General features: G+C 37.9%; 3 protein-coding genes across 4 annotated transcripts in view; all 3 read right to left on the reverse strand.

Annotated features, from left to right (window-relative positions):
• Window positions 1-14,082: 14,082 nt before the first annotated feature.
• LOC117431682 (MICAL-like protein 2) lies at window positions 14,083-38,698 on the reverse strand. Of its 2 annotated transcripts, XM_034052912.3 has the most exons (16): window positions 38,358-38,698; window positions 35,991-36,039; window positions 26,893-27,034; window positions 25,514-25,707; window positions 24,632-24,762; window positions 23,833-24,408; window positions 22,082-22,311; window positions 21,518-21,611; window positions 20,850-21,076; window positions 19,530-19,603; window positions 19,096-19,219; window positions 18,014-18,104; window positions 17,479-17,552; window positions 16,963-17,077; window positions 16,429-16,475; window positions 14,083-16,089 (listed from the first exon to the last, which is right to left on the reverse strand). In XM_034052912.3, the coding sequence occupies exons 1-16, from the start codon at window positions 38,501-38,503 to the stop codon at window positions 15,989-15,991; spliced, it is 2,415 nt and encodes an 804-aa protein (XP_033908803.3). In that variant the 5' UTR covers window positions 38,504-38,698; the 3' UTR covers window positions 14,083-15,988. The 2 variants fall into 2 exon arrangements, with proteins under 2 accessions (XP_033908803.3, XP_058851930.1); XM_058995947.1 differs by lacking the exon at window positions 35,991-36,039 and having other exon boundaries at window positions 38,358-38,453.
• A 9,325-nt stretch (window positions 38,699-48,023) lies between these two features.
• Window positions 48,024-50,683, reverse strand: si:dkey-43p13.5 (retina and anterior neural fold homeobox protein 2). Its single transcript, XM_034051834.3, has 3 exons — window positions 50,443-50,683; window positions 49,440-49,597; window positions 48,024-48,772 (listed from the first exon to the last, which is right to left on the reverse strand). Exons 1-3 carry the CDS (start codon window positions 50,681-50,683, stop codon window positions 48,353-48,355), a joined length of 819 nt encoding a protein of 272 aa, XP_033907725.2. The 3' UTR covers window positions 48,024-48,352.
• Window positions 50,684-62,694: 12,011 nt separating this feature from the next.
• The window catches only part of LOC117431821 (integrator complex subunit 1-like), a 26,511-nt gene continuing 17,116 nt past the window's right edge, over window positions 62,695-72,089 (reverse strand). The window contains exons 36-48 of the mRNA XM_058995948.1: window positions 70,361-70,491; window positions 69,948-70,035; window positions 69,316-69,563; window positions 68,990-69,119; window positions 68,413-68,546; window positions 68,124-68,316; window positions 67,331-67,458; window positions 65,385-65,494; window positions 64,301-64,411; window positions 64,116-64,186; window positions 63,826-63,917; window positions 63,440-63,549; window positions 62,695-63,140 (exon numbers count right to left, since the gene is read on the reverse strand). Of these exons, the coding sequence (XP_058851931.1) occupies window positions 63,025-63,140; window positions 63,440-63,549; window positions 63,826-63,917; window positions 64,116-64,186; window positions 64,301-64,411; window positions 65,385-65,494; window positions 67,331-67,458; window positions 68,124-68,316; window positions 68,413-68,546; window positions 68,990-69,119; window positions 69,316-69,563; window positions 69,948-70,035; window positions 70,361-70,491 (1,662 nt within the window). The 3' untranslated portion in view covers window positions 62,695-63,024. The remainder of the gene's footprint in view (window positions 63,141-63,439; window positions 63,550-63,825; window positions 63,918-64,115; window positions 64,187-64,300; window positions 64,412-65,384; window positions 65,495-67,330; window positions 67,459-68,123; window positions 68,317-68,412; window positions 68,547-68,989; window positions 69,120-69,315; window positions 69,564-69,947; window positions 70,036-70,360; window positions 70,492-72,089) is intronic.

The following is a 72,089-nucleotide window of genomic DNA, read 5'->3' on the forward strand; positions in this document are numbered from 1 at the left end:
GCTTGTCATCATTTCTTTAAGCTTCTAAAACCACTTGTAGATCTGCCTCAAACCCATTACATTACAGGCAATAGGCAATACTTATCCAGCTGTCTCTGGCTCAATTTACAAACATCTTGTGGAATGCAGTGACATCACAGAGAAATGATCCAGAATTATTGAAGAGCTTTACCACTACAGTAAATCTGATCAATTCCATGCACAAAGTGCCTTATTTGCTACCCTGAAACAAGTGCACACTCTTGTCCTTGGCTAATATATCCCAAAAGGGCGCAAAAGGAAAATGATGCCACTGGACCCTTATAGGAAATCTATTAAAAGAGCACAAACAACATTGATTCAAGATTCTGTGCACAATTCCATCCTTACACCAAATGAAGATGGATCTTTTCATAACATAAAAAATAAAGACCAAGACTACATTACTAGTTCTAAACAAGTGACAGGTGAGAGGACCTGTTTCAAGGGTAAAACTGTATTAGGGTTTAGAGTTTTAGTTAAACTGAAAAGTCCAGACAGTATACCATTAAAATACTTTCAAGACAAAACGGGCTAAACCAGTCGTGTTTTATATGATAGTAGTACTATACTTCCCATAAGAGACAATAGGCTGGGGAGGTCTTTGTTCCAGCTTCAATATTTCCCTCCTCAATGCCCCCCGTTTTTGCATGGGAGGCTACACTATTTTACACTGACAGACAGATGCATTTATATAACGGAAATTGTGGTGGCTGGACTTTCAAGTCAACAGACCTATCGACTTTTTTTTTTTTTAATTAGTGACTTGCTACTTTGACACTCAGTCCTTCATATTTTAAGCATTAATCCTCTGTATTAAACTGAAGTGTCAAAAAGTGGCAGCTATGATTTTTCTGTGGATCACATGTAAAAAAATATACAGCAAAATGGTGCTATATTTGCTGCCCTTTGTTTTATTAAATCAAAGTGTGATAACTCACTTTGACATGCTACCCTGGCTGGACATCCATTCTTCCTTCAACACCACCTCACTCAACCACAGTACCTCAGATCTTATTCAGTATGTTTACATGCAAAATGCATTCTGAAATAATCTTATTGATATTCTAAGTATCTGAATGGAGGAATATTTGATATGCATAATTGTCAAATTACATACTTTCCAGGAAATACTAAATTAAGAAAAGTACTAAAGAATAGAGGTGTTCATAAAGAGTTTTCTAAGTGCATTAAGGAAAGCATTCAGTTCATCTTAAGTGATATACATTTTATGAAGAGTTTCTGAATGGTAACTCCAGAGTTTGGAAGGGGCGTGTCCTGTCGTATGAGCCAGGACACCAATCCAATCCAAGCCTCCACTAACAACCCACGTAAACTATTCTCTACCTCCCCCCCCTCCTCCTCCCTCCTCTATCTCCCCTGACGACTTTGCCTCCTTCTTCTCTTCTAAAATCTCAGATATCCGCAAACTCTTTAACACCTCTCCCTCACCCGCACCCCCTCCTGCTCCAACCCCTACACTCACTACATCCCCTACTTACTCGCCCTCCTTCTCCACCTTCTTGCCCCTCTCAGACTCTGACCTCTCCTCCCTGCTCCAGGGTCACAAACCCACCACGTGTGCCTTGGACCCCCTCCCCACTCACCTCTTTCAAGCTGCTGCTCCTGTTCTACTCCCCTTCATCTCCTCCCTCCTCAACACCTCTCTACTTTCTGGTATCTTTCCCTCTGCCATCAAAAAAGCCTCTATCACTCCCCTCCTCAAAAAACCTACCCTCGACCCCACCTCCCTCCAGAGCTACCGTCCTGTCTCCCTCCTACCCTTCCTCTCCAAAACCCTCGAGCGGACTGTACACCGCCAGCTCTCTGCTTTCCTGTCCAACCACTCTCTGCTTGACCCTCTCCAATCTGGCTTCCGCTCTGCTCACTCCACTGAAACCGCCCTCCTGTCTGTCACCAACTCACTTAAGTGTGCCCGAGCTGCCTCTCTCTCCTCTGTCCTAATTCTCCTCGACCTCTCTGCTGCCTTTGACACTGTTGATCACTCTATTCTACTATCATCTCTTGCTGACCTGGGGATCTCTGGCACTGCTATGGCCTGGTTCTCCTCCTACCTCTCCAACCGCACTTACCAGGTAACCTGGCGTGCAGCAACCTCCACACCTCACCCTCTCTTAACTGGAGTCCCCCAAGGGTCAGTCTTGGGTCCTCTCCTGTTCTCTCACTACACCCGCTCCCTGGGCCCCCTCATCGCATCCTATGGTTTCTCATACCATTTCTATGCTGATGATGCTCAGATTTTCCTCTCCTTCCCCACCTCTGACTCCACCATCTCCTCTCGTATCTCTACCTGTCTGTCTGCTATTTCCTCCTGGATGCACTCTCATCACCTCAAACTCAACCTCTCTAAATCTGACCTCCTTTTCTTTCCCTCCTCCTCCCCCTCCTCTGATCTCTCTATCTCTGTTCCTCTGGAATCTACCACACTCTCTCCCTCTTCCTCAGCTAAGAACCTTGGAGTCACCCTGGACCCCTGCCTCTCTTATTCCCAGCACATCTCCACTCTGGCACGCACTTGCCGATTCTTCCTGAGCAACATCCGAAGAATCCGACCCTTCCTCACCAACTATGCTACCCAGCTCCTGGTCCAGGCCCTGGTACTCTCCCGCCTAGACTACTGCAACTCCCTCCTGGCTGGCCTCCCTGCGTCCGCCACCTGTCCGCTCCAGCTCATCCAGAACTCTGCTGCCCGCCTGGTGTTCTCTCTGCCTCGCTTCGCCCACGCTACTCCACTACTCCGCTCGCTCCACTGGCTCCCGATCACCGCTCGCATCCAGTTCAAGACTCTTGTACTCGCCTACAGATGCCTTGACCAGACTGCACCCAGCTACCTCCAGACCCTCATCTCTCCCTACACCCCCACTCGACCTCTCCGCTCTACCTGCACTAGAAGACTCCGTTACGCTCCCCTGTCTCCAGAGCCCGCTCCTTCTCCACCCTCGCCCCGCAGTGGTGGAATGACCTTCCTACAGATGTCAGGACTGCCCAGTCCCTGACCACATTCCGGCGCCTCCTTAAGACTCACCTCTTCAAACAGCACCTGTAGAACTCCTCTGTTTGTATCCTGGGACACTATCACCCTTCATGTAAATGTGCTTTATTCTGCTCTTATCTGCCCCCTATTTTACTGCATTTAATCCTGTACTTCAGAATACTGTAATCTGCCAAGTGTTTAACCTGTAGTACTTTGTATTTAATCACATCCTGATGTAACTATCACTATTTTATCATATCCTGATGTAACTATCACTATTATCTGCTGTATTATTGAATTGTGGTTTGTCACACTTGAACAAAAGTTATTGTATTTCTTGCTTTTATTGTATTACTTGTATTGTAACACTTGAAATGTATTTGCTTACGATTGTAAGTCGCCCTGGATAAGGGCGTCTGCTAAGAAATAAATAATAATAATAATAATGAGCCATAATAACTATTGTACTGTAACCAGCACCACACCCCTAACAGAGAGGCCTAGCGGCTTTCAGTCCTGGTAACATTTAATAATTCATATGAACGGGCGAACCACCAGTAACAACTTGATGTCGGAACAGACCATGAATGTGTTTTGTCATTGCATTATAAAACTTACAAAAAAATAAATAATAATAATAATAATCTCTCCAACATGGCTAAGAGAATGCATCCAACATTATATTGAGTGACAGTTACTTGGTATTGTGCCCAAGGCCTTTATATTTTAGGAAATATACTAATGCAGTACGACCCCAGTGGAATCATAGTGGATTTCCTCTTTCTCATCTGTAAAGCTATCACCCCTGGCTATACATTGTTATTTAAATTTTAACAAAGCCTTTATCTGTAGTGCTGAATTCTGCCTACATAACAAGTTTTGACAGTTGTGTTGCAACGTGTTTGATAGATTTCACAGCGAGGCTTCTGTCAACAAGTCTTCCAAAGCTTACACAGATACCACATTGTGTAGCATTTTGTTTTCATATCTATCTTTCTATCTACCTACAGCATCTAGTAGAGATCTAAAACATGCATTGTATAGAAAAAACACAGCACAGCAGTGTGATACACAATGCAAAATCACAATAACAAAATATGGTTGTGTCGGTATCTATGATAACATACACTATGGCTAACTTCTCTAGTGGGCATTGTGTGTTTTATATTATTATTACAATTACAATTGTTACAAGATATATGCAATATACTCCAGGTTAATCTTTGTAACATAGTGTGTGTGTATACACTGAGTATAGAAAACATAAGGAACACCTTCCTAATATTGAGTTGCACTCCCTTTTGCCCTCAGAACAGCCTCAATTCGTTGGGGCATGGACTCTACAAGGTGTCGAAAGCGTTCTACAGGGATGCTGGCCCATGTTGACTCCAATGCTTCCCACAGCTGTGTCAAGTTGCCTGGTAGTGGATCTCTACTCCGAATAGCTTGTTCCATCTCATCCCACAGATGCTCAATTGGATTGAGATCTGGTGACTGGGCAGGCACTGCAGTAAGCTGAATTCACTGTCATGTTCGTGGAACCATTCCTGGACAATCCTAGCCTTGTGCCATGGGGCATTATCCTGGTGAAAAAATCCATTAGCAGATGGATACACTGCTGCCATGAAGGGATGCACCTGATTGGCAATGATGTTCAGATATACTGTGGCATTCAAACATTGCTCCACTTTTATCAAGGGGTCCAATGTGTGCCATGAAAACACACCCCACACCATCACACCACCACCACCAGCCTGCAATGTTGACACGCGTCATGATGGATGCATGTACTCATGTGGTTTTCTCCATACCCTAGTCCTCCCATCAGTGTGAAACAGCAGGAACCGGGATTCATCAGACCAGGCAATGTTTTTTCCAATCCTCCAGTGTCCAGTGTTTTCGTTCCTTAGACCACTGCAACCGCAGTTTCTTGTGTTTTGCTGAAAGAAGTGGCACTCTGTTAGGTCGTCGGCTGCCATACCCCATTCGTGTCATTTTGACGAGTTGTGCATTCTTTTATGGGTCTTTCGGCACCAGTGTTGTACTGGACTGTCAGTTGACTAACTGTATTATTATTATTATTATTAATTTCTTAGCAGACGCCCTTATCCAGGGCGACTTACAATTGTTACAAGATATCACATTATACATTATTTCACATTATACAGATATCACATTATTTTTACATACAATTACCCATTTATACAGTTGGGTTTTTACTGGAGCAATCTAGGTAAAGTACCTTGCTCAAGGGTACAGCAGCAGTGTCCCCCACTGGGGATTGAACCCACAACCCTCCGGTCAAGAGTCCAGAGCCCTAACCACTACTCCACACTGCTGCCCTGTAGCCCGTCTGTTGCTCTGCACAATTCGTGTCAGCCTCCTTTGGCCACTTTCATCAATGAGCCTTTTTCGACGACTGGCCTACCGTTGGCAGGATGTCCTTTGGGTGGTGGACCATCCTTGATACACACAGGAAACTGTTGAGCGTGAAAAACCCAGCAGCATTGAAGTTCTTGACACACTAAAACTAGTGCGCCTGGCACCTACTACCATACCCCGTTCAAAGGCACTTACTGTAAATCGTTTGTCTTGCCCATTTACCCTCTGAATGGCACACATACACAATCCATGTCTCAATTGTGTCACGGCTTAAAAATCCTTCTTTAACCTGTCTCCCCTTTATCTACACGGATTGAAATGGATTTAACAGGTTACATCAATAAGGGATCATAGCTTTCACCTGGATTCACCTCGTCAGGCTATTTCATGGAAATAGCAGGTGTTCCTAATGTTTTGTACACTCACTGTATGTATATATATATATACACACACACACATAAAAATATGTAAGAATGCAGAGCATGTACTAAAGAAGGGACACTTCAATGCATATTCAATGGATTGGTATAGAGCTCATCTTAGATGGGTTTTTGTGCCAATGCAAATCAGAAGTAACACAACTAATCCACTGAGCCAGTCTAGGGTGGGGTAGAATTAGAACATTAGCATTTGTTAGAATTGCATTGTGTGTCGGGAACTCTGGGCCTTTTTACTGATCCATAAAGCCTGTGCAGGGATAAGGGCAGGAGTGTTCCTGGCCAGCACATATGGCACACAAATCTACTTTAGTACCCAGTAAATTGAAGAAGTCCTGAACCTGTTGAACTGAAACTCACACGGATGGTTGGCACTCCGTTAATAACATATCTGGATTAGGACTGTTTGAGCATGTTACAGTAATTATGAAAAAGGCACATGCTGTACTTGCACCTTATCCCTCTTTACAAATATCAAGTTGGGTCAGGTAAATGTGTTTTTCAGACAGCATTCTAAACTAATACTGCATTTATAGCATGGTTTCTATATGGCTACATATTTTTTATGAAACCAGAGTAAACGGTTCTTGTGATCTGAGTTTCTAATGCTAATTGCTAATGCCCCACAGTGACTAATTCACTGTTGTCTTTTGAGGTACCTTTCGTCTTGATTAATGATGGGATTTGTAATTGAGTTGTATTTATTAAATGCAAGAGTCTTATAAACATGCTAACTGTTGTCAGTCTCAATTCGTATCCATTTAGAAATGTGGTCAAGTATTATTAAATGGTGCAAAGGTCAAAGGCCTTTGTACATATGTAAAATTAGGTAAAGGTCAAGAACTTGATATCACTTTAGCCACTTTACCCTTCTTTAATAGCTAAATAGAAGGACTGGTACATTGGGAAAAAACAAAATTCTTACTTCAGGGCGGCTTTCAGTCCCCATTTAATTTTTCTTTTTTTTTTTTTTTTAAGCATTTTTAAGCATACATTTTTCAAACTCATTAGTGCATGTATAATTATATATATATATATATATATATATATATATATATATATATATATATATATATATATATACACTCCCACACCCACACAAGCTTAAAATAAGTGTAATTTACTTATAGTTATTTATGAACATATTTCTATTGATTTCACATGAAGCTAGAATCAATTTAGGATACATTCAATACTTACTCATGTAAAATGTGTGCTTCTTCATGATTAATTAAGGTCAACGAGTTGCATTTGAATCATTGTTTACTTAATTAGAATTTATAGTGAATCATATGTGCATGCTTTTAGATTGATTTAATATAAACAAATATATAATACTAAAGGAGCAAAAGCCAGAAATGTGTATTTAAAAAAGGAATAGATGATCAGTGATCACATACAAGATACAAGATTGATTGCAAAACATAGATGGACTAGTTTCTCTCAGTAGTGTTAGTATGTGTAATGAAAGACTTTTTTACTGATATGATGATCATACGGAAATAGCTCAGATTGTGTTATCAGCTGGGCTTTGTCAGTGCGTGTGACATTAGAGGGTCAATATTGTAGTCTATTGTCCTAAAAAATGTTGACTAAACAGGCACATATTTTAATATATGGATGGATGTCAGGTTACTAGTTTAAAGATAATTCTGTTACTTCAAATTCAAGATATAATTAAAGCAACACAGGCTTCCGAGGGTTTTTCATTATTACTTTTAAAATGTCTTTGCCCCAGTACTGAGCTGCACAGTATACTGCTCTCTTTTTTTTGTACAAATATTATGATGATGCTGATGATGAAAGTGCTGGCTCCTCTGCCTGGATGGCCAATAATTAAAAGCAGGCCTCTTGTTTACTCGACAATGCTAATGATCCTGATGAAATTACCTCTGGGATTGTAATTATGGTAACTCACTGCAGAGACTCAGCGAATCCCGCTCAGAGTGTGAAACTCGCAGAACTGAGGAGCACTGTGCCACTCTCACATTGCCAAAACAGCGTCTGGCGCTACAACCACACTTGGGTTGTTAGAATCACCAATTTCCGAACCTGCTTTAATCACTAAGACTAAGACTCCCCCATTGACACACACACTCATTGTTTCTTTCACAGAGTAATTGGACCCATAGTGGCTGGACAAAAAAATAAATAAAACACATATTTCCTCCTGTGAAGTTGGTGGGGGAAACTGTTTATTTTAAGTTAAATTAAAACAACAATGTAATTTCGATAAAGATGGTTTCTATCAACCTTTCCCCTGCAGGATGAGTAACAGCTGGATTCTAGAGCTGTGGGGAATTGCATCAACCACCTACCCAGGGACTACCCTGAAAATTAAGTGGCTGATGCAATACAGGGGGATTCCCTGATGCTGTCAAATGCTCTAAAGAATCCTGCTGTGGAGTTTTCACTGAGGGGTAAAGGTTGAAACATCCCCATAGTACCAGCTTCAAATGTCAATTCATATGAACTAAATATTATTGATTCATACTGAACCTCAAAACCTAGCATGAATAATACCAGTAAGTGTTCAAAGAGGATGATTAAATTAATATGAACTGAAGAATCTATAATCTGGGTGTTAGTTAATTTGTAATTACACTGCTATTCAGAATACAGCCAAAACCAAAATGTGTTCTCAGGTACAGGACTGTATCACTTATAAGGCTCTTTGTTGCCTCTCAGAAAACTCGTATCTATTGTGACAAACAGGCTGGCTCAATTGCAACATAACATTTAAACTGGTTTAATTGAGGTTTAAACCGATGAGCTCAATTGCAATGTACCAATTTAGACCACAAGGTGTCAAAAGGCTTTTTCAAATTCAATGTACCAGCAGTGGCCTATTTTAGATCACAAAGCAGCAGGTTTAACTATGGGTTTTCTACCTTTGGAGGAACAGTATTCCCATCAGAAAGATACCACTACGTAACACAATTTTTGTTCCTGGGTAGTAAGTGTTATTTCCTAATTGCTTATGCCTAAAAAGTATAGAAAATGGCTATTATTCCCCACAAACTTTGCTTTTGTGACCAGGACAGTGATATTTTGAAATTTACCTATTCCCAATGAGAAAACGGGTGAATTTGTGTCTTTTCGTTCACATAAAGTCAGAAAAAAACAACACATGAATCCAAATTAACATGTATTTATACTAAAGTAATACAAAAATGACTACAAAAGATTTAGAAGTGAGTAGTTTATCGAGATTTACGATTATACTGTAAATCACTTTCACGAATCAGCCCCCAAATGTAGTCTCCCATCATGTTCTCGTTATACTGTCCTTGGTAGCGGCGTTCAAAGTATATGCTGGTGGAAGCGCTCGCCTTGCTCCTCCGAGTACGCTCCCATGTTCTCCTTGAATTTATCAAGATGAGCATCAAGGATGTGGACTTTGAGGGACATCCTACAGCCCATTGTGCCATAGTTCTTCACCAGAGTCTCAACCAGCTCCACATAGTTTTCGGCCTTGTGATTGCCCAGGAAGCCCCGAACCACTGCGACAAAGCTGTTCCAAGCCGCTTTCTCCTTACTAGTGAACTTCTTGGGGAATTCATTGCACTCCAGGATCTTCTTTATCTGTGGTCCGACGAAGACACCGGCTTTGACCTTTGCCTCAGACAGCTTAGGGAAGAAGTCTTGAAGGTACTTGAAGGCTGCCGACTCCTTATCTAGAGCTCTGACAAATTGTTTCATAAGGCCCAATTTGATGTGCAGTGGTGGCATCAGCACCTTCCGGGGGTCCACCAGTGGCTCCCACTTGACGTTGTTCCTCCCCACAGAGAACTCGGTCCGCTGTGGCCAATCCCGCCTGTGGTAGTGCTCCTTGGTGTCCCTGCTGTCCCAAAGGCAAAGACAGCAGGGAAACTTGGTAAAACCGCCTTGGAGACCCATCAGGAATGCCACCATTTTGAAGTCTCCTATGACCTCCCAGCCGTACTCATCATGCTTCAAGGCGTCCAGCAAGGTCTAGATGCTGTTGTAATCCTCTCTGAGGTGCACCGAGTGAGCCAGGGGAATAGACGGGTACTTGTTACCATTATGGAGCAGCACGGCTTTGAGGCTCCTGGATGAGCTGTCAATGAAGAGGCGCCACTCATTCTGGTTACAGGCGATTCCGATTGCCTCGAACAGACTGGTCACATTGTGGCAGAAGCAGAGCCCATCTTGACGGGTGAAGAAGAGGGAAAAAGGTTGGTGACGCTTCCTCTAATCTGCGACTTGCACACTTTCATCCAACAAGTTCCACTGTTTGAGCCTAGACGTCAAAAGCTCGGCATTGGACTTGGTGAGACCAAGATCTCTAATCAAGTCGTTGAGGTCTTTTTGGTTGGGGTAGTATGGGTTTCTCTCCTCAGCTCCACCTCTGAAATTGTCGTCTGGATCTACAACGTCTCCTCCCTCTCTGACTTGCTGCTCTCTTCTAAAGACAGCTGCTCTCTTTCCGGAGGAGTGGGTACGGGGAGCTCATGGCAGTGTGGCACCGGGGCGATGGATGAAGGAAGGTCCGGATACGTGATAGCAGGTGCATTCTTGCCAGTCCGACGTTTGGAAGGGTCCACCATGCAGAAGTAGCAGTTGCTTGAGTGGTCAATGGGTTCCCGCCAAATTCTTGGGATAGCGAACTTCATGGCTCTCTTTTCCCCTCTGTACCATTCTACAAAAATACATTTATTTCACCCATGACTAATGTGTAAGAGATTCTCGCAACATTTTTCATATATATTTTTTCAATAACATTGAAAATTGTAAAACAATTTAAAATTAAAAACTTTTACAATTTTTAAAATTAACAAATTTTATAACATAAAATTCAGAGCAACAATTGTCCATCTTACCTTCCAGAGTTTTTTTGCTGTGCTCGCAGGTGAAATGAGGTGCCCAGGGTTTGTCTTGATCCCCGACAGGCATGCCGAAATATGCCTTGTAGGCCTCACACATCTTAGCAGATGCTTCCACGGAGTACTTTTTCGCTCTTGTCTTGATAAATTGGCCGCAGACATAGCAAAATGCGTCTGCCGGATGCTTGCAGCCTCTTGATGCCATCTCAGAAAAATGCAGATATGTATCCACTTAGGCAGCCACTTATCCACTTAAGTTCAGAAAGTTCTAGAAGTTACTCCAAGTTTACTCAGCACTGAATCTATCTGGAATGTTCTGGAAAATAGGTAAATTTCAAAATATCACTGTCCTGGTCACAAAAGCAAAGTTTGTGGGGAATAATAGCCATTTTCTATACTTTTGAGGCATAAGCAATTAGGAAATAACACTTACTACCCAGGAACCAAAAAAAAAAAAAAAAATTGTTACACGGTGTACTTAACAAAATTCAAATATATTACAGCTTCAGGTAAGAGGTGCATAAAACATATTCAAGTGCCATTTATATATTTTTTAATTTTTTTAATTTAGTAGTCGCCAATTGTTTTTATCATTTTTTCTCCCAATTTGGCATATTCAATTATTTTTAGGCTCAGCTCACCGCTATCACCCCCGTGCTGACTCGGGAGCGGCGAAGTCGAACACACGCTGTCCTCCAAAACGTGTGTCATCAGCCAACCGCTTCTTTTCACACTGCAGACCCACCATGCAGCTACCTCAGAGCTACAGCGTCAGATAACAACGCAGCTCTGGGCAGCTTACAGGCAAGCCCGCAGGTGCCCGGCCAGACTACAGGGGTCACTGGTGTGCTGTGAGCCAAGAACACCCTGGATGTGCCACTCGGGAGCCCTGTGCCATTTATAGTTTTATATTTTAAAAATGATTGACTTTTTCTATAAATAACTATTGTTTAAGTGCTTTTGTGAACAAAAGGTATGCACATGCTGTGCTTTATTTCATCTTTTGCTTTATTTTTAACAGTGTCTACCCAAATGCCCATCTGCTTAATTTAAAAACAGTATGTACAAACGTATAGAAGCAGGTATAGCTAAATGACACTGGCGTCACTATGCATTCATGCAGCAGGACTATGTGATATATTAGTAACTTCAAAATAGCATATTTTGAAGAAATTAAATACCAAGAATAAAATAGTTACAATATGTAAGATTTTTTTTTTTTTTTTTTTTTTAAAACAAACAGGATTTCATCATGGATCCAATATAGTTATATTTCCAACCCAATCCAGAGGGTGCGCATGGTTAGATGATCACAGATACTAAGATGACAATCTAAAAATACCACCGACAACGAATTTCAAATTAGGTACCGCTTGTCAAAAAAGTTAGCACTCCACCAGGAACATGTTTTGTTCGGTGCTGTAGTTCCCTGTTCCTTTTCTGGACATTGCTCCTAAAATGTTTAAATATGTACAATATAGTCACTTAAATGCTATATAAAATGCTGTTTTAGGTTTCATATAGGCATATTCAATATTACAAGAGGCAACACATTACTGTGAAGATGAATTTGCAAGGAAAAGTTAAATTCACAGCATTAGTCTTTAAATAATTTGTTTAAAACAGGTCTAAAATAAACTAAATGGCTTTTTCTAAACCAATTAATTGGTTTAGGTGGTTTAGGGTTTAATTTTGACCAATGTAATGGTTTAACAGTGGTTGAACCAAACCCGAATTTAGTACCAAGATAATGGTCTAATTAAGTGGTATGTTGCAATTGATCTAAGTCTTTATATAATATTGGGTGCATATCAGGGATTACATTTGCATGGCAAGCGACACGAAGGAAAGCCATCTACATGTACAGTACTGATGAACACATTTCAATTTCTTTTGAGTCCTTGTAGGTACCTGAAAGAGCACCACAACTGGGGTACTGGCCACTCTTCCAGACACTGGTCAAGTCCAGAATCATACTCTATCTTAAATGCAATAATCTGAACACAACCTATAAGGCAGGAATGAAACAATTAGCATTATCCTTCCACCCTCTGCTCTGAAATCTCACCTCTTTGCTTGATAGAGATTATATACATTTTATTTTTTTTCTTCGCACGGGAGAGAGGTCTCTGGAGTTGAATGTCCAACACTTGGGCAGGTTACATGCACAGTACCGCCAGATATATCATTTTAAGCATCACACATTCATGGGAAGAGCCATTTTATTGTAATTTTAATTCAGTGCGCTCAGTCTTGCTTGTTTGAGAATGCCCATGTCACCATTAGCTCCACAAATCAGACCTACTCCTGTGTTAGACACCCCCTGACATTAACCCCCACCTCCCTTGATTCCTAATTGCAGAAGCATTTGTATTCCATGCAAGGCTTAATTAACTCTTATATCACACATGTGCAACCTTTATTGTCACTCTGAATTCACATTTCGAATTACAAGGCACCAGCACATATAAAATGTTCTGCGTTCCCCCCACCCTTTTTCAGAGGGAGTAAAACATAATTAAGCAAAGTCCTAGTAATTGTTCTCCCTGTTCTTGATCTATTATCTTCAAAGGCTTTAAGTAATGCAGCTCTAATTAAAGGTGAGGGATTAACAAGAGACAGAAGCAAGTGCCAGGCTAGTGAAAGCGTGGTCTGGCACAATACTTGAATCCCCCCTACACCAAGTTAATCATCGACTGTGCTCTGAAGGGACCAGCCTATACCACAGCTAGAGAATAAAACAAACAGTTTTACTCATAAAACAGCCTCCTTGCAAGACACGGAATTGCACCAATTCAAGCTTTGTAATTTTACTGTGGTGTACACAAACAAACATTGCAAGAATGTTTTCAGACTAGTTCATGAGCAACACAAACGATAGTTGGCTCTTTTCTGAATAAACTTAATTGGATTCTGGTCAGAACAGCAGTTTAATACTGAATGTGTCTAAAATTGGGTCAAAACTCAAAATGACTAGGACGAGAGAACTGCCGGTACTTTTCATACGCCATGTCAGCTGGTACCACTAAATACCAGTAACTGTCTTACTATTAATAATATTCTTAAAACAAGATAAAAGCACTCTGCTCTTTTTATTAATATGCAGACAGACAAAAATCTGCCTGTTCTCGCCAAAATGCTTCCACATCTGATGACATGCAAATTGGAAGTTGCAGCATTTGTTTTCATGTAAGGTGGCAAAGCATTACAGACATCAGTGCCACCTGCTGGCTGTTTTACCATGCTGGAGCTGTATCCCCACACCTTGTTTACAAAGACCCTTGATGGCTGCAGAGCAATGGATAGAAACCAACACTCTGCAAGTCTGACTTCCACCTGACTGTTTAAAACAAAGAGCTACCTTCTTGTCCATTACCCATTCGATGAAATAGTTACACAAAACTAAGTAGTAAAGCTTTATTTAGTTGAAAACAAAATGAATAAAACAGGACAGACATATGGATCACAGTTTCCTATACAACCACCAATATATTTGTGTTTCCATTTTCAATTTTGTATTCCCACAAAGGATTTGTTCTTTATACACTTAAAACACATCAATAAAAAAAAAAAAAAGATATAAAACAACTCGCAATGTAAAAATTCTAGAGACTCGAGTTGAAATAAAACAAAAATCCCAATGTTTGTTTTTGAGGACACACTGCACATACAGTATATAAAATTGTAAAAAAAAAATTTAGTTCATTTAATTTGAATGCTGTATATGGTAATACTCCTAAACCAAAAGCCAGGTTTTCCCACCATTTACAGTATGTCAAAGAGCACCACCAAGCAGAGTCACTGCCTCTAATATGATCATTGTATGAAGTCTAAAACAGGCACTTTTATTGAAATTGCCATTAAATATAGAGACACTTCAGTTTTACATTGAACTGTAACAATTTCGTTATATAAACAGGGATACAGATTACCAGATGTGTAGGTCTAGGAATATTACTTATTAGAAGTTACACTGCCACCTTCTGGTTGTTTCAGTAGCTTTACTTCTGGACAGAATTACAAAATGCACATAACCATCTGTTGGAAAGTCTCAAAGAAGAAAGTGCTGTATACTGGTCACTAAAATACACTAACTATACAATAGGAATACTCCTGTAGCTCTTTTCAATACTACATGATCCAACATGAATCACGCTGCTGTACTAAATGTGTACTTGAGTTTGTTCAGCAAGAGACTTCTAAACATTTTGCTATAGTGGACTTAAATCATTATTTTTTAAAACATATAAAAATGAGAATAGTTTTTAAAAAGTATTAACTATGGAGAATATAATTTAATGTTCTCCTATCGAAAGAAGCAACACAGTTTTCACAGCAGAGTGTCTATTAAATAAAGTGCACAAGTAAAAAAAAATAAAATGTTACATTTTCATTTGAGAACTTATACCCATAAAAACAAGAATACAATCCTTTCAGCAGCAAGCATAGCTGCATTCTCTAGGGCCACACAAAACCACATTCTGCAGTTATCTAAGGTTAATGTCTCCAGAGTGACAAAGAACATCAGGAATCAAGCAAAAATCTGTACAAATACTTGACAGCTGAACAAGTAGATCTTCGATAAGAACATGAACGAAGGCTGTACGACACACCAGTCTCATTTAAATGTACATATGTATTTGAGTAAAAGTATTAATATATATGATTATGATCATTGTAATTATTAACTCAGAAATATGTTTTAAAAGCTGTGATTAGCACTGTTAAGGCCCCCCCCCCCCCCCCCCCATGAAAACTGTAATACCCAAAGTTTGACAAAATAAATTCAACATTTATACCAATTTTATAAAATGATAATTGCATTAATAATAAAAAAAATGGCTTTGAATTAAGACAGTTTTCATATAGTTCAGTAACAATAGCTTTCAAGTATTATTACTTTTTGGTCAATGATTAGACTAAATCTTGGCTTACTGATAGTAACAAACACAATTTTCAACCAAATCACACTGCCATGAGCTGTGGGTGGAGTCAGGTACTTTACACCCCCTCTATGTGGATCTTCACCCACTTGGAAGCCCAAATGCAATGCTCTATGAATTTGTAAAACTGACCTAAGCATTTATCTGAATTATAAAAATGTCACATTTAGTCAGCTGGTGACCTTAGTAGCTTGGTCATTCCTCACTTAAACTACCTTCAAACAGCAAGTACAAAACAGGAGACAGAAGAATGTATATTACATTTAGTATTGGACCTGATGTTTCAAGACACTTATCACCTCTCTATGGCTGCTTTCAGTGCGAGAATGTTCACGAAGAGCAGAACAAGAAGAGTTCCCCTGGGCTTTAGTGCGCTACAGTTTCTTCAAGTTTCTGTTTACTTTTCCGCCTGAAGAGTTTGGTAATTGGAGACGATTTCTTTTTTCCTACGGTGTCTTTCTTTATTTCTGTTTGAAAAAATACAAAAACAGTGAGTCTGTGTGTTGGAGATGATGGGGAAAATCGGCAAACTTCAGTCTTTGTACATTTGCATTTTAAAAAACAATGTACCGATTTGTAAAATCAAATAAATACAGGTTAACAAGGCAAACTTGCCACATTCCACCTCCGTACATCTAGATCCTGAAAATGCACCACTGTAAAGTTCGAACCCAAATGTGCCAGCACTTGCATTTATTAATCTTTTTAAAAGTTTTGTGCAAAGAATACAGGCCCAGTTACTCAAAAGAGGAAGATCTCATGGTCAGAGTTCTTCATTTGCAATACAAAAGCAAATGTCAAATTACCAAATCTTTGCATCATTTCATTCATCTCTTGGTCTTCCTCCTCTTCCCTATAAAATAAAAATAAAGAATATAAGACAAAATCTGATTAAATTTTTAGCAAAAGTGCATCTGTATTGAAAACACCACACCAGTGATCGGCTCCTTGTTAAATAGCATGCTGTATTGGAAGTGAATTATTTTTTTAATTGTACCTTAGAGAATCAATTAGGACATTCTTAGTTAATTGTTATGTAAGTTACCATAGATACATTTTTAATGCCAACAGACACTAAGAGGACAGATGAACCACTTAAAATCAAATAAATACCCACAGGAGTGGTGTAATTTAAAAACTAGGCCAGACAACTCTAACTTCAGCCAAGCCATTACAATTCAGCACTATTCACACATTCAAAACAGAAAGGAAGTAGTATCCGAGGTTCCTGTACATGCTTGCTAGAATTAAAATACAATAAACTGTATGCAGACAGTGGCAATTCCAAGCTGCAGTGTTTTGAAGTTAAGTTTGGAGAAGCGAATGAACATCCTACACACCGAAGTCTGTCTTCATCCAGACCATCAATAATCGCATTTCGATCATTAATAATTTCTACAAGCTTCGACATCAGCTCCTCTTCCCGTTTTTGGTCTGCCTCAGTCTTCAGGTGTTCTGCAGGATAAAAGTTTATTTTAAAATAAAAATAAGGTGCAACTTGCAGTCAGAATCACAAATCAGACAGGCGTTCCAAGGACAGAACCTTCAAACAGACCAGCCAAGCAGGTGTCATTAAAACTTCACTGAAAAATGTCTTTGGGTTATTAAGATAGGACTAGATTGTTTTTAAATGTGACCACCTTTGCATTACCCACAATAACTAAGACTATCCAATTCTAACCTACTCATTTTATCCAGTAGGAATATTAAACCAATAGTCTGCCACTTGTATCCTAAACACTAAAAGGAATGGTTGAAGACTAATTTAAAATGTATTTATTACATTTTTTCAAACACTGTAAATATAAAACTTATATATCTTCCATTTTGGCAAAGGTAAGCACTTCTACTCTTACCTGGCTTATCCATCAGCCTCCTCAGCTCCCCCTCCACTCCAGGCTGCTGGTCCTCCAAATCCTGCGTCTTTGATCTGACAGAATGGCAGAAGAATGTGAAGCATTAGGAAAGCCTCCATTTTACACATTTAACAAGCAAACAGGACTGGAGGCACATTGCAGCAATAGAGAATAGACCTGTCTGCTACAGAATCACACACACAGTGAGCAAGGACTTACAGAGAACAGTCCAATTGTGTACTTCAGGTGTTACTGCAGGACAAACCAATGTTATTTCAATTATTTATTTATTTTAAAAGCAAAATCAAATTTTGGACAGAAATAATTTATGAACAAAACTGAAAGTCATGCAAATGTGTTTGGGCATTCATACAGAAGGAGTTCAAATAAACCCTATCTGAGAATAACCTAAAACACAGAAACTACACATGCAGACACCAGCCTAATAGGTATTCAGACAACACCCCCGATTTAAAAAAAACACGCCGTAGACATCAAGACGTCCCTCATAGGCGTTCTTTAGACAGATTCTTACATGTAAACCAGTTCAGATTCTCTTCTCATCAGCAGTTGTTTTTGTCGGATCAACTTGAACCAGTCTACCATCAAAACATCTTCACTTTCATCTGAAACAGAAAAGTAATTCTCATCCAAGCTGCCATATATCAATTTGAGTTAAAAGAAAAAAAAGTGAATGCATTACAAAACATGTTGGTAAAAACACACTTTTTGTAGAGCTGCTTATACAATGTAATCAAGAATGTGACAACAAATTTCCGTATATTTGAACCTGCGTGTGTTACACTACTGTCCCAGCCATCAGAAGTACATGTACTAATATCATCTGGAACATGCCCTACAGGGCATTTACTGCATCTAAATGTTTTTATTCTAGTCGAAATGGACCTGAACACGGAAACTAGGCAAGACGATGATAGAAAAAAAAACATTGATTTTTTTTTCTTCGCTGTTATTGTATTGTTTTCAAGGTCATCAACAGCGGAACAATCAGAGCTTCCCTATCCTTTCCATGTGGCCACCACACGACTATTTCCATCCTGCACCTCAATCCCTTGGAGAGAGGAGGCTATCAGACAGGCATGCAGTTTCAGTGCAGAGCTCAACACACAACTCATTTGGCTTTAGCTTCAATAAATTGAATTTTCTTTGGGTCACACCCCTTCAGGCAGCATTGGAACCCCAATCACCCCACCCCCCCCATATCCCTCTCCCACAGCCTCTTTGTCCTCCCTTAGTATCACCCAGGCCTCCCACTCTGTAAACCTGCCTCTGCATTGCTTATTGAGAACGACAAGCAAAACTGCCCATCCTGTCAGGCCCCCAAACAACTATATGATGCATTGCATTACTGGAACAGAAATCTCAAGGGGAGTCGTGTGTCCTAAAAATTGCATTCGTCTCCAATTACATTATAAGTAATGCAATGCTTGTGTTTAATGTACGACCACCCACTGCAGTGTTCAATATATTAAACTGTGACAGAACAAGGTAACACAAGGCTTTGGAGAGTGTGTGCAGTGGGAATGCGTGTGTAAGTCTACCCTGAATTTAAGATGTCCATCTGCGTTTTGTGTTTTGATATTGCAGGCTGCTCACCTTCCTCGCACTTGCGGAGCTCTTTCTCCATCTCTACACCTTTCTTCTCCAGGTCATTCAGCTGAGCCTCGATATCATTCAACTCCTCCTGGATCTTCTCCTCTGGGATGTAGTGCGGCCGGGACTGAAAGACAACAGAACAAGGAGCAGACGGTGAACTCGCTCAGTTTATTTAAAAAAGAGTCGAAACAAATATATTATTCACCTTTAATTTAAAAACAAAAATAAACAAACAAATCAATCAATCAATCATTACCAAAACAAGACGTGATGTTTTGCATTATAATGGAAATTTTAAAAATTAATTGTATAATGCTACACGCCATTTGTTTTCTGCATGTTAATTAAAATCAACATCAATTTGGAATGACAGTAAACCATACCTTTATTATAAAAAATATCTATTTAAGTGTATTAGTTCAACAAATGTTTACCTTTGGTGACACCACTTCAGGGCTGGAGATATCTTTATCAGATGGACTCTTTGAGAAATCCACGTTTCTGTTCACTAAAAACACAGTATCAATAATAATGTAGAGAATACAGAACTGGAGTCAGTGCATTGGATTCAACCCAAACACTTGATCTGCCACTAGATGGGGCACTCTCAACACAGCATGCCTACCAATACATTTCATTACCAAAGTAGAAGCAGCATACCCAACGGCAAGAACCTGAATAGGAAATACACGTTTTGGATAGGCGTCAAGCCTAAAATTGTGCAACGAGACATTGGAGTACAGTAAAAGTATATTTATGAAGCAACAAGGTTTTTAAACTATATGGTAGATACATATCTCTTCACTTTTTTTTTCCCCAAATTTAAAAATCGCCCAATTTTACCCCCAGGTTTCTCCCCAATTTAGAATGGCCAATTATATTCCTTCACTGCAGCAGTTCCCCACACAGCTCAGGAGAGCTGAAGGTTCAGTGGACATCCTCCAATCCCATGACCAAGCCCATTTCCTCTTATACCCCCAGGAACTCTAAAGCAGATGTCAGCGAGCTACCGGCCTCTGGATGACAAAGGCCAGCCCTGCCTAACCTGCAGGAAAGTCAGAGGAAATGAGACGTTCCCTCCGGCATCCCCAGCAAAGCATGGTGACTTCGCACAGCCAGGACACAAACCTGAGCTCCCTTTACTGTATGACTCGCCCTGCACACCACGCAGCCGTGCTTTTACCAGGTGAGCCACTCGGGGGACCCTATTTCTCTTCACTATAAGACTTGACTGTAAACACTGCCCACACTATAAAAACAGACACACTGCCAATAAAAACAGTTAAGCAGTCTAAAGGAATTGGTGTCGACCAAGTTCAGCAATGCTATTAACCCTGTTTGGTTTTGTGTCTCAAGAACAACATGGACGATTTCCAGGCTTGCTTATTTGTTCAGGTTCTGGAGTCTTGTCACCTTCCCACGGACTTGGCTCCACAACAGACTTTTCACAAATGTCAGCAAAAATGTCAATGGAATAGTTTTGGATAAGGTGGACGGTGAGTGAAGCCCCTCATGTCATTATTGCTGTATCTGCAGAGAGATGCTAGCACATATTGCCAGGGACAAAAACATGACAGAGCTAGCTTAAGTCACTTTGATCAGATGCCACCTGCACCAATTCATTAGTAGTGGTTATCGGCAAGATAATCAACATAGGCAACAGTCAGATTTCCTGGCACACTCGATTTGGCTTTTCACTTGTATAACATTTTAGCTTAAAATACATATTACTCCTGGGATGAAGGACCCCTTACCATGTGTACGAGTCCCATTGCTGTTCTGCCTGGGTGAAGATCTTCCTTTATTATAATCAGCGCTGGGAGAAGGCGGCACAGATCTGGCACTGGTCGAGGAGAAATCCTCAGATGCAGGTCTGACTGTTGGACTGACTGAAGTAACTATGGTTCTCGGTTTGGAGGGTATGTCTACTTTGACTTCAGAGGTGAATGAAACAGCTGGTTTGTCTTTAGTATCTGTAATACTGGAGGGGAAGAAATACACTTTTAGAAAATGTATGAAATTAACAGAAATGTTCCTTTAAGATACAGCCTCCTCACCTCTTTTACATTGGAAGTTTGAAAAAGAAACACATGGAAGGAGTAGGATCTTCAGGGGAACTCAGTGTTAGGATATCCTACTGTTTTGGGGACAGGTTTAGGCGCTGCACTCCTTGGTCATCTTGTGGGAAGGGGACAATGCTTGCATGCTCAGCCAGTTGGTAATTACAGAGATGGCCACTGGGGAATGCAATAGCAGGCTAGGGAACCAAGTTAGAAAAAGCCTGTTCATGCAAGAGGTCTAAAAGGCATGTAAAGTGTGGCTTGTACGTAAAAAGTCAGCAGCATGCGTTTGCCTTAGTTTCCCAGTGCTTGCGACAAGAAGTGTGAAACAGGGAACAGTACAATGTTTAACAAACACTTACTTGTTAATAACAGGTCCCTTTGACACAGGTTTCAATTTGGATCTCCAATCTGCTGGAGATTCTGTTGTGCTGGTAACAGTGTTCCAAAGACAATCTAGAATCAAACGTTAATGAAATATTTGTGAAACGGGATGATGTCATTTACAGCAGTTTTAGCACAGAGATTATGCAATGTGCAGACAACTATTATGCAAAATATAGACTGCAAAACAAACATATAGCTATAGTGCTATAACCAGTACGGGATATTATTTCTTCCAATGTATTACCCTTTTTTGTTTGGTTTCATATTAGACAAAGATAATGTTACATTGGTCAAAATACACTTGGTCAAGTAACTTTACTTGAAGACTACCGAAGGGGAACTACTGTATTGAAATAGTTTCAGTGTCTTGTACAGAGATTATTACAAATAAGCATACCCCACATAGTGTTATCTTTCCTATACTACTAGAACAGGTTGTAGTTTCCAGTGGGTTTCTCGTTTAATTCTGTATAGTTTTACGGTGTTGAGTAACACGCACTGCACTTTAATTTGATTAGAAGACAAAAATAAAAAAAGACCTTTGGTGTTTGATGGCAGTGCAACACCCTTCTTGGAAGGATCATGAAGAAGTCCAGATGACCTGCTGATCTTCGGCGATGCTGTCCTGAGTCCCGCTGGTACAGATATGTTTATTTGAACTTGAGTCGAGGGTTCAAAAGCAGAAACTGGTCTCCGCCCACTTGTTCCAGAGCTTTTATTGTCTCTTTTCCAACTGGATACATCTGCTCCAGTCATCTTACTACCAAATCTGTAAAAGAAAATTGATTTTTGATTGGCATACAACATAGCCAGTAGAAGCACAAAGTGCTTCCATGACTTAGTAGACATTTATATTATAGCAAATATATATACAGGTATGGCTGTATGGCAGTCATTTCACAGTATTGTTTGTCCGTAACAGTTGCTGTTCCTTTTAAAACAAAATAGAAAGTGTACCAAAAAGCACAAAGCCCTTGAATCTTGATTAACCCAAAGGATAGAAAACAGTACACTTTCAATATAGTATATTACTGGCTAAAGGTTATTCCCTAGCAACTGGTTACTACAGTATATTGATTTGAACCAATCACATTGATTTCAGTTTTTTTAGGAATGAAGGGGATTTCTATATTTAACCACTTACAGTCGTACACTGGGAAGGACACCAGTTGATCCGATGCTGTCCACATAACACTTGTTAGATGCACATGTCACATCATAGCACACCGCAACAATAACGTATTAGTCAGGTATTTAAGCTACAATAACAGTTGAGAATCTAGATGACAAGAACAATTCGACATGCTGTCCTAACATGGAGTGACAAGTAAACCACTCTTAACTTTTCCCTACCTGGGTGGCCAGACATACTTCAATACTCTTAACCTACCACTGCCTTTCAATGCCCTGACTACACACAACAAAAGTAATCATTTACTTTCCCAGCAATGGATTTTAAATTTTCCTTGCCAAAGATAGTTTGTTTTCTAGATTCAGGAGTGCTATAGAAGAGTTTAGATAAAACACAAAAATCAATTTGAATAGTTCAGCTGGGAATCAGGCTGTAAAAATATCATTTAAAAAACAACCATTAAGAACACAGGATAGATTGTTAACAGAAATCGAATGGGACACGCTGCAGATGGATCCAAATAAACAGCCCCTTAATTTGAAACAGGAGCAGGCAGATGTGCTTTTAAACCAAAAATTTCAACATCATTCATGTTTTTTTTTTTTTGTTTTGTTTCTAAAAACAGGCTGTGTGATTTAAAAAACTGTAGCTTTTATCTCAGGCTGGAGGGATTAGCAGGGAAACTATAGAAAAAAAAAGTACAAATGTGTCCACTAAGGTTATAGAAATACAAAACTTTTCACCAGAGAAAAGTTCAAACCAGTCATACCTAACATGTTCTCTTAAATTTATCACATGAACAGAATGTTTGCACTAATTATTTCCAATATCTAATTCCCCAAGGGCCTGATTCAATTAACTTATTAGCTGGAGGCAAACACTGAAGGAAAGTTCACACAAAATCGATACAGCGAATGGATGACCAAACAAAAACAACTCCACATTTTCTGTAAATTGCATAAACTGAGATTTCCCTTGACTGCCAGCTAAAAAGATAATTGAATTGGGCCCTCAATCCAGTGCTTTTCTGTCACAATTTAGGGGACGATTGAGGATCTTAAGAAAATATAAATCCCCACATATTCCAGTATCTAATTTATAAAGGACAAAATGAACAGAAGAGACACAGTTCAGGCATTTTCTCCATTAAAAACACACCTGCTAGTGAACTGCGACTCGGGTGATTTGACCACTCCAGAGCTTGCAGGTGCCAATGGTGTATGGTTGTTGTTATTACTGTTCCCCTCCAGTGGTAGTTTCTTTGTTAAAAAGGACCGAGCCTTGTCTTTATCAGTGGCAGTCTGCAGCGAGGATGCAGGTTTACCAGGTGTCTCCACGTTCACAGCAGCCCATCTGTTCGTTGGAGGGTTAACCGGAGTCACATGGCTGGACTGGAAGAATTTTTCCCTGGCCACCTGTGTCTTCTCTGCCACTGGCGTCAATGGTTTGGCTGGAGTCGTCACCACGCTGGGTTTGACGTTATAACTAACGGTGGTTGTTGCATTCGATGCTGGGAGGGTTACTGCAGGGCTTTGGTTTCTGGCAGTCACAGAGGTCAGTCCAGTTTTGGCTGGGACAGCAGTGGTGTTGTTGTAGGTCCCCCTTCCTATAAAACCTGCAGAAGTGGGCGTACTCTTGTTTTGGTTGTGCTGGTGAGTGGTACAGATAAAGGTTCCAGATTCTGGTCCTGGTTTGTATGTTCCTGAAAGAAGGGTATTTGAGCATTGCCTGCACCTGTCAATAGTAAAAACACAAATCCAAATTCAGTGTGTTGTCTTTAAAGAAACCACACAGTTTATACCTCCCATTTAATTCTTTTTTTTAAGCTTTTACAGAAAGAATGCCTGGAAAAATATAAACTCTTAAGACATGCTTCTAAAATAATAATAATAATAACTGTATTTACAGTAGCTCTGAGGTTAATAAAGTTATTCCATTTACAGAAAGTGACTCTCACCTGAAGCAGTTTCTGTGATACAGCTTACCATCCACCAGGTGTCGCTGTACCAGATGAACATGGTTCTTGCACACAGCACAGGTGCTGCTAAGGGTTCCAGTTTTGTTTGTGCTTTCCACCAAAACTTTTTTCTAAAAAGAAAACTTGTATTTAATGTGTGGTTCTGTAACTTGCATCTAGGCTTGAAACAAGTTGTGCAAACTAGCTTTGTAAAGAATTACTCATGGACAAAACCAGTACTTGATACTATACATTCAACAAATCAAACAAAATAATCATTCAATGAAGGCTTACACTGCAACTACCATATCATTAATTGTGATCCTCCTGGTCAAAAGTTTTAATTCTTATTCAAAGGTTTTTTATCTTAAGTGTCTTGGGGCTCACTGTGCTGGAATATGTTGTTGGTTAGATCAGATGAGTTTAAAAATGTACACTAGAGGGAGCTAAAAGTGAATCATACTGTAAAGTCAAAAAACCCAAGAGAAAGATTCACAGGGAAGACATTTCAAACCCTTGCCCTGCAGTTGAACAGTAAAAAGAAGCAGTAATTCCTTTGTTTAGGTGTCTGTTGATATACATTTAGTCTATACAGTTGTCCTCTAGGGCTTGTGTATTGTTACAATGCTTTACCACGACTCTTCACCAAAGCTGGTTCAGTCAACACACTGTACAAGCGACTGTGCCTATCATGAAAAATGAAGACACAGATAAGTGCTGATTTGTCTCTCCTGATAGCAGAAGTAGTGTTTACTCATTCAATGTGCAAAGGCAAACTGCACACAAACAAATGGTTTACCACACTCATGTCATGAAGCCTGAGAATTTGGGGGGTGCTGGAAGGGGGCTTTCTCAAATCAGGAAGAGGAGAGGTCTCCTTACTGGTTCAGCTGGTTTTGCTGGAGCCGGTGCTGGTGCTGGTTTGGAGGAAGCGGTGGTGATGGTGGTGGGGGGTTTCTGTGTCTCTGTTGTTGGTTTACTCGGGTATTGCTTTGCCACCACTGGAAGATTTTTCTTGCCAGCTGGCTGTTCCTTGGAATCCTCAGCTGGTCGTTTGATACCAGCCATCCCTCCAACTGAAAGGAAAAGTATATTTTAGTTTATGTTCTAGTATTTAATATTATATTATTAAGAAATTGACCATGGTTTCACTATTTTGTCCTTTTTGTTTTGCAATTAAGACAGCACGTGGTGTACTACCATGGGAAGAATTACAGTTTAACCCACTTTGAAGATGTTCATGAAATAGCATCGTCTCCAAGCTCTCAAACATAAAACTTAATATTTAAATTATTGAATCCGTCACTGTGCCTGCCTTCAAGGTTATCAGGCAGTCAGGTTCCGGTAAGAACACACCCATTTACAGTAAATTTTCAATCGACAAATCTGGCACACTGTCAGAGAGGCAGTCAATAAAAGCTTGCCTTTACACTGAGCTCAGTCCCAAACGTCTAATTCCTTGACACGGTTAGGTTCAACGCAGCCAACATATTTTTTGGTTTTTGCTCAGACTCAAGCTTGATTTTCTAAACAGGTGGTGACAGTTGTAACCGAGAAAAACAAGCATCTTTGTTTGGAATTCCAGATTGTGCAAACATCTTAAGACCCCTTCTCAACCCACATCCTGATAGAGCTGCAGAGGCCTTTTAGTGACACACTTACAGTATCCGAGTCACAAGATGATCATCAATGTACTAAAATGCACACTTGGTGGAGGCATGTCCATTTTGCAGAAACGGGTGGCCAGACAAAGCTTAACACAGTATTTTAGAATAATGTATATACAGTGTATAACATTCAATTGTGTTTTTGGAATGTCCATCAGTGACTCATTTTCCTTTGAACTTAGTTTGCAACTAGAAATGATGCGAGGTAAATCAGGACATCAAGAGGCTGTATTTTCAATAAAAGACTTCATTATTTTGTTTAGTCTTTGATGATGATGGGGGCCTGCCCATTAATTATTTTTTACAGCATCCTGACATCTTTTCTTAGATTCTGGAGGGAAGCAGAAACGCTCTTTAGACAAAAAACAATTAATTAGGAAAGCATTAGGCCAGCCAGATAATGACTTTCCAGTTTGCTTCAGTAAAAGAACTGGCTTAGCAAGCAGTTTCCTAATGAATAGATTCTCGTAAAAATCTGTAGATTTTTCCCTTGAGCATTTAAAGCGAGGTCGGTTCCCAGTTAAGGTAATAGCGGCAGGCAATTCTCCCTGGTGTATGTGATGTGGAGAATCAATACCTGAATGCTGGACTTACTGGGTGAGCGACCATGGAAATAGTTGTAATACTGGGATACATAGGTGAGGATACTGAGTCTATCTGGAACCCTCAGTGCAACCATGTCCTCTGCATCCAGCAATGCTGGGATCCCCAGCTTCTCCTCAGCCACATGGAAAGCCTGGGGGAAAAATAAATTGTTACATTCATTTCTGCTGCAGGTTGGTCCAATTATTTACTAATTTCTGCATTTAAATGTTGGTTATTACCAACAAGCATACAAAACAATAACACTGGTGAAATTATCCGCAGTTGAGAGCGGTTAGGAATATAGGTTATGTGGTTTGTAATATAATAAAGATTAGAATCAAGGTCAAAAACTGATGACAGATAGATAACATTTAATGAAGTTCTTATGAGCCTTGCTATATACCAGAGGTGGCCAAACCGTGGCACTTCAAGTGCAGCTCTCGGTGATGTGCGCAAAACCTAAAAATCAGAGTATTATTTTTGTTCTGTGTATTCATTAGTGTTTATTTTTCTTTCTTCTCTCCCGTTTATTTCAGCCTGCATATTCACTGCAAGGACATTCGACAGCACACCGGCGCATGCGTATTTTGATCACCTCGAATGAAAGCCGGATGTGTGGTTGAAAGTCAATTTCATCACTTGAATTATGTGCTTGTTTCGTGGAGACAAGGGTATTGAGTAAACCCTCCGAGTAATAAAACCATGACGTCCCAATGAAACTACATAAATAGCATTGGGAAGAACACTCTCCAAGAGTTGTATCCCATTTTAGCAGAAATCCCAGTTATCAGTATCCCGATTAGGCGGGCGCCGACTAATGGAAAAACACCAGTATGACATTTAAAGTTTAACAAAACTGTAAAATTACACAGAAACTGTGCAAGGCTCTCCAGGACCAGGATTAGAGCCCCCTGATGTAAAGAATAAACGAGTGTTGAAATCGGAAAAATTAATTCTCTATTTCGAGTGCTGTTAAGCCCCTAAAAAATGTCTTCCTAATTGAACAATGTCTTGTTAATTGGATTTGGTTTTTGCTCTTTTGTTAGGCTTTGTTCAAACAGTTAAAATGTTTGTCTCATTGTGGGTTCCTCCGAGTTTGAAATCCCACTTAGACGAGTGAAGATAGTAGTAAGGACCGTTTTAGATGTAGAACATGAAAGTGGCATTAGAAAAAAAAAAAAATGCAAAAAACAAAAAGGAATGTGAACCAGGAACAAAGTAAAGTCACTGATCATTTTGCCAAACCTATGCAATCTTTACCCTGAAATTTAAGTTAGGCATTAAAAAAATGTGGGCGGAAAAAAATAAGTGTGGTTCTTGCAGTTTAAATGAGGAATGAAAAACTACATCTCCCAGAATGCCACAGTTACCCAAGAACACTGATTGATTGACTGGCAATCAGTTAAGCGAATACAACTGTTGGTAATTTGACAAGCCAGGCAGGTATAAAAAAAGGACAGGTTTCAAAGATAATAGCTGTCTGTGTAAAGGCAAGGACCTGTGTATAGACCTGAATACGGTGTACGTGAAAACAAAGTATATTAAACTGTGATTTGTGAATCATATATTTAAATGTCAGCAAGCCGGATTAGTGGTCTGACTGAAAGTTAGGGATCCTGCTAAATTTATTAGCATGCCAAAACAGGAGCTAGGCTTTATTTTTGTATTGTTTGTTAAAAGCAGCTGGGTTCCCACTGGAAATGGGACACCAGGGAACAAATAAAAACCGTGTTGTATTGTTATTGAGAGTGCTTTATCCACCAAAGACAGTTTTAGGAACCCAGAACTGTGTTAAAGGTTACACGGTCAATAAAGCAGCTTTGTCACAATTTAATTATGAATTTATTTTTTATTAATGTATAAATTGTATTACTTTCAGGCAAACAATATCAAATACTAAATTGAAATCGCAAGCCCTTTTCTAAGTGTTACGTTTGAAATTATCCCGACTGATGTTTCATTGACGAATCAACAGTTTTCTGTGGATTAGTAGCACAAACTGCAGATTCGTTAATCAACAATACATCTTCCCCGCACTCCCCTTCTCAGACACACAGCCACTTTTACTTAGAAGATTCGTAAAATGAATCAAACGATCAAAGTGTTACATCACAGAAATGTTTTAAATACGAACAGCAGACTTTCTATTCCAATTGTCAACCTGTGAAAAGAAAATAAATTAACAGACAATGGGCCATTGTTTTGAAATGGGTGGATCTGTGAAAAGGAGATATAACCTGGGGTTTAATCTGGGAAGCACATGTTGAATTGACATGTGTTACGGAGGGCAGTAGTATTCTAAAGCCCCCTACCCCACCCCAGACACAAAGTACTACCACCACAAGTGGGGTAAGATATCTATGGAAACAAATACATTGATTGGTTCATAGGGAGAAACAGGATATACAATAGTTTTTGTAACAGAGACCTCTGTTTGAAACACAAGCAGCACCCGGATCAGTGCAGCCTATTAATAAAACACAGAAGAACATGCACTTTGTACAGCAGTAATCTTCCATTCAAGATAAATTAAACACTTCCCATAAAAACAGCCACTTTTGCATTATAAGAATTATATAACTGAGCAGGGAACTCCACAAGTACAAATGCTGCAGTGTTTTGTGTATACAAAGTCACCCAAAATTACAAGGACAGTGATTCTCATGCAAAATTAATAGGTGCGTTTACACTGTTGTTCCGGAACCCTTCCGATACGATTCCGGTGCAAAATATTCTGAAACAGCGCGTTTACACTTGCATAAAAACAGCAGGGGGTACTTCTCTCAGGACAGAAGTGTGAGCATGCGTACTTTGTAAGCCAAAGAGGCGGTGACATTGTGCCGTAATAACAACATCGAGCGCCGTATTCTGAATATCTTCAATGAAAGTCACGGACCATTTGAAGAACTTTCGGAAAGGTGAGCAACAATACAATTTCCCTATTTTCATGTGATGTATATATATGCACTTAGATGGTTTGATTCGAAAATGTTGTTGTGTTCCCTCTTCCGATTCAAAAGCAGCACTGTGATGACGTTGCAGGTAGGCGTGCAGTGCACGCTGGGGGTTTTCTCCAATCTTACCGGAACATGTCCTCAGCGCGTTCACACTAGAAAAATGTTCCAAAATCGTAACTCTTGTCCTCTCGTTGCAGAATATATGTGCTAGTGTAAACAGGGCTAATGTCACCAGCCAGCATTCTGAAGTCCAAGATCATGCTTGTTAGTGCCTTACAGCTAGAGTCTAAGGGACCGTTATTAGGATGGTTACATTGAAATAATGTAAAAATGGTTTTACTGTATAGTACAATAAATCCCTGCTATTATTTTGTCAAAGAACCCCCCCCCCCCCCCCCCCACAACCTTAGGATTTGTATTATGTACATATTTAAACAAATTAAATATTTTACCCACGGTCTCATTTCCATCATCTGCTTCCTGCCATTGTGTCTGGAATATTATTAAAAATGAAGGAACAACAAAAGGCAGAATGCATTGGCTAGCAGTCTCCAGTTTAACCCCCTGACTGCACTGCAGGCACAGTACAAGTATATCCTTTTCTTCATTGTGAAGGTGGCTGTACTAATCATTGCTAGATCTTGCTCATCTGCATTCTTGTGTCATCACCTTTAGCAATCATGTTTCCATTCTGTACTGCACTCAACGAAATGGAATTTAAAGTGTTGAAAGAACAAAAAATAGACACACACATATATATATATATATATATATATATATGCACATACATATATACACACACACATATATATACACATTCACACACATATACATATATATTACACACATATATATACACACTACCAGTCAAAAGTTTTAGAACACCTCCATTTTTCCAGTTTTTATTGAAATTTACACAGTTTAATGTCTCAATGTACTCTGAAATTAAAGCATAGAACAAAAACAATTGGAGATAAAAAAAAGAAATCATGGAATCGTTTTGTTTAACAAAATTTAATCTAAATTTTTGACTCAAAGTAGCCACCTTTTGCAGATATAACAGCCGAACACACTCGTGGCATTCTTTCTACAATGGAAATCAAATATTGTTTGGAAAGTTCTTCCCAACACTGTTGCAGAAGTTGCTTTGCTTTCACCCTTCTGTCCAGTTCATCCCAAACCAGCTCGATGGGGTTTAAGTCTGGAGACTGTGCTGGCCATTCCATGATTTGAAGCCTACCGTGTTGTTCTTTTCTTCTAAGGTAGTTCTGACATAGCCTGGAGGTATGTTTTGGGTCATTATCTTGCTGTAGGATGAACCCCTGACCAACTAGGCGTATACCAGAGGGTATTGCATGGCGCTGCAAAATGCTGTGGTAGCAGTTTTGGTTCAGGGTGCCACTCACTCTGTGCAAGTCGCCGACTCTGGATCCAGCAAAAGAGCCCCAGACCATCACGCTTCCTCCTCCATGTTTGACAGCTGGTGTCACACACCGAGGAACCATCATTTCGCCTACTCGACGGCGTACAAAAACCCTGCGTGATGAACCGAAGATTTCAAATTTTGATTCATCGGTCCATAAGACCTTCTTCCAGTCTTCAGTAGTCCACTGGCGGTGCTTCATGGCCCAGGCAAGCCTCTTTTTCTTATTTTGCCATCTTAGCAATAGCTTTCTTACTGCCACTCAACCTGTCAAACCTGCAGCTCGAAGTCATCTCTTCACAGTTGAAACCGAGACTTGCTTACTTCGACCAGTGTTAAGCTGTGCTTGAAGCTGTTGTCCTGTGAGCCGCCTATCATGCAAGCTTTTGACTCTCAGAAACTTGTCTTCTGATTCTGTTGTGGCTTTGGGTCTACCAGACCTCTTCCTGTCAGAGTTTCCTCCAGTTTCCAAGTGCCTTTTGATGGTGTAGGAAACTGTACTCACTGACACCTTGGCTTTCTTTGCAATTTCTCTAAAGGAAAGACCTACACTTTTAACCCTTTGCGGTCCATTGTCGGACTGGGTCCGACATTGCAATTATTCCTCACAGGTCCTTTGTCGGACTGGGTCCGACATCATTATAGCAACGCAATAAACGGGTGTTTAGTCGTTTTTTCTCCGGAAAAAGCCGAGAAAACCATTCAATTGCCGAGTGGTAGCGACAGGAGCCGAGACAAGTCGGAAAAAAAAAAAAAAAAAAAAAAAAAAGGCGTATTTCATGAATAGTCATACATGGTATCAGGTATCAGATAATGGGCGTCCATAATAAACAAGCTGGCTAAGTGCGTCAGCGCACTGAGACTATCATGGACATTTGCAGAGCTTTTTTCAGATGTTATAGTAATAAAATAATGACTTTGATCGCATTATTGAGGAGTTTGGTGATAAAACGAGTGATCTGGAGATGATCGATCGGTATGTACGACTATTATTATTATTATTATTTATTTCTTACACAGCTGAACGCTATAGCAAACAAAAGGCTGGGGAGGGGCTGGAGATGCCTAGTGTGTGCTTTGTTGATATGCAGGGCCATTTAAACCCGTTTGACTGTGAAAAAAAATACTTTTAAACAGCGCGTATAAAATTAACTGCGCGTGTGAAAATTAATTATTCCTGGCGTGCCTGACGCGCGATTAATAAATGGACCGCAAAGGGTTAAGGGTTATAATGGTCTGTCTCTCTTCCTTTGTTAATTGCCTTTTTCTCGCCATTTTGAGAGCAATATACTACTTCCTGCAGTACAATACTGTCCAAATAATGCTTAAGAGGGTGTAGTAACACAGTCTGTTCCAACACTGCTTTTATACAGACAGAGGGTTTGTAAGTAATCAACAAAAGTTGGGACACCTGTAGGAATTGTTAGCATCAACTTTCAAGGCTTAATTTACTTCCATTGCTGCAGAACAGCTGTAAGTTGTTAACCCATTACTTGTTCCCTGAAAAAGGCCTTTTTGTATAACTCTGAAATGTACATTATTTTTCAGTTTTTGGTAACCTAAACTTTTTTTTTTAACCTCTGGCAGTTTACCTTTGTACACACACACACACACACACTGTATATACATATATATATATAAAAAAAACACACACACCACACACTTGTCGTCAAAAGTTTACATACCCCAATTGAAACTTATAATTTCTAGTAATTTCTCAAACAAATTATAGGAACATCTTTTGTAGCAAAAGTTTTGCTTTTGTGGATGAGAATGGGAGAAAAAAAAAAAAAAAAAAAAAGTTACAAGAAATAGCCAGACTAAAGGTTCTGAAACAATTCTCTTTAGCTGGTGCCAGCTCTGCACTGAAGCAAGGACAACACAAAATTCCCAGCATTTAAATTGCTTGGTCTCAACAGCTGTAAAAGTCCTGACCCATTCTTCTCAAGCAGTTTAAAAATAAAAAAAATAAGTGACAACATAACAAATTAGGCCACTAGGCCCGGTCTTAGTTGACATGTCGTTCCTGCTAATAAATTAGGAGGCCATTTAAAGTGAAGAATCACTGAAGCAATCAATTTATCCACGGACTAGTTCACAGTATATGCTGGCAGAGGGCTGGGCTACTTCACATTGTTCTTCAATGACCCGAAAAAAACAAACCTCAACTGGAAAGAATGGCTCGCCGGGCCCACAGCTCATTTAATTAGCAGCACTGGTTAAACTGCACTGTGAATTTTTGGACAGTCAGAAAGTAATTTATACACCTAGAAGCACTCCAACTAGGAATTCTATTGGCAGAAACATCTTTGCTGGCCAAGCCTGACTCCAACCACAATGTTAAAAGTACAAAAACAACAAATTACAGCCATCTGTAAGGGCTTTAAAACACAACTGCTGATGCAAATGTCATGGCGAATACACTGGGGGGGAAAATATTTCAAATATATTCAGTGGTGTAATATTGTTTGAGACAAACACAATGTAGAGCAACTGAAGTAGCACAATCTACCTCGAGATTTGTTAGAACATCATAAAACACAAAGTGGGAAAAATTGTGTTTTGTAATTCAACAGCATTTCCCTTGTGACTCAGACAGCACTTACAGTTCTGCTTGCAGGTTTTAAACCATGGGTCTCTAAACAAAATTCCAGATTGTTTTAATGGGAAAACCACTGGTGTTGCAACTGGTTTGTCACTGCAGAAGGTCAGAGATCACTGTTCGCGTGTTAAGTTTTTCCTAATGACAGTCAGCCATGTGGTTTTCTTGAGGCCAGTGGAAACATTTTCTTCATATTTGTGTTCTAAAACTTAAATGCAATTTATGCTGTTTTTCTGCCTTCATCCGTGCACTGCAGAATGTGTGGTATTACTGCAAAAATGGCTTCCTGGTCAGGACAAGGGTTCTTTACAGAAGTTTAAGAAATAAAAAACATAATTGCTTTGTGGTTGAAAGCAATTGAGCGAACTGTTGCAACCGAAAGCCTATTTGTCCAAGAGACTTGCAATGGAACAGTATGGGATGAGCCTGTTTTATTCTTTGACTGCTTCAGCAGAAAAACATACTGCAGCAGATTGGTCTTGTCATGTACAAAGCGTAACGTGTGCAAAACTGAAAAAAATAACCTCAAATAACTTTCTTTTAGTGAATGCAATGATAAACTCCCTGCCAAACACTTCTGTAGATAGGATACAAAAAAAGTTCTGATTCAAAACTACATGCAGCAGCCTGCAATCTTAATGATTTCCAAATTTGTTAACCTTGGCTGATCAAGTTTCACAGAACTGTCTCGTTTAACCACTTAGAGAGATGAGGTAAATCCTAGCAGATGATGTTACAGCATATATATAATACCACCAGAAGGGTTATTACCAGCCACCCTCCTCTTAATATTGAACTTGAGTGATCTGTACTACATATTAGCAGCGGTTTCGGTGGTTGCATTTGTATATTTTAGTTTATAATCATCATACGAGTGACAAACAGACTTCCTATATTTCTTAATTAAGACTACCTGTGTAGTGCTGTAACCGTTGTATGGCGATAGGGTCATTGCCCCATAATGCCTTTCCCCTCTCGGTTCTTACCAGCAAGTTAGTACAGGCGGTTTGGGATATTAGCAACAAAATACCTAAACTAAAAAACCTTTGCACAGATTATCCTGGCTAGTGAAGCTCAATTACCAGCATGTTACATTAAAACCAAATCCAAAATATGGATATGCGCTTGATGAAATGGTTAAACCACATGACAAGCCAGTTACCTCTGTTGGAAAATTAAACCAAAATAATTAGACATGTCTTGTCAGGACTTGCAATCCTCCACAATCTACCAAATCAGCAGTTATAGTTTCAACATCTCTTTGTATGTAACTTTGATTATAAATTTCAGGATGTTCCTCTGCAATCAGATTGTACCGTTCACTCAAATTCTAAGCTGGGTTTCTTGCGCATTGCTATACATTCAAATACTAACTCACTGGAGAGAGACAGTTTAAATGGCTATATAAAAATAGAACACCAATCCACTGAAACATTTTCAGCCATCAGGGTGTTTTTTTTTTTGTTTGTTTTTTTTTCACATAAGTGACATGGGAGCGCATATTCAAACCTAAATTTAACCTTTCATTTAAGGTATTGTTAGGTCATAGATAACTTACGAGGTGAATTGATGTGTTCAAAAAAATTCAGGAGAAAATGTTGGTGTTTATTAGTCCAATTGTGTTTTGTTTGCTGCCGTCTCCAGGCAAGATCAAATTTAAAAAAAAGATCATACAAATTTAAAAAAAAAAAAAAAAATCATACAATTATAAAACCCACTTGGAAGGAACACAAACCCAGAGCCTTCTTTCCAAATTGATATGTGGTTGTAAATCTTCTCCCTGTCCTTTTATTACCACGTGGTTTACATTTAGTTTGCATTTCGGCCAGAGATCTGTGCTTTTAGTCGGCCAAAAACAGGATTAAATAAAGAACTTTGTAAATCAAAACCAGAGACACACCCAAAACAAACAAAAAATGGTAACAAGTTAAATCAAGCATACCCATGTATTTAATTGAATGCAATCCCAAGTCTCAACACATATGTTGTAATACTGTATGTTACTGGTGTACACAGTAAATGTATCTCCCATAAAGAGCTGCAATTTAAGTCTCCCATTGGAATGCAGCAGTTACTGGCATTTACGGCCAATGAATCTGCGTAGAATGCAATAAATCTTTCTTACCAGATTGTTGTTTTCGTACACATTCTCCTTACTGAGGGAATCAAAGTCTCTGGGGGGGGGGAAAAAAACAGGATGCAAGAAAATACATTAACCTTTGGAGGAATGAAATATTAGTGCAAATTTATAGAAGTGATCAGAGTTGTTTAAATGGCTTAAGGGGTACTCCCATTTCCTTGGTATAAAAGTACTGTACCTCAAGTAGGGCTGGGGTCAATTCCTTTTTCATCAATTCCAATTCATTTTTCAAATGAATTCCCAATTCCAATTCCCTTTTAAATCAACTCCAATTCAAGTTCCTCCAAAGGAATTCACTTGAAGGAGTTGGAATTGTTTTAAAATTAATTTGACCTCAACCCTGACTCCAAGCACCATTTACTTTGTCATATACTGTACATAGCTTCTGAATCTAATTCTATACAACCTGGAAGTCTTTAGCCTTGTGTTACTTTGTAAGTTTCCCCAAGACAACAATGCTGGTCAAATAAATATGAACATAATATGGGGCACTGCACCATGTGAAAAACAAGATATTTGCTCCCAATATAAAAACCAAGATATTTGCTCCCAGTACGAAAACTATGTGGAGCTGGTTGAGACTCTGGTGAAGAACTACGGCACAATGGACTGTAGGATGTCCCTCAAAGTCCATATCCTTGATGCTCATCTTGATAAATACAAGGAGAACATGGGAGGTTAAATTAAATGAAAGGTCAAAAACAGTCCACCAATAGTACTTTTAGCATACAGCCTCAGATTCAGCAAACCTTGGAAGTTTTGTCAAAAAATAGGACCCAACGATTCACATGCATCTTTATTATTTAAATGTTGGGGGCAACATATATGGTCATGATATAGTTTCTTTTTTTTTTTTTTTTTTTTTTTTTTTTTAATACATTGTTTAATAGATTTTTGGATACCACCAACATACTGTACTGCCAACCAGATTCTTGAGAAAAGGAAAATATGAAGCATGACCAAGACTAGTCAATAAGAAAAGACTGGATTAAAGTGGTCTTAAACAGTGTACTGTGGCTGGACTGTGAAGCACAAACATTGCAATATTAAAAAGGGCAGGAGTGCAGTCAAATACCTCTCTCTTTTAGTTGTTGAGAACACATCCATCTGAACTTCAACACCTGTACTGTAAATTGTACCAGATAATAAACCCAGGCCACCCCATATATATTTCCAAGTCAGTAATGGATCCTTTACTCTAAGGTCCTATTATGCTGTTTTATGTCAACGGATAACACTTGTCGCTGATGATTGACTGCTGCTCAGATTAGGTAAAATTCATTAGAGAAATGCTTCCTCTATGCCCAATATTGAATATTGAAAGCATAGCAATATCAGAAATCAACTCTATATAGCTTTCCAAACAACACAGTGGGAAATACAATGCAACCACATGAAGGCTACCCATCACAACTGACCCTGTTCACAAAGCTCTTCAGGTTATCTAAAAAGTGTGTTTTTGCCCAATGGTTAACAAAATCCCACTGCATCACAAAATGCTATAATACAAAGAACAGAAAAACTGCACTAAAAAAAAAAAAAAAAAAGTCTCATTTCCAGTATTACCTCTTCCTTCTTCCGGGAATTCACGAGGAACAGTTTCAAACAATATTCCACAATAGGCTGTAGGGCTGCACATAGAGCTATATAATGCCCCTCACTTTAATGTCTTCAAATAGTTTCTATCCTGCCAATTACACCTTGAAAAAGAACGCCAATATATACAACGTGCAGGACGAGCCAGAAATGGTTACCTTTAGAATAAAGACGCTTTACACTAAAATTGCCAAAAATGGGAAACCACAACCGACTACTGAGGGGTTCGTTGGTGGGGGAGGGGGGTTTAAGAGGTAGCGGTCCACGGTAGCTACAGTTCCCCGTTTTGTGTGTCATGAGATATTCAGTATTCTTAACTAAAAAGTAGACAGAAAGCCCTAGAATGTAATAATAAAACTTACCACAAACATGAAAACTAATTATGCACTAGAGTCTTTGTTACAGACTAATCGCTTGTATTAATTGTGGTTTCACATTGGTAGAAAAACCGAGGCTAAGGGACGCTATTTAATAACAAAAAAGTATTAAAAAGAACATTTGCACATACAAACACACTACTTAAAGCTGTTTGCAGATACTAATTTCAGCACGAGTTAAACAAATGTCATTGAAACAAAATGGTTTACCCTTGCATATGTTGTGTAAACAACACTAATGAACATGCAACAACAGTTCCTGTTTGACAATGTTCATATATATAACACGTTCACTTTTTCTTCATTTTGCTCTCTCTCTCTCTCTATACCGGTAAATGCTTAATCTGAAACGCAACCATTAACAGAAAGAGTTTCTTACATTACGTCCGGTCTGTGTTTGTGGATAAGCGCGCAGAAAGCCAATCCATCCCTAAAAGAAGTTGTCATGTTCGTAATAGTCACATCTCTGTAGCCATCACATTGTATTTTACACCACTGCTGCAGAGCCTTAATGCTGGAAGCCATGCCACCGAGAGGCAAATTCCGGCTGAATGCAAGAAGAAAACAGAGAAACAAGAAACACAAGTCTTAACAACAAAAGTGAACTATTCCTGACTGTTCCTGCTTCTTGGTCCAGGCGTCTTCAGTCTGCGGAAAATCCCTAAATAAAGAAACGAAAGTAGCCCTAGAGTTGTAGAGATGCAGTGCACTGCAACGCGCCACATACATGAATAGTTTTTTGCAGTGATGTCATATGGGTGGAGCTTGCAAATCAATTAGGTAGATTGCTCTGACGGCTCACATAGTTTTAATTACTATGTAATACTCTGTAATTAAAACTATGTGGAACAGTTCGACCGTTGTCATAAAAAGTTTCTAATCTGCAGTCATTTTCTTTGGAAACTATTTCCACTCAAATGCTCCTTTTTGTTACCATTTTAATTATTATTATTATTATTATTATTATTATTATTATTATTATTATTATGGTATGTGTTTATTCAAAAGTGAGTTGTATTTCTTGTATTCTGCATTGCAATTAGGTATAGATAAATAAAGATTGAAACGTATATTTATTTGTTTTCTTAGATAGATAGATAGAGATCTCCATTGCAGGTCCCCTACCCTCTTCTGCACTGGTGGCTTATAGATACCTCCAGGTAGGTGAGACAGAGTGCTCTCCCCCAGCTTCTTACACCAGTGTGTGTCTGGAAGATCCTTTAGGGAGTCGTGGTGTCTGATCTTTATACAAGTCCTATAGATGACCACCTTCTCCATTGCACTGAATTGAAAGCTGCCCTTATCCCTAAAGTGAAGTTAGATAAATAGATAACTCACAAAGTTCTATCCTTTGAGAATGGTATTCAACAGTTTTTGGTTTAGGTTGCAACAAACACACCAGCTTCATTTTTTTATATATAGTTGTTGAAATGTGAAATGTGGGAGATTTGGACAGGTTGACATTGCTGATTTCTTCAACTATGTATACCTATACTTTTATATAAATGCACTATCTGTACCATTTGTTTGCAAACAGGGCTGTTCAATACAGTGAAACCAGAATCAGCAGCCACTGCCCTCTGTCCTTTGATTTACTAAATAGATTACCTCTACGTTCTGCTGTATGTGATGTGCTGCAATGTTGAAAGAAAAAAAAAATGCAGTGGTATGGTTGGTGGTAATATTGGGCAGTGAATTCATCAGCTATAGTTTGTGTTAATTACAGTTCATTGTGCCAAACCAGTAAACAGAGCTGAAAACAAGAAAAATAGTGATCTGCCAAGTTTTGAATCATCCACACCCAATCCTTAAAGAGATAATACAACCCATAAAAAAGATACAATAAACCTTTCACCACATAAACACATTTTGAGTCTTTAAACAGATTTAGTTTTTGGTCAATTCGCAATTTATATGTACAAATATGTGACTCTAGATTGTCAATGTAGTATTTTGCCTAATGCAGATCATGTTTTAACACATTGAAAAAAAAGAACATACTGACAAATATACACTTATGCAGTACCTTATACAGAAATCTATAATAAAACCAATCACATGAATTATACTAATGAGTTATTCGATAAGCCCAAGATAAAGGGTGCAATCCACATCACAGCCACAAAAAGGTGAGGGTACTGAAAATGACAAGTGATTTAACATTGTTTTACAGATGTGCAGCAGTAAGTGTAAACCAAAAACGTTATCTGAACTTGAAAAAGTAATCAAAAGTAATGGCACTAAAAGTCAAGATTTTTTTTAATTGTACTAAGACTCGTTTATTAACCTAAAGTAAATGCAGCAGTGAAACCAGCATTACCCTGAACTGAAATACACGTGACAGCGAGAATGAATTCAATCATGAGGAAAACATTTCTCTAGAAACTTTTATTTTCTTTCTCAGCACAGGACATTTTAATTAGGTCCATAAATACGGAATTCATTAAGAAATGATACAAGTGACCAAGCAGAGAAGTGGTGAATGCTGCAGTAAACGTTTATGATGCTCCTTGACATTATTGTGAAAAAGGTCCTGTTCTCTTATCTCTATCTAAAGACATGACTTCACGAAAAAGTACAGCTTTTAAACTCATGGTACTCAACAACAAATCAATAAAGCTGTAGCAAAACATATGTGCTGTTTCAAACAAGATACAAACGATGAGTCAGGGAGCAATATTTCAACCCACATGCTATAAAGATAATGTTTAACATTAATCTTCCTATTTATCTGTTCGTTAGCATTTAATCTAACATATAGCATGTGTTAAAGTATAGTATGTTGAAGAAACACTGCTTAGATTTGCAAGACTCCCCTTGTTATATGTTTCTGTCCTTATCACCAGCAACATAATTTATGGGAGTGCATTGACAGCGAAGGACTATGAGTGTATGCTTGTACAGTACAAAGAACATTCTGAGTAAAAACAACTAGATGAAACATGAATAATTCTTCAGACAGTAAAATTAGCTAATTCAAAGTTTAAGGAAAATCCTAACATTTCCCAGGGGGAATGACTAAACTGTTTTGTGAACTGAGGACAGCTCTGCATTCCCAGCCCACGCTGGCTACCAGATTCTGCTGCTGAAATCCCCTGCTCTAATTTACTACCATTACTGTCAGGCTTTGCATATGTTTTTAATTATATACAGTCACAGACGAAAGTATTTGGGCAGTTAAAAACAATGAGAAAAGCACATTGGTTGGAACAGCCCTGCACAGTCCTATTACTATATACAGTCTCAGACAAAAGTATTTGGGCAGTTAAAAAAAAAAAAAGAAAACACAAAGAAAGTGATTTCTATAATTTCTATTGAAAGATATACATTAGAGATTCAGCTTTATAATAAAACAACATTGTATTACATAGCATGCATAGCATGAAAAATAACATGCAAAAAACGAATTTCATAGTTTGACAAAAGTATTTGGACACTGTTACATAAGTATTTTGTGTGCCCATCCTTTGCTTCCTTTACAACCTGCAGTCTTTTTTTTATTTTGAAACCAGTTCTTGGCATCTTTCCAGAGATATCTGTGCTCATTCTTCAACACATACAGCTTTGAGTTCTGCAATCGACTTTGGTTTCCTTTTTGCAACAGCAGCCTTTAAGTCAATCCACAATATTATGTATTTATTCTATAATTATCATCAGGTGTTGGTTTTCAATCATGACAAATTGTCAATAATTAACAATGAATGAGTTACATACGAAATACGTTGATTGCCCAAATACTTTTGTCAAAGTATGAAATTTGTTTTTGCAGGTTATTTTTCATTTTATGCATGTTATGTAATAATTTATTGTTTTATTATAAAGCTGAATCTCTACTTAAATGTATATCTTTCAATAGAACAATAGAAATGATAGAAATCGCTTTCTTTGTGCTTTTTTAACTGCCCAAATACTTTTGTCTGAGACTGTATATAGTAATAGGACTGTGCAGGGCTGTTATCTTGCTGTCCTGACATTTGCAGCAAGCCAGTGCTGTGGGAATAGAAGACAATGAGGTAAATACCAGCACTGTAATGTTTAAAGCAAGCCCATGAAAACAATAAAACACCAAATATTAAATATAAATATGGACTAAGCCTTTGACCATTGTACTTGAAATGAGCAACACCCCAAAACTAAACAGTAAAATCACAAAGAGCCACATTCAATACATGTCAAGTCCTGAACAGGATGTGAATCACTGATTACCTTTTAGTTTGCATTTAGATATGAAACTGCATGCTTCTGTTTCTTTCTGTCTGTTTATGTGAATTTATTAATCTAAATAAAGAAAAACAAATGTTTTTAAGCAATACAGTTAGACTATCGTTTCCAAAATAGTCTTTGCCACTAATGTAAATCTTATGAATGAGTACATTACATGTATTCTTTTTTTAATTAGAGTATGTCACACAGATGGTTAAAACTTTTGTCTGAAATAATTAAAACTGCTCGCCTTGAATCCCCACAGGAAATGCAGTGATTCAGAAGAATAGAGTGCATTTAACATTAAACTGCTTTTTCTGTGTAGGAGGAAGGAAAAAACACTACAGATATCCTGAAATGCCTGTCTCAGTACAGATGGCATGTACCATTCAAAAACCCACACATCTGGAAAGAATTATTCTAATCCCGTCATTAAAGCTCTGATATTTTCACATGCAGTCATCACTTTGCTTTGTTTGCATTACCGGCACCTGCAGGGCTGGCGAGAGATTTCATGTGCCCCGGGGAAAGATTAGCATGTGCCCCTTCCCTTCCCCCCCCACCATTATGACGTGTGTATACTGCAATCACTTTTTATAATAAATGAATAGTATTTTGACAGCGCCTCCACTGCTTATACTATGGTAAACTTTTACAGGGTACAAATGACCCCAGTGCAGGACAGTGTTGGCGTTGTTGTTTTTTTTTATTTTATAATGTTGAAATGATCATTGATTGACCAGAATTTTTTTTGTATGGCCTTCTCCGGGGCCCCCAGGCCTTGGTACCTGTATTAAAGATGCAAAGTACACCTTTCAAAATGTTGATGTGATGTCACTTAGTAATTGGGATATGGAAAAAAGTTGGAAGTAATACAGAACATTCCAAATGTAATGTATTTTTTGTTGTTAACTTCTGTTAAAAAGTCTGCTGGGTCTGCTGTGTTCCCAGCAGGTGTTCAGGGATGTCAGAGACAGAAGGATCGCCACCAATTAGGGGCTTGACTTGCCGCGTGAGTGGTACCCAGTTACAACACTGTTGGCACAAACCAAAGGACGAGATGTTGTAACTTCAGGGGATCGAGAGTGGGAAGCTGTGTCTGCTTACTGCGGACTACACAGTGAAAGCATGGTAAGAATAGCGAGGTATGGTAAAATCATATTAAAACACATGGCAAACTAGTGTAATCTATGTTAAATGCATGGTATAAGCAAGGGGAAATCATGGTAAAACTGCAAAAAAAACTTTTATAAAAGTAACTTTGAAGAATATCTGGTTTTCATTGTTGTCTGTTCAAAATATCCTTGACATATAGAATTAACCTACATTTTAAAAAGCCATTTAGAACTTTTCTCTTTGTCTCTGAAAAGGCATTGTTAGAAAAGTGCGCCACCTGTTGACATTAATTAGAAAAGCAAATTAATACAATTGGATCTGGTTACGTAACATAAAGAAGCATTATTACAGTATATATGTACAGTGAAAGAACCTTTTAGAACCTTTTAGAACTTCTCTTTGTCTCTGAAAAGGCATTGTTAGAAAAGTGCGCCACCTGTTGACATTAATTAGAAAAGCAAATTAATACAATTGGATCTGGTTACGTAACATAAAGAAGCATTATTACAGTATATATGTACAGTGAAATAACCTTTTAGAACCTTTTAGAACTTTTCTCTTTGACTCTGATACAACGTACTGCCTTGGGACTGTAAAAACAGTATGTTATAACCAAGGTATGTAACAACCAGATACATGCACATACCCGCCAAATCAGCACAAAAATCTAAACCTAGTACAGTACTAACTGATTAATGTACATATACAATGTATGTTGTATAAAGGTTTATTACAGAAGAAACAATATAAAACAATGTAACATGTAACTAGTACTGTACATTACGATACAGTATGTAACATTCTGTATTTAATTATTTAATACAGTAATTCTATGTTGCCTTGGTCAGCTAAATGAATTATAAAAAAGAACACAAAACATGTAATTAATGTACTGAATACTGTACTGTAATTAGTAAAATAAACTAATTAATGAAAGAACACAGTACAGTAATAATACATTATATAAATAATAAAATTGATAATTATAATAATAATAAAAATAATATACAAGTCAATAAACATAACCATACAAACTGTCAGTTCAGGTACAGTACAGTAATCATTGACTGTACGCTACTTTAGTCTTTTAGGCCCTGGCCACATTAGCATTTAGAACCTAGTTAAGGGTTCAAAACCTGTTTAAAAGTGCTTAAATCGATTTGCATCCACACTAAACAAGGTTCATAACTGAGTTCAACAACCGAGTTTGAAACCTACTCAGGAGGTAGTCTCAAACTCGGACAGGACAGGGCCTTAGACGACTGCCTCAACGACTGCTGCTTTTTAAACTTGAGCTCTTTGACAACATAATTCTAACTGCTTTTGTCCCTTTAAGATTTCTCCAATAATGTACAGTTTGTCCTTAAGTGAAATTGACGATCGTTTAGCGCTGGCCATGATAATACTGCATAAATTACAGTAATCGAGAGCAAGGTCAAGTTCAAACAGTAAGAAGTTGGCCTACGAGTACGCAATAGACCACTGCGTACCATCGCGGTGCGTGCGAAATAAGTATGCACTATCAGAGTACGTAATAAAGGAGAATTTAAACAGGATTTAATACGATTTTATTCGGTTCCATGATACCTGTTCTTTATATCAGGGTGTACGTTATATCCCAGGTAAATTGGTTTGACTATTTACTTATTGTGACCACATGACCTTCTATCTTTGCATCTCTGTTTTTATGTATCATCAATTTAAGGTGGGGTTGGCCTTATGAGTTAATTAAGTTATGTGTGAGACTGTTTTTTAATATACAAATTACCCCGTCATTCAGATTCTGCATCCTTGGAAAATGGGTAATATATCGAGACACCAGTCTAAAATAATTTGCATCTCTGTCCTGAACCAACCAAATTGAACTGCTGCACATACACACACACAAAGATGCATACTTTAGAATAAAATATATATATATATATATATTAATACAAATACGAAATATTTAGATACATTACAGTGTAATTTGATATTGACGTAGTAAAAACATATTTCTTGTCTTTTTGTTTTATATTTTCTCATTACATGTGGATTAACCCATTAACTCTTTAGGGTACACAAGGAATGAAGCGGTTGTTCAAATGGTTTCTTCTTAAAATACATTTGAGAGTGACTCAAGTATCACGAGGAAACTGACAATTTTGATAACCAGATTCAAAATAAAATGTTAAACCCTGTTTCGTGCACCTCATTGCAAAAATAAGAAAGTTAGCATAATTATATTTGTGGGACATGCACATTGTACCATAAAGCGTTAATGTTTGGAAATCAATACACTTTAATAAAAAATAAAAACAAACTGCCTAATTTACTGCCAGTTTCAAAAGGGAGCCCTTTCCATTGACAAACACGTTGTTTTTAGACTACAATGTGCTTTCTCCCAGCTTCCCAGGTTATTAAATTGTGGGTAGCAATCTCTCCATTTGTTTGAGAGGAAAATAATTATATAATACAGGTCCTCAATTAACCTTCTGGTTGTTTTTCAATTCTGCAGTGAATTGTACTAATGGAGCTTGGGAGCACAAGCATTCTATCTTCATACTTCAGACTCGTATAGGCCCTTCAACTGAAATCAGAAGAGTACAAGCTGCTGCTTATAATTCACATATCTCATTTGTTTTTGCAGCCATATGGTCAGGGGTAGATTTCACCCCAGTCAAAGGGGGACATAATCATATAACAATTAAGTGAATTGCTCTCACTGATTTAACCATTTTCACTGTTGTCGTTATTATAAGTGCCATAAGGACCAGAAACTACATTATATTCATAAAGTAATGCACAGCATTAAATGTGTGGGACTCTAAAACACTTCTCAGCATTCTAAAGCTTCATGAATATTCAATATGACCTCTTGTGGCAGGGTGCCCGCCCCTTGGTGTGTGTGTGTATATATATATATATATATATATTATTTTATTATAATTATTTGTTTTGTGTAAATGTATGACAGCAGAAAAGCTGGTGTTATGATTTATTATTTAAATACAGCACAAGCGGAATGCCGTCCGACCATTTGTATTATATTGTTTGTTGGTTGTACCTCTCGTGAGAATGCCTTACTGTTGGCTAAGTAATTATGGAGAGTAACGAGAGAGTGAGAACAAAACAAAATGAAATGAAACGAAATGAAACAAAATCAAACTAAACTAACGCTACCTGTGTAAAACCAAAGGTACTCATGGGGCTTATTTATTTATATTTTGTGCCGCTTTATTTTGGCCCTCGTGCCATTTTGTTTTTGTGCTTTGTTTATTTAAAAGTGTTTATTTTGTTTAATAAAAAGCGGCGCCATCCTTGTCACACCCGATTCTCAGTATGCAGTAAATCTATAATTTACACATGGAATGGAATCACCAACAACTAGTGCTGAATTCAATTAGGTGTTTTACTGTATTTTATTATGTTATGTATATTGAAAAGCACGAAAACTAAAGGGCCCTGTTGATCCCAAGAAGTGTATCAGACTAAAGATGACAAAGCATCAGGACAGTTAAATCCTAAATCACAGGAACCCCAGATGGCATTTTTCACTCAGTTTGATCAAAGGCATTGCACTTTTCTTTTCCCCAGACCGATAACATTGCAGGTATGTTGCAGAATACTTATCTGTCTTGTTCTTTGGGAGGATGTTGAATTCATAACTGATGAAGCTGTTGTCCTGCCCTAGCAAATTATACTGCACAGACACATTAAATTAGCTATGATCCAGTTTACTCTGGCAATCTAATTTCCAGCGTACAGACTTCAGTCCTGTTATTTATAAGATCTTATTTGCGCTTTATAGATGTTTAATGTGTAAAATGTATTTATGTAAATCAATGATCAAGTCCTATTTGTTGTGCATTAAGGGGGTCCAACAGTATTCCTTTAATGCTTTTCAGTTTTTTTCAGTTTACTGCAACTGTGTTCTTTTGTTTTGCAGAGGGAAGTACAGTACACCCTCGCTATAACGAATCTGTTAGGGTCCAAGCCTTTTGTTTGTTATATCAAGGGGTTCGTTATAGCGAAAGGACAATCAAAATTAACTTAATCCAACAGTTTGTAATTCATGTGATGATAGTGTGAATAAAAGTAGAATTACATGTACCTGTTCGTTTCACGTATGCAGTATTCTGCCTTTGCTTTATCCAGTTCGTTAAAGAATTAAAAACGCAGTACAAAAAGCAAAAATACCGAATTGAAGCTAAACATTTATCCAAAATCAATCTGACATGAATCATTTAAAAGTGCACCAAATCTTAATCCAACATGCAAGAATCCCAAACTGATGTTTTATTCCAAATCAACCCGACGTGAAAAGTTAATCAGATCCTTACGTTTTTTTTCTTTTTCTTTAATCAATTTTGCTTTGCCGCATGATTGCTGAAAAAGCCAAAAAACAGAGTGCTTTTTGACAACCTATATTCACAACAGAGATGTGTCTGCATTACTCCTTTTTTTCCAAAATGATAAGTTTCCAGCTTTGTAGCAACATAAAATGATTTTTGTTTTGGAGGCAGTTACACAACACGCACTTCTTAAGACAACAGAGTAGACTTCACTGACAATGTTTGTTTATATTATCTTTTTTGGTTTTATTAATTTGGGGTCCAGGGGTTCGTTATAGCTGAAGGTTCGTTATAATGAAGGGCGTTATAGCGAGGGTGTACTGTATATTTACAATTGGAGAAGCAAGTTTAACTATGTACTTTTAACAGCAACCTGCATGCAGGATAGGACAATATATGTATTGTACACGTTTATTTTATATTTATCAAGAAAGCAATACACAACGTATAAAAGGCAGAGGTAATGTACAAAAATTAATGCAAAAGTCTACGCAAACAAGAACAATTACATTTAAAACAAGGTTAAAAATATATCATTCACAAAGTTAATCGTGTTAGGGTCCCTCTCCATTTCAAATACTGTCCAAACTAATACGTTTGATGATAATAACTGTACCCACCCCAGAAATCAACCCATTCACGTAGGTAACACTTATTATCAAGTCCATTTGAAGTGTTTTCATGTCATAAAAGTGCCAGTTGAGAGGCCTGTGTGTCTGTATCAGGTACTCTCCATTCCTGCTGAGGAAGTCTCAGTTTCAGGCTCTGGTAATGTTTTGGCAGCAGAGTTCCGGATTTCTGCTGCATGCTCCCTTGCTTTTGCCCGCAGATTCGCGATACTGCAAGAACGAAACTCCTCCGTGCTCGGCCCTTTCTCCCGTTCCCTCAGCCCCTCGACCACTGCCTGGAAGGGGGCAGCGAGCAGAGCTGGCTTTCCTTTAGGTTGAGTTCCAGGCCAAGGGTAGCTGGGCTTCTCTGGCTTACCTTCCCAATGGTCACTGTCAGAGCTGCCCAGGTCCTGAGTCTTGATATTGGGCTTGTCAGCAGGTCCTTCTGGGTCCTTGCTTGGAGACTTCTCCATGACCTTCCCATGCAGTTTCATCTGTCTCCGCATCTTGGCTCTACGGTTCTGAAACCAAACCTATAAATAACAAGACAAGCAGCGGAATTTAATATTTAACCCTAAACAATATTATGTTAATCACCGGCAGAGTTTCATACAAAACTAGTACATCATACAAGCCATTACTCATTATGATGTTGGTTAGAGTCTGTGTTGTTTTGACATTTGTTTTCGTTTTCCATTTTCTTCTCATGTTTTCCCAAATGGCAGTATAAAATCAAATGCAGTTCTGTTTGTGTCCAGCAGAGGACACAAAAGAATGGTTGTTATGCTGTTTGCAATAAAATACATATCCTGGCTTTAAACAGAGAGCTATAATGTGTAGAAATTCAAGTTTCTTAAATTAGAACCTTATTCAAATTAAAGCTGAAAATATAGCACCAATAAAACGGATCACCACAGCTACACTGGGCGTAACTGTCAAAACGTATTCCAAACTGGATTCTCACCACTGGATCACATATATGTTTGTATATAAAGTTTAGTGAGTCAAAGTCCAAATAAAAGGACAACAACCGCTGCTATTGTGGGAACAGAAGACGGCCTGTTGGTGGTGGGAGTAATGTGGACATTTGGAAACATGACATTTAGACTTTTAAACCTTGCAAAGGAGTACAGGAGCACATTAACACCCTGTTCTCTAACACTTTCATAGGGGTAGCAAGGTAAGGAAGTGCCTCTTTACCTGCACCCTCGCTTCAATGAGATCCAGTCTCAGCGCCAGTGCCTCTCTCATAAAGATATCTGGGTAGTGAGTTGCTTCAAAAGCCTTTTCCAGCTCCTCCAGTTGCCAGCTGCTGTAATTGGCTCGCGCTCGTCTCTGTTTCACCGGACGGGATTCATCTAATAAATTGAAGTACAACAGACTATTAGCTGTAAGGCAAACAGGACAGGCACTCTGCAGTTAAAGAAGTGGGTAGCTAGGACAGACAGCGTACAGACATGGAATACTTTCCTTTTATAAAAATGTATACAAAATGTTTGAGATAGATTACAGTTCAAATTTAAAATTACAGGCTGCTTGTAATATAACTGGGACTTGTAAGCATTTTACTCTTAATTAACCTTGCTTTTAAAAGTATTATTTTAATTGTTAACACTGACAAACAGTTTCAGATACAGTATTTATTTTGTAAACTCAGTGTCCAAAACAGCAAAAACTGAATAATCTAATTTAATTCCCTTCACTGGAGGCAATATATATTTTTCTTAAATATAAATTCTTGCAATAAACTAAGCAAATGTAGATAAATCATTTAATTTGAATCATGTGTCAATGAAGAAGTGATATATTTATCAATATTTATTCTGCTTATTGAAGTATTTATATTTTCTGCAAACTCTTTCCAATTGAATCCTCTGGGGGCCATACCTCCCAGATTCCAGAGGAGGGTAAAGTGCATGTTTTCTGCTAATCTTTACATATACTTTAAACAGGAACTCAGCCCTTTACTATTTTGAGTAGACATGCTTGGAAAGAAATATAAATATTCAAATACCCTATCATTACATATAATAATTATTACAATATTTTCCAAAGTTTAGGGTTAACATTCCGAGACATCCCAGTGTCAGATGTCCCACTACAATGGGATAAAAATAAATGATTTCTCTTACACAAGAAAAAAAAGAAAATGTACGAAGAGGAGGCCATTCGGCCCATCTCACCTCATCTGAAAAGCTCTTACCTGTGTATTCTGTAATCCCAGCCAGCCCAGTAGCCTGAGTGGCCAGGATCAGAGCCTGTTTGCAGGGTTCAGGCTGCAGGCAATTTTGTAAAATCTCATAGCTGAATAAGGGGCTGGGTAAGAAGAGGCTGGAGATGTGCGATGAGCTCAAGCGAGCGGGGAAAGCGGAGTACAAGTGAGCTGCAGAAGCATGGAAAACCCCTGGGGGGAGAGACGACATCAGCTGCCCTGGGCTGAACATTCTCCTCATCCAACAGGTTTTATCCTGGGCCAGACTTAACAGGGGATAGCTCCACTGAGGATAGCTTTCAAAAATACCTGCACCCAGCAGGATTCAAAAACAGCAAGCTTCACGTACCCTGAATCGTACACCTCAACTATAAATGCAAATTAGGCACCGACATCTAAACTGGCTACGGAAATCGAATAGCAGTATCAGTTTGAGCAGCATGTATGCCTGCGTATTAAAGATAAACTGACTAAATTGGTCCTGGTTACATGAATGTTTGTTTTAATAGCAAACAAATATTACAAACTTAGCTAGTATTATTTAAATATATATAAAATGCAAAAATAAACCACTACCTTAAAACTAAGGTTTAGAAACTAAGTGCAAAAACAGTTGTCTGGGTATATAATAAGTTTTGCATGCATGGTTTCTTTTAAAAAGCTATACAAATGTTGAAGCTGTGTCCCTTACCTGAAGCAGAAAAGACCCAGAATAAAACCTGTAGGGGTATATCCTACCTGAGACAGGTCATTAAAAGGGTTTGAGAAGCGGTTTACTCAGCTCTAGCAAAGACTGCTTCACCTGAACCAGGTGTCATGGTAAGTGTTCCTTACCTGCAATCTCTCTGCCAGGTACCTCTGTCTTCTCAGATCACATGACTGTCAAGAAAAAAAAAAAGCTTCAAAGAAACTCTTCAATCAACTGAAAAGTATGAATCTGATCAGGGAGACGGGATTGAATTTCTGCGCAAATATTCACACTAATGCATCACGTCCATTGACCCGAGTAACACCTAGACTTGAATCAATTTAACACAGTTTCCAATACACAAAAGGTTTAATAGTAAATGTTGCTAAATATGCAGGATGTTTCCCCCCCTTTTCTTTTAAGATTAAAATAATTATAAGTGATGTCTCTATCCTCGTCCTACATGAAAATGTATATACAACCTTTCTTATATTATGTATATTGGCATTATTAAGCACTCTGCCTATATCATACATATCAATATACACTAGCACAGGAATGATATAGATGTATCTTAATGTATTTTTTTATAAGAAAGAAAGATATACACGTGTCCATTATACCTATATTAACAGTGTTCATAAACAGTGTTTATAATTAAACGCATTTAAATAGAAAATACAGTAATTTAACCATAGAGTAAAAAGTCATAGAATAAAAAGTCTAAAGACAAGTCGCCGAAAAACTGTAGCCCAGCTGCAGATAAGATGTAAACAAAGCTCTGATTCTGTCTTTTTAATGAAGGGTTAAACGCAAACAAACAAGCTATTTGTACAAATCCATCACATATAAGAAAAAGGAAATGTAGGCCTACAATTAAATCTGAATCCACAATTAATGTATTACTGCCACGCAGAGAGTTTGTTTTTGCTGAGGCCATTTACAAAAATAAACAAACAAACATATAATTATTAGGATACGCATTTATATAAATTGCCCAGAAATAGCCTATAGGCATTATAGATTAAAAAAATAAACAATTGCAAATACAGAAGCAAACAAATAAATTAATAAATAACGAAATAGTCTTAAAATAAAATATAGGATCATGTAAAGCAAAAGCAAATGCATGACTTTAATGCAGAGAAATATGGTAGGCCTAAAGCTTTCCCAAAATAAATAAAGCACACCTGTAAACTACCATATGTAATTTAGTATTTAACATACATATATCGCTTTTTATAAAATTACATTTAACTTACAACATATACCTGTCTATAGTGATACAAAAAACGGCGTAATTTCGTGGCCATATATGATAAATATAAAAGAACTGACACGCACATCCTTTTAAACGTTATCCGAGAACTGGATTCCGTATTGCTACATACACACCGTGTCTGTGGAGCTCGTTGCATGCAGAGATCATTACCCGGTTTAGGGTCAATTATTCTTGGCTTTGAAGAGCGATCACTTTCACAATGAAGTTTTGTTCCTCTGAAAAACTGTGGAACGGTATTTCACGGCTGATATTTTTAGTCATCTAAGTTAGGTAAATGTAATTCAATTACTTCGGTTTAGCCGGGCCGCAGTACCTTGGCTCACTCAGCTGTCCTTTGGCTTAAAAAACAGTAAGTTATATAAGGGCAAATTGAGCCTGAATGAATAAATGCATACGTCTATACTTCCTTCGGGCCCTGAGTCCACAAATGACTATTGTGTAGCGTATGATGTTAGAAAAAAAAAAAAAAAAACTAGTCCTACAGTTGTGAAACGATTCAAAATTGTTTTACCACGTAGTTTCAATTATGTAATTGACGTATGTATGAACAATTTGAAACAATTTCCTAAATGCTCACATTTGTGTACAGTATTGTACCAACATTTATATTGGGACAATAGACTTACAGTATACCTACTGCAAATTACATGTTTAAGAATTAAACATACATATTATGGAACAGATTATAAACACATTTTAGTATTTACATACTTTAAGTATTATCTTTTTTAGAAAGAGTAAAAGTGTTAACAAACTAAATAACAGCCTAGTTGTTATCCAATGCGTGCTTCAGTGTGTTATAGCTAACATTTTTCTTTTAGGGTCTTTAATAGCTTGAATTACTTTTTTTTTTCCTGCATCCCCATTGAATTGGTTTCTGCCACAAAATGATGCAGACCATTTGCATTGTCCAGCGCTTATCTCAGTCTACATAAGGGCTGTCAGCACTCTGCAACCAATAACCCCAACAGCATCATCTACAGCAAGCACTTTAACCTTCCACCTCTGACCTCATCCTTTAATACACCTGTTCCAATTCACATTAGACACCAGGACCACGGTAGGCCACCGCTAACTTAGTAGTATGACTACAAATTTACTGTAGTGAACTTTAATAAGGGGAATAGGGGGGTTTAATGCTGGAGTAGTGCCAATTCTACTAGTAATACAGGGAATATGTAGATGGGTGACTGTCCAAACCAGGAATTTAGTTGGGACTACAATTAGGAATCACAGTTATAGGCTTTTATAGGGAATTTACCATATTACATTATTATAGTTTCCTTGTATCTAGTACTGTTGTATAATACTTCACTGGTTTTAACTTAGTTTAGTACTAGTATAATTTCCATGTAAGTTAAACTGCCTCTACTGGTAATAGATGTGTGTGTTTCTATTGATCATGCCAGGCAATTATTGACCTGATGGCTGCTTACATTAATGTGGGTCCATGGTTGTAACAACTTACTGTATTAATTTCACTGTAGGTCCTTTTGGGTTAAACTTGGATTGTACTGCAATGCCAAGGCTTCCTTGCGTGATTACTGTCACCACAAATCAATACAGAGTTGAGCTGATGTCTTTTACACTTCAGGTGCAGTAATAGTGATGAAGGATTCTGTGAGCTCGTTCACTTTTCTCTGTCGTGAGTGGCACTTCAGAATATCCTGCAGGTGTGTGAATTAGTTAATGTTACAAGTGTCACACCAAGCAGCACACCTGAAATGCTAATAAGATCAGACCACATTGAGCAGATATAATTGTAACTGCTGTCACCACCTGTTTCACTTTGATCTTCTTATCCAGATGTGATTGCTGTTTCAAGCATGTTTGTGACTCAGAAGGCAAAATTGTTTTGTTTAGTGCTGGTGGCCAGATTTGTGTTTTATTTGGTGCTGGTAGAGTTACAGCTGTACAAATACTGTAGCAAAAACATTTATGTTCAGTTTTATATATACAATATAATTAAGAACATAAGAAAGTTTACAAACGAGAGGAAGCCATTCAGCCCATCTTGCTCGTTTGGTTGTTAGTAGCTTATTGATCCCAGAATCTCATCAAGCAGCTTCTTGAAGGATCACAGGGTGTCAGCTTCAACAACATTACTGAGGAGTTGGTTCCATACCCTCAATTCTCTGTGTAAAAAAGTGCCTCCTATTTTCTGTTCTGAATGCCCCTTTATCTAATCTCCATTTGTGACCCCTGGTCCTTGTTTCTTTTTTCAGGTCAAAAAAGTCCCCTGGGTCGACATTGTCTATACCTTTTAGGATTTTGAATGCTTGAATCAGATCACCGCGTAGTCTTCTTTGTTCAAGACTGAATAGATTCAATTCTTTTAGCCTGTCTGCATACGACTTGCCTTTTAAACCCGGGATAATTCTGGTTGCTCTTCTTTGCACTCTTTCTAGAGCAGCAATATCCTTTTTGTAACAAGGTGACCAGAACTGAACACAATATTCTAGGTGAGGTCTTACTAAAGCATTGTAAAGTTTTAACATTACTTCCCTTGATTTAAATTCAATTGTGTGTGTTTACTACATTCCTAAACAATTGTCTGTGCAGTAGACCTAGATGGCAGTCAAGTTTGTTTATATTCCCTAAAGGTAGTTTTAGCTGTTGGGAACACACGTTTGTACATAATTTAATCCTGCTAGTCACTATGTCAATGTGAAGGGACAGGCCTTACTACAAGAAGCAAAACATTCACAAAAGATATCACCTTCTGCCTAAATGCTGTTTTGTGTTAATTTTAAACCTTTATAAGGATTACACCTTTAAACATGAACACCCTTAGGCACTTGGATATATAAATATGTGTGAGATATGAAAAGTAATTCATTTCTATGGCAGTATAAGTTGAAAAGTGCAGCTTAAAAAAGAGAAGCAAAGCATTAAGAAAATAACTGTCAACCAAAGAAGAAAAACATGAAAGCCGGATTTTCTACTCAGGGTAAATTACTTTGAAAACAAACAAAGTATAATTGATTAAAGGAACAAAACAAGGACATTCTGAGTTTGGTCTCAGGACAAGTTTTTTCTTGAACTGTAACCGCTTTCTATAAACAACTTGAGACATCATGAAAAACGAATGTTTTTAAAAACAATTATTTAATCAAAAACAAAAATAAATAAATCAAGGAAGGAAAGTTCCACACATTTAATTGGAAGAAAAACTCCAAACATGAATTTCTGGGGTCCTGTTATTACATACTGGTATGTCATCGTTTAAATTATGTACACATAAAAGATAATAAATGACCTGTTTTAACTGCATTTACTGTTTATTATAGCAACAAAACTCATTTAAACATGACAATACAGTCATATCTAATAAAGGTTAAATGCTAGCTTTGTTAGACATGATTGTATCGTTGTGTTTAAACACGTTTCGTTGCTGTAATACAAAGTAAATGCATGCTTTAGCAACGTTAGATTAGTTTAATACTAGCTTAAGCTTTATTTCTGTACCATAGTGTTCACAACACTAATGTGGTATAGTACAGTACGGATATAAGTTAATCATGAATGTGTGGCAAAGAACCTATTTTAACACCTTTTTTTCTTTCACTTGATTCTTTCTAGCTGAAAACTCTTCATCAATATAACTGCTGATTCCAAGACCAATCATTTAAATCATGATGGGACCTCTTCAGGTATTTCTCTGTATAGAGGAAACTCTGTGACCGCGAACATGAAGCTGTTATTCTGAAGTTCACGTGGTCATTTCATTGCAGGTGACATATTCAATAAACCAGGGTTGGCTTCTCATTTTATCATCCTAAAGGAACTGGAATTATTTTTATTTTATTTTTTGCTGCTATTGTGCCACATGTGGTTTCAAGTTTGATTTATTTGGGCCATCTGAAAGGTCTGAGCCTAACCCTAAATAAACAGTTTTGTGTGTGAAGGAGAATGTCCTTCACTCTTCCTCTGTCACTTTCAGAAAGAAATGGAGATTTTTTTTTTTAGCAAAGTCTGAAGTCAGATGCCTTTATGTAATGTTTAGCTCGTCACTGTGTTCATTAATTCCACCTGATCCAGGTAATCAGGGGTACAAAATAAAGAAAAGCCTGCACCGCTAAACCATGATAGAGGACCTACAAATACAAATTACCTCCATGTGCATAATTGAAGGAGGTATTTGGAAAACAATAAAGGCAGTCCATGTTGACATTAATCAATCAGACGGACTGAGGTATGTTGAGCCCCTCTGTATTGTATTGCAACCTTTAAAACCCATAGAAAGGCTTAAATAACAATCAGGGTAAATTAACTCCATTAATATCAGGAACAGGGACATGCATTTTTCTTATTTTAAATACCTGCCACAATTTTACCATTAGAGGCATTAGCTTATGGTTGAACTTGGTTTAACTGGGATTTGTAAATATAGAAAATGAAGAATTAACTTGGATGTTGGCTTTTAAAATGGAGGAATTATCTTCTGAAACCATTTCTCTTTAAAACATTTGTGAGGCTGATTCCAGCAAGTTTTAAAAGTAACTTTAAAAAAGACTACATGATTTGGGTGACACTGATACATGTCAGCAGTGTGGAGTAGTGGTTAGGGCTCTGGACTCTTGACCGGAGGGTTGTGGGTTCAATCCCAAGGGGGGACACTGCTGCTGTACTCTTGAGCAAGGTACTTTAACTAGATTGCTCCAGTAAAACCCCAACTGTATAAATGGGTAATTGTATGTAAAAATAATGTAATATCTTATAACAATTATAAGTCGTCCTGGCTAAGGGTGTCTACTAAGAAATTAATAATAATAATGTATGTAAGTTGTAGAGAAATGGAGATTTCTGAAGTCAGATTATATATATATATATTTAAAGCATTAGTAAATGTAGAATGTTTATGGCCAAAGTCAGGTCTGGACCAGTATTACAATATATACATGTTTTTTTCTAACACTCAGAGCCTGTTTTACTGGATTTATTTCAATACGTACTCATGTGTTTTTAGTTGACGGTGCTTTAGTATGAGATTTGGTACAGTTCATTCAAATTTGAAATACTGAAAAAAAATTTCCAGCAACTAAAGGACACAAATAAGTTTGTACACGGTAATACACATGTGAGAACATTCAATGCTGGCCCAAAAGTAAAGGTATTTTATTAAATAAGTAATTTGTAAATAAATCAACAATTTAATTAAAATAGGGGACTCAGTAGAGAATATACAATATGAATATATTGCTAGCAAGTTTCATGAAAGAGATTTAGAGTCCTGCACACGTTCCTTACAAACAGATTAGAAGATATATTCTGTATCTTAATGAATTTGCAAAGTGGAACCCATTTCACATTGACATAAAATCTGCAGCACATTTTTTGTGATTATTACAGTATATTATTATTATTCAGTCATTTAGCAGATGCTTTTATCCACAGCGACTTACAGAGACTAGGGTGTGAACTATGCATCACAACTGCTGCAGAGTCACTTACAATAGGACCTCGGTTTTTCGTCTCATCGGAAGGACGGAGCACAATGAGGTTAAGTGACATGCTCAGGGTCACACACAGCGAGTCAGCGGCTGACCTGGGATTGAATCTGAAACCTCCTGGTAACAAGCCTCTTTCTTTAACCACTGGACCCCCAAGCCTCCTATAGCAGTATAGCTACGGTTTTGTTGTTGCAGTCAGCAGAGGAAGGTGCTAGCTTGGACATGAATAAAATGCTTTGGGCCACATTTGTCAAGGTCTTAACAAAATGCTCCCTGCTTCATTTCTTAAGTAAACTGTTAATCTTACCAAACCAGTAACAAACGACTCATCCCTTATAAAAGTTTCCCATATTAAAAGCATAGCAAAGTGCAATAAATCATAGTGAAAGCATGGTAAAGCACATTTAAGCATTGTAAAGAATAGCAAAGTACACTAAACCAGTATAAACTTTGGTAAATGCATTGTACTGTATAACCATGGTTATACCATGGTTAACTTTTATAAAGGTTGAGATTAATTTAATGGCTTGTGTGCCTACCTTGTTTGTAACTAGCTATGGAACAAAACTTTAATAAATGTGGATTATTATTTCCGAAGCTTTATTTTATAACTTTGTTTATAACCTCATTGCATAAGCATTTATTAATAAAGTAACAAGTTCTTACCCTTAAAGGATTGCAAAATGTATACAAACACAGTATAAGCATGGTTAAGCACAGGGGACATGTCAAAGCATGGTAAAGATGTATTAAAACTATGGCAACATTTACAACTAAGGCTGCAAATTCATGGTTTAGATTTCTATTAGGTTTGCATTTATGCAGAACACAAACCAAAGCATTGTCATTTTTTACTTACCCTGATTTATTTACATAGCTTGTAAGGCAGATAAATTAGTTTGATGTGAGATCATGCTTAAAGAAACAAACAAAACCACAGTGTGAGAGTTGATAAGACCAAAGTGGTCTGATTTGCATGGAAAATTAAGACTCAATAGCAAACCAATAAAAGGAAAACCGTGGCTGTATCGTTGACTCTTATCAGAGGGAAACAATTTTGTTTATTCCCTGGGAACTTCTGTTACTTATTTTGTTCCAAAAAATGTTAGTCTGCACCTTGTGAACAGAACATTTAAAACATACAGCAAGCTCATTTTAATGAACTGTTCTGAAACCATACTTTCCAGGTAACTACACAAATACATCTGTGTCTGTCACTCAGAGCATTACGCATCAGGGGGAATTTTTGTGCTCAAATCCAGACACTTCCTTTCTACAAACATCTTCTGATCTTTCTGTTTTTTTTGTTTTTTTTTAATTTAGACCTTTCTCTAGTAAACAGTTCAGTAAATGCACCCGGCATTGTCCAGTGGGAGACTGTCTTCTAATCTACCGCTGTACAAACAGAATGCTGTTAAATGACAAAGTAAAGGATTCTAGGTTTGTTTCTCTCTTTCACTCTGCAATTGTATCCTGCAGTCATCAAGCTGATTGGTTTAGTCCTGGATCACTGGCGATGAGCTAAACCTGAGAGATGAAGCTGCTTTTCATGTCAAAACCTTCAAGAGAAACAGGCCAGGGTCCAAAAGCAATCACACTTTAAACTTCAAAGTGGGAAAATGGGCCGCGAAAAGCAGTTTACATTTTTCTGTGCTAGCCAAGCACAACTCATGCGTGGCGGAAGAGGAATTAGGATGATCCAACGTGAAAATGGCGTTGAGTTAAAGAGGCAAATCAGACAGGTGTGCCGTGCAGGTACCAGCACATCCCGAGAGTGAATCACAGCGTCCGAGACACAGTTTGGATATTATAAATGAGTGACTTCACCCCACAACCCCTTCTCACAAAGGATAGTACTGTCATCGATATGCAATTGCAGCGTTGACGGTACTTAACTTGTTTGGTTTTTTTTTATATACAGTAGTTGAATCAAATGGGATTCGATTTAAATTTGTAATGTTTTTGTTTGTTTGTTTGTTTTGCACTATTCTAGAAGTGCCACAATATACTTAAAACTTTTTAAAAAATGTAATTAAAACATTGTTTTTTTTTTTTGTTGGCAAATAGTTTAAATGTGTTTGTTTTAGTCGCATATCGATATCCTCTTATGATTTTTTATTATGATGATGTTGGTCAATGGTAAGCCAACTAGCTAAAAACATTTGGCAGGAAATAATTTAAGGAACACAGAAAACAAGTAAAGGTGTAATTTCCAACCCGCTTGACATTTGATGGAATTGAGCTTAGCTGGTGCCATTTTTTTTTTTTTTTGTGATTTATTATTACTTATAAATCAAGCTTTCCTGTTATAAACATAACGAACAACAATATCTCGAGAATTTGTACACAAACTCTGCAGAAGAGAGGAACATCATCAAGCAATCATTTACATGATCTGTTGACTTTGCAACTGAAACCATTTAAAAAAAAAACAACACTGTTCAATTGGTCTAACCATTTTAAAACTGGTATTTTTTTTAAGTTGTATTTGTATTATTATTAGCTCCATTCTTGTTGACTCTGGCAGTCTCATAGTGTTAATGTGCCTCATGTCATGGTGGTGAGCTCAGTGATGAAGAGTGGGAGATCGAATGTTACAGCTAATAAACTAGGCGGCGATTAAAACGCACAAGGCTGTCATTGTGGCAGTAGCACATCAGGCCCATCACTAACCCTCTTAAACTCTGCCACTTCCCTCCTGATAAAAAGGACAGCTTCTTGCTAGCTGTCATTCCTCTCCGTTCCAGCTCAGTTGCAGACAGTGAATGTGATGCTGGCTCCCTGCCCGGGTCCCAGGCTCTTGATAGATCTGTTGCAAGCTGTGCAGGAGGAAAAAAAAAAAAAAAAAAAAACTAATTAAAAATTTAGTGTATTCTGTAATACCTTGATTTCCCCAAGGTATTTAATTATGGGAACTAATAACATGAATACATCATGTTATACACTAACCAAATTGTTATATTATCCTGCCCCCCTCCTCCTCCTTCTCCACACACACACACACACACACACATATATCAAAAGATAAACATTGTGAGCCTGCAGTAAGTACAGCCACTACACAAAACTAAAGGGGTTCTTTCTCACAATACTGACAATTTAGTGTCCTTTTGCACACCCTTTGTCAAAAAGTTTAGCCAGCATCTCTTGTAAATACTGTAGCGGTAATTCAGCATTTAAAAAAAAAACTAAATATGATGACATTTTATCTTTCTAATACTGAGATACTAGATAGATCGATCAATGTGTATGGACAATTATTGAAAAAAATATATATATATATATTTATAAAGCCTTTGTAAAGTAGTCGCCAAGTGCAATTTAACAGTCTTCCAGGACTTTATAAAAACAGCTCATTTTATTAAAATGTAACCTTATTGACAAGGAAAAATGATATCTAGTCTTCAAAGAAGACCTTAATGCAAAGATTATTAGCACAATCCTCAAGAATTTTTCACAAAAAAGCAATAGAGAGGAACCAGCTTTCATCACAAATAATCTGTTGAGATTTAAGTGCCTGTCATTCTTTTCATGACAGCACCTACCCTTCCCTCAATGAGGGCTTTTCTCACCCAGATAATATAATTTCACTCTTAAAAAAACAAGAGCCTCCTATCTGCTCTCTGCTGTCAAAATGATCTCCATGCTGGTACGAGAAGAATGAGATTTAACAACTCAAAAATAGCCACCCCGCAACCCTGTAAACTGTTTTGATCTGTTCGATTAAATAATTACTGATTTGGCTAATTTAGTTTGTTTGGAAATGACACATACCAGCATGACCTGTGCTCGGCAGCCATTTTGTTTTTATAGAATAAGGAGTTTTAGATCATTACCTCTGACAGGCTGCAAAACAATTCACTGGTTCATGCTGAATTTGCTACCAGTGCAACATTCACTTAAGTGAGTAGAAATAATGGGGGAGGCTTCTCCGTCTACAAAGTATGAAATGAACTTTTCAGAAATCCTTGGTAAGTTTGGACATAGGAATGAAAAGACTCCTTTTTTTCAGACTCAGCACTCAATGAATAATTAAATACCTAGGTTTGTCTTCTCATGCTTTAATCCCCACTGTTTAGAAGTTAAGACAATAGTTTTCCACTCTTTGTGACCATTGGTGTATTATGTTATTATTTTAAATATAACCAATGGACCATAATACATACATACATACATACATACATACATACATACATACATATATATATATATATATATATATATATATATATATATATAAATATTAGATGGGCTTCAGTGAGTTACAGGAAAATAATTCCATCTAGGGTTTCTGTGACGTCATGAATTACAAGACTGAAGGTTGAGTAATTTATTTACTGTACAGTTGTTTTTTTTTAAAACAGTGTTTCAGTGCTGTACAGACATTCTATGTCATTATCCGTTCGTGCTTCAGCTTTATTTGGATGATTGCCTTTACCTTGTTTTAATTTCCCGTTCCTCTCCAGTTTCTCCGAGATGCGAATGTACCAGCTTTACATAATTTTTTTTTGTTGATCATTAATGAACATTTCTGTACTATGGGTGTTGTTGAGTGATTGAAAACGAGACATTTTGTATTTGAATTGAAAGTGATGGTCTCGAGGAGTCGAATGGGTCAAAAAGTATATTTTCCTCTAGAGGAATTATCACTTTTTGACGTCACAACTGGTATTATGCCTTTTTTTTCCGAATGACTCAGAATGCAAATATAGCCTTCATCCATGTATTATCTTATCTATCTAGAGATAGATAGAGAGATAGACAGATATATCTGCTATTTATACAGTCCTTTCATATAAAATGAACAAAAAATAAAATGGTTTATTTTCCAAGATTTGACAGTATTAATTGTTTGAGACCTTTTTTTTTATTCTTTATTTTATTAGACATTTTCCACGTAAAAAAAAAAAGTTCTAATATCATGTACAATGCTGACTATTTTCCAGTACTTAATGCAGGGTATACGCAATTCCTACATGGATCCTAGTGAACCAATGTCAAAACAAAAATATATACAATTACTAGAAAACCGAAGGGAAAATAGTCCATTCTCTTCTTGTTGCTTTGGGACAGTTTACTGCACATTAATGACGAAAAATACGAGTCTTTAGTGAGTGAAAGGCAAAGAGCTCATCCACGCTGAAGGGGTTTTAGGTTGTTGCCTCCATATGGAGGACCTTCATGGCTTCTGAGATAGTAGAGCTGGTGTCGATCTGACCATATATCCCCACCAGGAATGCTTTGTGCAACAGGATATCAGCGTGCTCTGTTAATGCAAAAGTGAAAGGATACATTAATGACCACTAAATACCACACACACGGTGGCTAAACATATTTACAACCTTCTATCTATTCAAACCAAAACTCGAATATTCACATTAATAGTATTGCCCCTTAGGAAACAAGGATATTTATTTACTATATATGAAAAAAAAACATCTGCATTTGAAAATTATGAATGAGAAAGTATTGCCGTCAGATTTTTGAAGTTCTTAGCGGTTAAATAAACAAAAACCTGTCCCAATTAGTCTTAGTAAACAGAAAAAAGGTATTATCTCCTGTTACCTTGACAGAGTAGCACATATTCTGGAAGGTTCCTCAGAGCCGTCTGCACCACGTCAAAGTTTCCGCTGCCCATGCAGTACATGAATGTTGGCAAGAAATCAGCAGCCAAGCTGATATATGTGAAAGAGAAAGTTAGCTAAATCAGAAACAGCAATGTCTAAATGGTCTAGGCTTAAAGCTAAAAAATTACAAACAATAATAACTTATAGGCAGTCATTTTTAGAAAACAGTGCTGCATTGTGAGAGGTTTTGTTCAATACATCACACAATCTGAACCAACTACTTAAGTGTTTGCTCCAGTTTTTCTAATGATTGTTACTCTTCAGTTACACTGGGTATTGGCAATACCCTCTCTCAACTACCTCTACAGTGGTTTTGTGTCTTACCAAGGGTTGTTCTGAATGCAGCGTAGCGCCAGGCTGAAAGCCATATTACGGCACACTTCCTCTGGGGAACTCATCAGCCTCTGAAAATCATTCTAGATGAAAAAAAAAAAAAAAAAAAAAGCAACTAAAAAAATTATTCACATCTGCAACAGTCTTACCCTGCTAGACATGCATTTTAAACTAATATCTTATTTGCACTCATAGAAAAGACAAATATTAATATACAGAGCTGCTGAGGCTTTTAGACTATAAGTAACAACTTATATCACCCATGTATTGATAATACTCACCGCGAAGTAAGGTAGAATTTCTGGACTTCTTTTAGATTTCTCATCAACTTCACTTAGAACCTCCAGGATGTCTGCAATAACACACACAAATTAAACAAATCGGCAGACCAGAAATCTGGGTTTAAGAAACCTATTTTGCAGTTGATAAAGTTTTTTCAATCTTTTATTTTTTTTTCTATAATTACCTTCCAGCGCCTCCCCTCTGGCTATATTCCTCAGGCATTTTGACATGTCCGACCCAGTCAAGGGTGCAGAAGCTGAAATGTTGACCAGTGGGAGGGACCCAGTAGACTCCTCTGTTTAAAAAAAAAAAAAAAAATGTTTTAGTCTCCACACCTTGTCCTTTTGGTCTCTACAATGCTATAGCCATGGTGGTGGTCATCTGAGGCAGTAGTTTGTGGTTCACTCAGCTAGCCAGGGCCCCGTGACTGAAGAATATGCAATGACTTGTTACTCAAACAGTGCACGACAATAGATCTGATAAGGGAGTGCTCTGATTCCCTCCACTTAAACACGTGGTAATTTAAGGATCTGAGAAATAATCCTAGGTTTTGCATTCTAAAACAAACAACAGTCCTATACCCAAATGTATCCGGGGGGGGGGGGGGGGGGGGCTTAAGAAGCGGAAGAAGATTCCGAAATGTTTTTAATAAAATTATTGTGCACATCTTAATATATATATTAACTTAAAGCAAATCTTACTGCTAAAACCTCCTGGCGTGTCAAAGTTTCTAGATGACGCTGTGCATCTGACTGGTGCCTTTTAAGCTTGTATATTTTTGGACGAAATCTGCTGCCATCTGGCGATGTACGCTGCTTATTGGCTTACTACATGGTGTGCACATTTGTAAGCATTGGACACAACCGATAAACTATTATTTGCAGTGTTAAGTTTGCTGTTATTACGATGGATCGGTGAATGGTTTGTGCAAAAGAAAAAAACACAACAGCAGTGGCACACAGAGAAGTCAGTGGCATGTTGGATTCTTTTTTTTTTTTACTGGTATATGCACATGTGTGTGGAGGGGAGTAGGGGCATCAAGTACCGGCACAGCCCATAAATTGCTGTTAATGATAGATTGAAGAGATATGACAGAAACCATTAGCATGAATGACAAACCATAAAACAACTTGCTTCCATACAAATGATACATTTCTGATTTAATGATGTAACGCTAATATAGTATGAATGAGACGGAAGGAGTACTGCTGACACTGCCCGTTAGAAATGTCGTTGCATCAGAAGAATGGCGTTAACATTTCCCCTACCCTCTCGGTCCTCCGCAGCACTGTCTGCTGATTCACTCTTCAATGGGAGTGTCAGGCCAGTCAGGAGAGATTTTAACTGCAGCATGTCAGGGTTTTCTGAGGAGAGACCCCTGAAGAGGAAATTAAGAAATATAAGAAATGATCAAATAAAAACATACAAAATCAAATGAACAAACAAGCAATTATTTCTAATGATGTATGTAAAACATTGGTACAGAAATTAGTGCATCATGATTAATCTTAGATTTCCACATCTAAATAAGTTGATAACAATTGTAAAATTTAAATATATGTATGTTTTAAAATTTCAGAAACTGGAGTATTAGCAATATGTAAAATGAGAAAAAGAATGTTTGGTCCTTGATGGAACAGAAACTTAGGGGTCTATAACAAATGATATACAGCTATGGCCAACTCTTTTGCAGCACCATGTAGAATCTAGGGCTGTGTTTGAAGGTCCGTTTGTTAGCCAGGAATTCAAAAGGTAGATTTAAACCTTCGAAGGTTCATCAGGTGGCATTCACACACTATGTTTTTTTTTTTTTTCTCCATTAAAGAAACCGTTTGACAACTTGTGAATACTATAAATCACACAATAAATGTCACTTGCATGCAAAATTCGATCTTTTGATTTGTATAATGCATATTACGTAAACAAAAGTTGTTGTATTAAAATCCACTACCAAATCATTATAGGTAGCAACTCTATATGGCGCCGCTGCCATGTATGGAGCAGGGTATAGTATGCCAAAGCACTGGGGCGGTACCTATAGCTTTTGTAGTGCTTCAGTAAAATATGTACTGAATACCTAGTTTACAAGACAGTGTAAGAGAAGTGCTATGGTAGAATATGTTTGAAACATACAAAATACACGCAAACACTAACAATTTTTATTTCGAAAACTGAACACCGTCCACTCCTTGTCCCTCCAGCTCGTGTTATCCAGAGACAATCCTTTAACTTCTTCATTCTCCATCTCGACAGGAAAGCGTTGTATAGCGTAAGCTGTATTGAAAGAAATGTCTCTAAACCCCTCTGCTGTTTGGGATTTTTTATTTTATTTTTTTAAATTAAATACCCAGACAACCCAAAAAAAAGTTGCATGCAAACTGTGCAAGCGTCTGTTGATGTATCATGGAGACACAACCAGTCTCTGGGGTCACATGACAAGCGTAGTTCATAGTATTATTAGTATTATTATTAATATTTTTAGTAATAGTAAAATGTGACTAACTGATAACTTGGTTGGAACGGTGAATGTTAAATAAAGCTTTGTTTTGCCTAAGTCCGCTGCAGTTGGTGTTGCTGCAATGGAAGCTTACTGTATATATCGCAAACAGCATCAAATATGTGTAAATAAACATGTATTTTTATTTAAATTATAAAAACATGATTACTGTTCTATATAACATTTTTTTAAACGACATGTGAATGTTTTACTCAATGTATATGGATTACCTGTAAAATAGGATTTTCAATCAAATATAAACTAGTAGCTATGGTGACGTCACCAGGAAATTATGCAAATTATACCATCAATGGTTCCAACCTTCCTTCAGTAATGTGTTCCGAACCTTCGAAGGTCAAAATGTAACCTTTCGTTGCAGCCCTAGTAGAATCAACTACATCAATGACATTTCAAAATCTAACGTGAAATACTGTTCTACTATTAAGGCTTCCAGTAGACTATATATATATATAAACATTTTAGGTGATTCAAAACTTTTGGCCATGGCTGTACACCTACAGAAAGTGTTAATACAACATTGTGGACCTTGGTATATGTATTTCATTTTGTGATGTGCAACTGTTTAGATCATTTAGATAGATCAGCTCATCTGCAAGATCACTGCATGGTATTTACAGTTCGATTCTGAGCCCATACTGCTATTTTACTTCATGTGTTTTATTTGACAATACATCAGTGTTTCTTGTGTATACTCACTGCAGGATGTCCGAGTGCTTCTGAAGGAATTGAACTGCAGCCCCAGCATCATGAGTTAAATATTTCTGAATGCACTGGACAAATTTACTGATGAGGGCAGAAAGCTGGCGGGAATACCTCCTAAAGTTCTGCAGGGCGAACAAACAAAAGCGGTTTTACAGCAAATAAGGAAGCAGCAGCGATCAGGTTGCATTTAAAAGTGACCTGCAGAACACCTTCTCACAATGAAAGTGTTAGTGGATCTGGGGCTCCCAAGCACTAAATTACAGGGCAGTCAATCCCCGATGACATGAGTAAACACTTTAATGAGGGGAGGCAAATATATTCAATGCTCACTTAAAACTGATTAGCAAGTTCCCGAATTTCAATTGGAAATTGCTATGTCAATCCTGGCATTCTTCTCATTAACCGAGGTGAAACAATCTGGCTGATAAGGTCTGTTTTCAGGGTGTCAACAGTCCAAACACACTTGGCACTAGTCTACAAAAAAATACTATATTGCCTACCCTGTATGCAGTTTTAGAAAATAGGAAAAAAGGGTCACTCGCTACATGAAGAAAGACTATATATTTATGTATTTTTAAAACAATAACTAAATGTAAAATTAGTTTATTGTTGTAAAAGTATTTCATAGATACTTTCAGAACATCTGTTATTACTTCTTGCTGATGTCTTATTTATTTTTCTTGTTGTATTGTAATTTTGCCACACTTTATGGTCTAATATTTATGAAAGTTTAATACTAGCAACAACTACAGTAAATAAGACCATTCATGTTGTTTCTTTGTCCTACCTGTAGGACTTGTATGAAAGACAGGAGAGAGTCCTGCAGTGCCCTCTGGTGTTCACTCTGGAACACAAGTGGATGCAACAGCTCCAGAATGGCCAGGACATGAGTAAAGAATGACAGGTGGTTCTGCTGCCGGAATTCCTTGAAGTTCAAGTGGAGACGACCGTGGAGCAAAGCTGCGATCATAGGCAGGTGTCTGGGGAAGGGGAGGGGAATAAAAATCGATGAAAAAAAAAAAAAAACTGATGCAATATTAAAGAAATAAACAATCCTTTCTGAAGATGTACATTACCTGAGCAGAAGTAATGGGTGTGCCACAGCTAGCTTCCTGCAAGCCATGTTAGCATCAGACATGCGGTTCTCTGCTGACTTTGAGTCTCCTGTGTCAGCCAGCAAGGTGATCAAACGGTGCACCAGGACATCCAGCTATGGGGAAAGGCAAGGGACACAAAATATTACATATTCTGCATCTGTGAGCTGGCCAAACCACAGTTCCAGGGGAAACAGATTTTATAGACTCCAATAGCATATCAGCATGAGCCTTTTTAGACTTATAAGACACATCTCACACCTTTTGAAGAGGTAAGCACTGTTCACCTGTAAAATATTTCAGAAAAAAAGCAGTTAAACTGTTCATCACATTTAAATAAAAAAAAAACGCAATTTTTAACAGCTTTTGTACAGATCACATTACATTCATTTCTCTTAACCTTATTCTAGAACTATATTCCAAGTTCAAGATTTTCAGGTAACTCCTGTTCCTGGCAATTCTTTTCATAGTAGTTCTCCAATGTCCCCTATATTTGCATACTTTTCTGTCTAAGCAAAAACCTGACTGATTTCTACGCTGATTCTTGTAGTTACAGTACCTTACAGATGCTACCATCTGCTGCTCCCTCGCTGTTAAGGATGGCGTCTGGCAGTGTGACGTGTTGGATCACTTCGGGAACCTGCAGGTAGATCTGTAGCAGCAGGTTCTGGCAACGTGTACTCATCACACTGGAAAAGCAGAAAGGGTAAGCAGGTGAGACTTTTCCATCATCATGCCTTGGACAGGAATATCAGTTTCAAACCATCCTAGCAAAGTGCAAGCACAACGTTCTAACTTCTAATTCTGATATATATCACATCTAACTCCCCAAATCCTGGTGTTATATACTGACTAAAGTAAAACACTGTGTTGTATTGCTTGTACCTGTCTCCCCACTTCTTGATGCAGTTAATGAGATATTCAGACACTTTTTTGACACTCTCTAGGTCTCCGTGGCAACAGCTATGCAGTAAGGGGAGTCGTGATTGGATAAGCGAGCAGGACGCCTCGTCCAGAGTCTTCTTGATTTGGGAGGGGCTACGGCTGTTCATTTCAGATTCTGAGAGAATCAGGTCAACCAGGCAGATCAACTCAGGAGGCTTCAAGCACAAAACAAACTCCTCCGTCCTCTTCTGTTTATTAAAAGAAAGAAAAGGTTAAATTCCTATATCTCCTAGACCATTCCCATGGCATTCCTCAAACACCAGAATTACTGACAATTCACAGAGACATCCAAGGAATGCAAAGTATTAAGCTTTTCAACTGAGGCGAAGAAAGCTTTCAGCAGCCATCTACGATTACAGCAGAGCAGGAACAGGCCCATTTATAGCATAACATGCACTGGTGTTGGCTGTTTTGTCTAGAATAGATGAACCCTCCCAACTAACGCTGGTGAAATAATGACAGATAAACAACGGTTTTCCACAATCTACCTAAAGATTTCTACAGATTACCTTTGACTAGGACAAGTATACTGTTAGTAAATACAGACTTGTGAACAAGTTCTCAGTCTCTACCTGTGGAGTGTTCTGGTCTCGGCCCTGCCAGATGCGGGGAATGTGAATGCACGCCCAGAGGAAATCCAGTGAGAATGAGGGGTCAAGTCTAAATAAGAAAGGAAGAATTGAAACATGAACAACAATCTGCAGGCCTTCCTAACACCTACTGTATTGTGCAGTGTGCGCAAACCAAACATGTACATGCTTCCAAGTCACTAGGTTGTTTCAATTGGATGATGTATATATGAACCACAAACAGAGTATAACAGGATGTGTGTGTGTGTGTATATATATATATATATATATATATATATATATATATATATATATATTCCTAATCAATAATAAAAAATATACATAATTATAACACTAGCATGAACCTCAACCTCAACTTTGATGTAGGGTTGATAAAAAACAGTGCCGTATTTCACCTGAGTTCCCTTTGCTTGCTGAGCAGAATACTGATGCACTGATGCAAGGTGGTCCAGTTCGATTGGTGCGTCAGTAAAGCCAATAGGTATGGCCTGTAAGAGGGTGTCTGTGCCCCCATGCTCCCTTTACCCTGGATACAAAAGAACATGTTAAGTTATATATTTACCTTTGCTTCAAGACGAGTTAAACTACTACGTTATTCATCCAGGAGGTGCCTGACTGCATTACTAACTTCAATGCAAGCATTCAAGAGCTTCTACAATCCCAGTTAACCAAGACCAAATAGGGATCTGTGATTTGCTCAATTGATCTGCAAGGATGCAGCACATACAAATACTGTATTACTTTCAATTACCGCCGTCCTTGAATGTGCGCCGCACTCAGATATCAGATTTGCAATAGACGCCACCCTCGAATAAACGCAGCTCTCAATAATGAAACATGAAGCACTTAATAAAGAAATGCATACAAAACACAGTATGGCAAAACATTACAAATAGAAACAAAATGAATAAAAACTTAAATAAAATGTATTTAAAAGAATACAATTACACACTGGAGCACACCGGTATTTTACTGTAAAGTATATGGAACCAAAACAAAACAAAAAATACTGTTGGCACACAGCACTTTGTACTGATACTGATATAGAAGTAAATACAGCAGCACTAAAATAACAGTGTGTAAAGTAACAGTATGCCCGAGGTATACCTTATAACCAGGCCGGACACAGGGTATGCTGTTGCACTTCAGGTCTTTGTTTTATTAATTTCCCACACAGGGATGCAAACACAAACAAACAAACAAAACAAACCTAGCTCATACTTGAGCGCTAAACTCACAATCTTTTCTGGTCCCTTACTACCGTGTCAGGACGGCTAAGCCGTTTCCCTGATAATCAGGGCCCATGACAGATGGAACTATGCACTGTAAACACTGGTCTTCAGTACAGAGATGGTACACGTTCGCTATTTTATTGTATTTTATAACTCCTGCAGCTGGCTACGGCAATGTATAAACACGCTTCCACTTCTACTTACAACCCTCAATGAACCACAAACTTCCTCTTATAAAGGTGTCAATTATCTTAATAGCCCTTTAAAGACAAGAAAGTTCAATCAGCACATGATCAGGACCCATTAGCACCATAACCACCCTTATCAGTTATACAAGTACCCTTCAAACACACCAAGTCTACGGAAAACAGTGACCTCTACTAGTGGGGAAAACTGGAGATTACATAAACCCAGGAAATAAAGCCCTCTTTATTCTCTGGCTCACATAATGATTTTTAATCACTTCGACTCAGGAATTAGCAAGAAAAGTAATACTTTTAGGAGCTGTATGATTATTTTTTAAGTTTCTTAAATGCATTTCTGTTTTGGTTATATGCACAGTATTTTGGCTAATAATCCACGCTACACTGGTATGTGTCCTCACCTAGTCAAAAACTGATCTGATCTGCAAGCTCAACAGCTTTCAGTTTAAAGGTGTAGGACTTCTGTGTCATCCTGATCAAGTTGTATCCACAGAAATAAACTTCAATATACGAAAACCATAGTACTTCAGATTACCTCCACCCTTTAATAAGCACTGCAGGTGTTTTTGGCAATTTCAGATAAACGCTGTGGCTTTAACTCAAAGTAATACGGTAATAGTAGAATGCTATTATATCCCCACAATACAAAGGAGGACATAAAAACGATGAATCAGGTTTAGTTGAAATCA

The sequence above is a fragment of the Acipenser ruthenus genome, chromosome 22, assembly GCF_902713425.1.
Source record: "Acipenser ruthenus chromosome 22, fAciRut3.2 maternal haplotype, whole genome shotgun sequence".
NCBI lineage: Eukaryota > Metazoa > Chordata > Actinopteri > Acipenseriformes > Acipenseridae > Acipenser > Acipenser ruthenus.

Coding starts and splice junctions, on each gene's coding strand:
- LOC117431682 (XM_034052912.3), bottom strand. CDS start 38,503: ATGGCTTCCAGCATTAAGGCTCTGCAGCAGTGGTGTAAAATACAATGT. Junction 17,553..18,013: donor GAATCTGAACTGGTTTACAT/GTAAGAATCTGT, acceptor CCATTCTGTCAG/ATCAAAGACGCAGGATTTGG. Junction 17,078..17,478: donor GAGGCTGATGGATAAGCCAG/GTAAGAGTAGAA, acceptor TTTATCCTGCAG/AACACCTGAAGACTGAGGCA.
- si:dkey-43p13.5 (XM_034051834.3), bottom strand. CDS start 50,683: ATGTTCAGCCCAGGGCAGCTGATGTCGTCTCTCCCCCCAGGGGTTTTC. Junction 49,598..50,442: donor TGGGATTACAGAATACACAG/GTAAGAGCTTTT, acceptor TCAATTTATTAG/ATGAATCCCGTCCGGTGAAA. Junction 48,773..49,439: donor TCATTGAAGCGAGGGTGCAG/GTAAAGAGGCAC, acceptor TGTTATTTATAG/GTTTGGTTTCAGAACCGTAG.